The following is a 69799-nucleotide window of genomic DNA, read 5'->3' on the forward strand; positions in this document are numbered from 1 at the left end:
CAAGGACGCTCAGTTATTAATCCTGTTAAATAAAGTGGAAGTGAGATGGAGAAAGAGAGAGAGAGACTCGTCTTTCAGTGACTTAGCAATAGAAAAAAAGCAGGAGAGAAAAATGGAAGGAAAAACGTGTAGCTAATATTAAATGCCTTTGAATTCTTTCTGGAAGATTTATGAAGCGCAGCAGGGTTTCCTGTTGTGTAAAGTCAGGACAGCAGAGAATATGTGAAAAGGGTAGGAAGAGTGCTAATGGACATGTTCTTTAAATATAGCGGCGAAAACACACTCATGTACACATGCGACGAGGCCTAAAGTCAAACTCATGGAGCACGCGTGCCCAAAGCCCATAGAAATACGAAGTACATTTGTGCACACTGTTCAAAAGTGCAAAGGCGTTTCGCTAAAAATAGAGACTCAGCTGACAGACTGAGGGGACTGCACATCTACCAAAAGTACTCCTTTTATACTGCAGAAAGTGCTTTTTTAGGACTAGGTAAATACAGTAGACCGAAATCACATGGAAAATACACTGCAAAGATGTAAAGAAAAAATTGCCACTTTAATGTATTGAAATATAAATGATTCAGTATTAAAATATATGTATATATATTAGTGGACCACTGTGACACTACAGTAATGGCTGCTGATGAAAATTAAGCTTTACCACCAGAGGAATAAATACATTTTTAATATATTAAAATAGAAAACAGTTAAATTATATTTCACAATATTACGGTTTTACTGTATTTTTGATCAAATAAATGCAGCCTTGATGAGACTTCTTTCAAAAACTTTATAAAAACCTCAAACATTTGAACAGTATATATAAATTAAAAAAGAACCATATATTATTATAAGAATGTTAATACAGTTTACAATGTGACAGGCTACAAACACTTGGCATTTGAAACACGTTTTCAGATATCTGCAAATAAATTATCGTTAGAGGCCATTCCCACAGAGTGCAGTTTTGTGTCCATCACATTATTATCTATGTAAACATGCACTAGATGAACAAATTTGACTGCAGTGACACTGCTTTTAGAGTCTTCCAGCATTAGTGCAGAGTTTTAAAGTCTCTGTCAAGTAAAAAGAAGTTTAACTTTTAAAAGCGTGCTTTGGGATCTCTGTGTTCTGCTCTATTCCTCTGCACTGTGCCAAGCTGCTTTTAAATGCAAGAATGTGTCCTGTGTGAACGGCTCCTCACACAAGAGAGCCTCGGTCAGATGTGCTGAGCTGGTATCAGTCCAGTGTTTAATGTTAGTGGTACCTAAAGCATTTATATCAGTTAAACACATGCAGCGTGTTTTTGAATTAATGATGAGAGCAAGCTGAGCTGTAGCACACTTTTGCTGTTGTAAGGGTTTTTGAGTATTCATATTTGTGTACAGGCAATGATCCAGCAAACCAGAAAAAAATGGCACCCACCCCTTTTACTCTGAATTGTTTACATTACCTCCTGCTTTTACTCACCTGCATGTTGCTCCAAATATGTATGAATTTTGTTCCTTCCGTGGAACACAAAAGGAGATGTTAGGCAGAATGTTCAGGCTGCTCTTTTACATACAGTGAATGCATATAGTGACCAGGGTTGTCAAGCTGCAAAAAAATAAAAATAAAAATAAAAAAAGAAATAATAAAAGTAGTTAATATGTCTTGTGTATACTATATTTGAAATCTAAAGCTACAAATGCTTTGTGTGAGAAGCATACTTTTATAAGTACTATTGCTTAAAAGATTTAATAATTTTTTTGAAAGAAGTCAAACAACTGTTTTCAATTTTAATTAAATTTATTCAAAAATTCAAAAATTAAATGTAAATTAATTAAAAGCAAAGCTGAATTATCAGTAATCATTACTCCAGTGTTGTCACTTGATCAGAAATTATTGTCAGAAATTATTCTAAAATGCTGATTTGGTGCTCAAGAAATATTTATTTTTTATTATTCATGTTGAAAACAGTTGCTGCATAATATATTTGTGGTTACCATGATATTTTTCTGTGACATTTTTTTCTCGGATTTTTCAATTAATAGAAAGGGGCATTTATTTGAAGCATGCATGCATTTACCCCAAGGTTTTTTTTTTTTTTTGAAAGTTTCTGTTGTTGTTTTTTTTTGTTATGAAGCTCGCCGCTCTGGCTCGGAGGAGCCAGGATAACCAGGATTTCGCTAGGGCTTCAGCTGTTTCACCGTCACCACCCCCTTTGACGACGAGACGCTGAAGTCCCTGTTCAAGATCGGGGCAAACTGCCACCACCCCGTCAACCTCCCAGACACCACGGGACTGAACTGGAGGGAGGCGATCATCCAGTGTCTGGAGAGCGTCCGGCCCAGATCTAGAACGCTGCTCGACCCAGAGCCCAGCCCAACATCACTCCGCTGCGTGGAGCAAGAGCCTGAGCCCACCGATGACGGAGAGCCAGAGCCTGCCGCGACCGACGAGCCATTGCCAAATGGAATGACAGAGCTGAGGATCTCCCCGGAGCCAGAGCCTGAATCGTCAGACCAGGTGCGAGAGCCGGCTACTGAGTGTGAGCCAGTGGATGAAGAACGGGAGTGTGAGGGCTTGTAAGAAAGCCCCGCCCACTGCACCACCGCTGAGGGTGAGCAGAGACTGGACTCTGAAGACTTTATTTATTCCAATTCAGATTTACATGTGGACATGCCCATTCTCCTCCCACCATCATCTGAACTGTCAGTCTGCCCTGAACTATCTGCCTGCCCTGAATTATCTGTCTGCCCTGAACTGTCTATCTGTCCTGAAGTATCTGCCTGTGGGACAACGACCACGGAGGGTGTTTCCCTGTCACTGGTGCTCCCGGTGTTGGGAGTGGCCTTATGGTGTGTGTGGGCAGCACACACCGCTCCTAAGCCCCCTGAGCATCCTGAACTCCCGTCCAGCCTCCCTCTCCCACCACCTCTTCACCAGTCCTCACCATCACCACCGCTGTCTCCTGTCATCCGGCTTCGCCTCATCCCTCCATTCCTCCGGCTCTGTCAGGCTCCTCCTTCCCTCCAGCTCCACCTTGGTCCTCTGTCGCTCCGGCTCCACTGTGCCTTGGCCTTCCGGATCCTCAGCGTCACCCTGGCTCTTTGGCTCTCCATCTCAGGCTCCATCACAACCTGCTCCGCCGCCGTCGGTCGGCCCCCTGGAGCCGTCAGCCATTCATCCACCATGGCTCCTCCCTCCGTCAGCTCCACCGTGGGCCACCATCATGGCTGTGGCCTGGGTCCCGCCTGGCTCCTCCTGCTCCCTGTCTTCGTTCCAATGCAAAAGCCTCTAAAAGCCATCATGGTCAAAAATGAGATAACGATACTGAGTGAATGCTCTCCACACATAGTATATGTTCATCAAGTACTATCACTTCATATGCACTAAATCCCAGCCTCAACCCATTCAAAAGTACCAGTACTTACATAGAAACCTATACATAGTAGCCAGAAATAAATGCTAATTTTAAAGAAAAACGTCAGACGTAGTTAGAGGCTTTTGCATCTGAACTCTTCATATATATATAAAAGATTTCACACAATCTTACTGACTTTTGAACAGTAGTGTACTTTGAAATTCTTCAATTTAAATTTTTTTCACAGCCACCTTATCTTTTACTTGCACATATTCAAACATTGTGAGTAACATTTAGTTGCAAGACATGCAATATCCAGTGTTGTCTGAGTCATTTATCTTTTACTTTCTCAGACAGAGTTGAGCTTTCACTGTTACATTTCCCAATGCCTTCGGAAACAAAAACACACATATAAATATTTTATCAGTGCTCTTTGCTCAAGTGAATAGTCAGCACTATTCTCAGTTCTTCAAGCCTTATATTCTCACGAAACAACCACACTCAACCTAAATTTACAACAACTGTATGCTTTCAGAGTATGCTAATATTTTGTGAGTGGCATCAGTTATTGCCGTTTACTGAGCATCTTTAAAACAGATGTCCAACATCTCTCTTCATTAGAGTTCAAATGTGCACATCTTGAGCTGAATCATAGCATTTGTGGGTTAGAGGTGTGTGAACAGCACAGACAGCCCAGTCGTGCTGTTTTTATGTAATGTAACATGGTTGGCAGGCGTGTTTGATGACAAACAGAAGCCCTCAGATGCACTTGAATAGCTGTGTAGTTGGGGGATATGAATATTATATGTTGTGATGTTTTGTGATGTGCTGCTCACGCCGCTTTGTTGGAGACATGTGATAGCAGAGAGATACGAGTCCCCCATGTCCAAAAGTCGATGCTATTATCTTTTATTTAACAGCAAATGCTAATGATGTTTACAGGCCTGGCAGTCTACTTTTTCGTCAGTTAAAATATTTTAAAACTCACAATAGCACAGTATAGTTACAAATGGATAACACTGGCTCTATATCTTAAAGCGAGTGGCATTTTAAATAATTTTAATTAATTGTCATAAAAGAGTTCAGGGCACAAGGGATAAATCTCTGCAACTTCAGGGTTTAAAGTCAAAAGCTCAATTACACAAATGCTTTATTTTCTCAAGCACTGCTTGTTATGTTGTGTTTAATCACCTAGTTTATGGTTGGAAAAGCTCTTGGGCAAATAAGTAAAATCAATTCACTACACTGGGTAACAATATGGGTGTTTACACTTAGTTCAGTTCTCCTTTTCATGGGTCTTGGCAAGCTTGTTTGGTGTGCACCAATGCCCAGATTGCAGAGTTTGCACTTATTCAATTGATAATAAAAGAGCAATCACACCAGTTTGTTTTAAAGTAACCAACCTAACAGGCACGTTTCCATTAACCATTATAAATGTCGATAAAAAAAGTATTGCGAAATGACGGCGTTTCCATTAACCAACATACTGATTCATTGTGAATCAGTTCACTTGGTTAATTTAAATGAATTATTATCAGAAGTGTAGCTAATTACCTTTTCAAAAGAGTAGAGCTCAAAGTAGCTTCCCTAACAAAAATGTCTTGTATTTTTTTGCCATTTCATAATTGTTTTACCGTATTACTTACTAAAAATTTCAAAAAGCCATAAAACAGCCGATGATACACTTTAGATACAGATATGTTGGAAGGTGGCTTTTGTTGAATGGTACAGTGTGATTGGTTTTGCGTTCATTTGCAAAAGTTTTGCATTCCCCAAAAAGCTTTGCAAAACTTTTGCACACACAAAACTGGTGATGGAAATAATATGAGATGGATGGAAAACTATATTTCAATGCTTTTGCAAGCAAATGCAAAGTTTCTTGGGGGAATGCAAACGTTTTGGGAGTGAAGGCAAAAGCACTAAAATATAATTTTAAAGAAGGTTTTTTTCTTTTTAAATTTAGACAGCAGGCTCCGTTTTTTACATCTTACTTCATTCAGTGTGATAACATATTCCAGTGAAATGAACTGAATCTTTTTTTCTTATAAAGAATGTATTCAGAAATTGACTTCCAAAAATAAACTGAGTACTGCGTCAAAAACTAGCCCTGGTTTCCTATACAATTTAGAACAATAAAAGCTACAAAATTACTCTCTTTGAGGACACATGGTCCAAAGGAAACATGTTGCACATTTCAAAGGCAGCCTGTCCCTCTGCGGCATGGAGGAATATTTGATCCTTACGCTGCTCTATCACTATTACCCACACCTGCATGTGGGCAGCGAGGCCCGCTCATTAACCACACACATCCGCATGACGTCTAGCTGAAGCTGCTGGCGCGTGCACTTAATTGAGTGGAGAATTCCTCCTCACAAGGCGTTAATGAAAGGTTTTCACTTGAATGACCGTGACATCACAGCAGCTCAAGCACCAGCTAACGAGAGAGGCGAGAATATATTGTTACAAATACTGTAGATGATCATATGTTGTCTTTTTTACAGTCCAGATCTCAATAATAAGGATTTTATCTGCTGCCCAAGTTGGGTTAGTTGTTCAGATTTGTACTTACCCTTTTCACAGGCTAAAATTCTATATTAAAAAAATAACTTAATGACTATTTCAAATATGTAAAGAAGATGCAGTGTGGCTTTTACTGGCTTTAGTTGCACTACTAGACCAACAGACAGGGAGATCAGAAAGACAGTTTGCCTGGAGGCTGATGGCTCTCCCATAAGAGAGAGATGAGAAGCTTTTCAAAGGGAGAGATGGGACTCTTACTAGCTTAAAAGGGATTTAAAGATTTATCGCAAAGTGCCACAGGAGGATATTCCCCTCGAAAGCTCACCTGATATCAACCTTCCTGCTTCCCCTTACAACACAAACCATACTCAAACACTAAATGGTACAGTGAAAAATTCTGTCAACTAATTAGACCAGCTTTAAAACCATCTCTAGACTTTTACTCATACAGTCCATACATGGCAGAACACCAACAATTCACCTCTAAATGAACCGAATCACGAACCAGATGATTCACACTCACTTCAAGCAACACCTTCATATATGAATCATGATTATTTACGAAGCGTCTCTGTATTCCTTCATCTCAGCGCCATATGTTAAGTTCATCGGGCAGATCGCAGACCCAAGAGAAATACCATAGAGATAGAGAAAGGACATGTGAGAAGCTGTCAGAGCGTGACATGACTCCAGGCAACAGATGCCCAATTACCATATTTACATAATTATGGTGATGCGGTTGGATCCGAATGAAGTTGTAAGAGCACAGCTGTTGTTGTCCAGCTCAGACGTAGCTCAGCAGAAGAGCAGACTGAATATTTATGTGACATTTCATGATATTTCAATTGCATAGTGCTTATTACAGTCAAACGCAGTGGAGACCAATTTCCAGGTTTGATTATCATCTGCACCAAGGTTTGATGGCGATATAATATGTTAAACAGAATATCATGACAAAATCACAAAAGCATTTCACGGGTTTTGGAGAATGTTTGCAGACAATTAGATATCACAATTTAGCTCCATCAATTCTATTTTGTAATAAATAAATTCATTATATCTATATCTAGAGACTTGGGGTGGCCTCTTATGACTTTGGCCCATCTAGGAACACTCTAGGATCATTCTGGCAAGTTTCCACCGCTTAAAATTTCAAATATTTTTCGTTCTGAATTATGCATGGTGAAATCGGCCCAAGCACACAACACTGAATGATCGCCTTTAACAAAAATAACCAATATCATCTGAGAAATATGCATGTGGCAAACTTGAAGCACCAAAAACTCTTAAATATGCATTTACTGAAAGTAATCAGAGGATAAAATGAATGAGACACAAGCCTCTCTGGAATTTTCTCCACTGTAAAATACGTTGCTTTGTGCTTCCCCTTTGAAGACAGCTTCTGCTCTAATAACCTCGTCTACAGGCCTGCTGTTCACAGGCTTGGCACGGCCCTAGCTAGCTCTCGGCCTGAGCCTTTTCAACTTTCAGATAAATTATTCAGATAGATAGCCTATAAATACAGTTCCGTTTTAATGAAATATCCTGGCAAGGCACCCGCAGTATGATGTAGCAAATGCAGTCTTGCTGACTTCCATGTCCATCAATTTAAATGTCTCAGAACAAAAGACCTTACAGGAAACATTTGATTATTACATCTTTCACATCACATCTCATCAAGATCACAAATGCTCGCTTACTCATAAATTTCCCTTTAAAAGTTTGGGGTCAGTAAGTTTAATACATTTATTCAGCAAGGATGCATTCAGTTTATAATGCTACAAAATAATTATATTTCAAATAAATGCTATCTTTTTTTTTTTTTTACTTTCTATTCATCAAAGAATGCTGACAAAATATGTATCACAAAAATATTAAACGGCACAAAGTTTCAATGTTTTCACTAAATGATGATAATAAGAAATGTTTCTCCAGCACCAAATAATCATATTAGAATGATTTCTGAAGGATTGTGTGACACTGAAAACTGAAGTAATAGCTGCTGAAAATTCAGCTTTGCCATCACAAGAATAAATTATATTTTAAAATACATTTAAAATCATCTTAAAAAGTATTCAAAGTTGATAAATCAATTTAGAGAAAACTAAGGCCCTTAAAAAGTATTAAAAAGTCTTAAATGCCATTTTCCAAGGTATTCAATTTTGTATCATCTTTTCATTATGTATATTTGTCGAATAGTGGGGTTCTGTGTATTTTATTTATGTCATCTGTTACCGCGCTCACTGACTGACTGCGCAGCTGCTTGAATTTCTGACCATTACCGCACGCTCCCATCCGCTCCCTCGATTTTTGTGTCCGCTCCCGCAAACATTCTAATATTGTATATAATTTTCGTGCTTCAGGGCGCCACTATCAGTATGTGGGGTATTTAAATCCCTTTTGAATGAGCGCTCGCAGTCTAGTTCACTTTTGATTTTGAATTCGCGATCACGCGAGCACTGTGTAAAGGGCGCACATCCTGCTATAAAAGATATTTGTCAATGTGCTCGGGATCTGTTGAGGAGCAAATCCTCCAACATCTTGTCAGTCATTTCTCCTTACTTTTGACCAGTGATGAGTCAAATCTGACTTCTGCAGCTCGTGTTGGATGCAGGGTTGTTGTTGTTGTGTTCCACAAAATTGGGCTGCTTTTAAACTGTTGCCATGGGTTGATTTTCCCCAGTGGCTTAAAGGTTTGAAATATTGCATAAATTCCATTTGGTTGAAATGCTTGTACTCAAACATTTTGCACTCTACCTGTAATAAAACTGTGCTAAATGTTTTGGGCCACACTAGTAGGAAGCATTTGAACTGTGTTTATGATAAATGTGCATAACAGTGACTGTAAAATATGTATTTTAGGGATGGAAATTACATTTTTATAATTGGGACATGGTAATTGCGCTACTTTGGGCTGTTTTTTATTACTGGCATGGGCTTGGGATGCACAAATAAAATGATGTAATAGTTGTGATCATTATTTTACCTTCCATGATCATTCAGACACGATCAGGTGCAGTACTGACACTCTGTCAAGTCTGCATCAAATCAGGCACTCTGTAATCACAGGTAAACTGTCTGATCAGTCAGGTGTTTGTCATGAGAAGTGTTCCACAAAACAGCTATGGTTTGAGTTGATGTGACAAAATGGGCCTACATCTTTTGAATATGTGTGAGCTTGTTGTCTCGTTAGCTCGGAGAGCTTTATTTTCCCTCCTCAATAAGTTTTGTCAGTTGTTTTGTTTATTGGTCTAATTTTTGTTTCTTGTTGCATTGGTTAGTGACTCAATTAATTATCTTGTGCTTCGTTCCCCCCTTCTGAATGATGTTGTATTGATAAGGAGTTATCACAAAGTAAGTCTGTTTAGTTGTGCATATCTTACAATCAATATATAGGAAATGTAAGTTAAAAAGTCACCAATGTAACTGGTTAAAACTTGGAGTGGCGATGATGTCTTAAAATGTATGGAAAGAGTCTTAAAAAAGGTCTAAATTTAACTCCATGATTCCTGTATATATCCTGAAAATGTAAAACAGTTATTTTGAATTGTAATACTATTTAACAACATTATTGTTTTGCTGTATTTTTGAGCAAATAAATGCAGCCTTGGTGAGAATTAAAAAAATTTTTTTTTTTAATTCTTACCAACTACAAACTTTTGAATGGTAATGCATGTGGAAATTATTAAAATAAACTGTTAAAGGAACAGTTTGCCCTCCAAAACATGTAATTGCTCATCCTTATGTCAGTCCAACCCTGTATGATTTACTTTTTGTCATTTAACCCAACAGGAAATGAAAACTATCTGTGTTTAGAATTAATGATGACAAATTAAAAAAAAAGACTTCAACTATAGCTAATGGGCCTAATAAACTACTTCTAAGTTACCTTTATGGTGATTTCACAGGGTTATAGAGTTTGGTGGACACTGGTCATTGTCTGCTTTTAAATGAAGAAAGACATTTAACAATCTACAAAACATATCTATCTATCTATCTATCTATCTATCTATCTATCTATCTCCTAACCTGACCTCTACTCAGAATCCTGACCCTCATACCTTTTTTAATTTCTGCATTTTCTTTAATGTCTTCATATTAAGTTGATTTGCCTGTGGCCACCGTTAGCCACAAAAATGTTAATTCGGGTCTTACTATTTTTGTAGGGACGTTTAATCCCACCCTACATTGTAGGCAAAACCTAACCCCAAAACCACAAGGAATAAGACAAAAACAGACATCAAACTTACGAATTTTGACCACTAGATGGCAGAATGATACCATTGAAAAACCAGCTACATCGTCTGTAAAGGTCCTTTGAAATATTGTTTTCTCTCAGCCGCTTAATTGGGATGAAAGTTAAAAGAATAATACGGAAAACATTTTTTTTAAACGAAATATCAAATGATAAACAACAGTATTGAAACACAAAGATATCACACTAACACACTTATTTTTCTAGCCTTCACCAGACAAACATTTGGGGAGTTACAAGAGCTAGGCCCATATGCGTATATGTATAGCCTAAAATACAGTTAAAACGAGTAGGCTACTGATAAAAATACAAGCAGTTTTATCACCAAACCGCAATAACGAGTTTTACCTTGTACGTAGCATACATCTGAGATAAAACTGGACGTGAACTAGCGACGTAAAGGGAGTGTCCTAAACGGTTTAAAATCATTATCAGTCCTTTGACAGTACAATAAAATCGTAACTTTCGATATCATTAAATGTTACTACGGTTAGAAGAATTACGCGTCAGAGAAGGGGAATGACTTGGTTATTCGTTAATAAAGTCGGATAATACATGTTTTTGTCAGTCCTAAGCAGGCCACAAGACTTGTTGGTCTGCACCTACAACTGCTGTACACAATTTCTGTGCCCCTAAATTGTTTCCAAACAGGTTTCCTAAACACTCCTTCTATGACTGCTTACAGGTAGCCTAGCTCTTCCCAAAACTCATGTCATTGGCTTAATCGCTTTTGAGTTTTGGGATTGGCTAACACTCGCGGAGCCTTGGCCTGTCACATCACAACAAGTGTTGGCCTATGATTCACTACCAGTCGAAAGATTTTGAACAGTAAGATTTTTTATGCTTTTCTTAAAGAATTCTCTTCTGCTCACCACGCCTGAATTTATTTGATCCACAATACAGCAAAAGCAGTAATATTGTGAAATATTTTTATTATTTAAAATAACTGCTTTCTATTTTAATATATTTTTAAATGTAATTTATTCCTGTGATTTCAAAGCTGAATTTTTAGCATGAATTTTTGCATCCTTACTCCAGTCACATGGTCCTTCAGAAATAATTCTAATATTCTGATTTGCTGCTCAAATTTTTTTATTATTATTATTAATATTATTATTATTATTATTATTATGAAAACATCTGAGTTTCAGGTTTCTTGAAGAACAGCATTTATCGGAAAGAGCAGTCTTTTGTAGCATTATGTCTTTATCATCACTTTTGATCAATTTAATGCATCCTTGCTAAATAAAAGTATTAATTTTTCAGTGAAAATCATAAATAAGAATGTTTTACAGCTTTTTGAAATGTCCTGTATCCCTGTAACCAGCATTGTGCATGTGCTATTCTCTGGTGGAAATACTGTAATTAACCACAAATAAATAGAAATCAATTGCAGGAGTATATGTACTCCTGCCATTTATTTCAATTTATTTGTAATAATGCAGCAAAGTAATTTCATTAATTCACTAATTCTCCTTGATAATAGCACAACAAACTGCAAAATGTAGGTCAGGACTTTCATCTATTTGCATATTGATTTATGTTAATTTTAATGTTTATTAAAAAAATTTCTGTGAAAATGAGTTTGTTTAATAACTTGCCTTTTCTTGTGTCTCGTAAATACTTCCACTTGAAAATGTGCAGGTATAAATAAGTAATTAATACTGGAAGATATTTACATGACATACATTCTGATTAATATGCCACATGCCAGCTGTCTAAAAGATAACACTGGCTTAATCGGGTTATGTCAATAAGCATGTTTAAATATTACAAAATTTAGTTTATAATGGGAATATCTCACACTATTGCCCTTACTCTCTCACCTTTAAGGATGGGGACCCCACAAGGTCAAAATTTACTGGTATTACTATACTTGTGAGGACATTTGATCCCCATAGCATAGGGAATACTAGGACCACACACACACACATTTCCAGAACATTACACCACCCTGCTCAGCAGTAGCATCTACATACTCACAAAGTGTGCCCACGCATCTTCAGTTATTGTGGGATGTTACCAAGCTGTGCTGCTTTCACATTCATGAAAATCTCGACCATTAATTCCCTGGGATGGAGGCGAGGCTGGACCACTGATGAAATATATGCCAGAAGCCCAGCCAATTTCTATCTGAAAGCCAACAGACATCTCATTCACTTAATGCTGTTTTGGGGAGGGGAATGGGGATGATTTTTTTTCTACACCGTGGATTTATGCATCATGATCAGCAGAGGGAGAGAGTGAGAAAGAAAAGACTCTGCCTGAGGTGGGTCATTTCTCTGCCTGCCTTCCATCAGCTCTTTTATGGAATAATGGCATTCTCTTGGATATTGAAATAGATGGTGAGAGAAAAAAACAATATGTGAAGTGAAAAATTGGAAAAATTCAAGCAACTCCAGAGTGCAAACACAATTCGAACCTGAAGTCTCACCAGTCAAAGTAACACTAATTGACTTTCACAATCCAAGCCAGGAATTTTTTCTTAAAAAGGAATGTTCTTTTTTTTTTAACGTCCGGTATTAATTAAGGAAGAGCGATGTTGTACTGATTTGCACGTCTGTGATCAGCATAGGCCTGTAAATGAAAATCGAAGCTCGCTCTCACATCAAATGAAATGAAATATTGTTCCAAAACATTAGTATTCATATTTGATCCTTTTAAACCATCTGGTGTGAACCTATGCTAGTGAACCTTTTACTCTGTAGAGTTATTCTACAGTAGGCATGCCAGCTGGCAGCTTGGCATAACGCATCGCTCTCGTAGGTTCTGATATTTCAGACAGCCATCTTCCATGCCAACAGTTCCTGCAAATCCTCACGCAAACTATTGAGAGGCCCGGCGGACCTCAACAGAGCTCGAAATGAGTGTGCCATTCTGTATATCGTTTCACACCAACCCTGTACAGGCCCCTCTCAGCTCTGAGTGCAATAACGCTGTGGCTCAAAATGATAATTAATGTAACATTCACTCATTGCATGTGATCTCTTGCAATGCAAAGAATTCTAATATAAACTTTTTACACTCTGAGGTATGCGCTGAAATGACCATCTGTAGTAATCAACATTCAGTCAAGTAAAAGGCAAATACAGTCAACATCTTCAAATAAGTGTTTATTTGAAGAGGATAAACGTGGGTTCTATCAAGAGTGACTCTCCAACCCGTGAGAATAAAGAACCAAATATAAAACTGTGATATAAAAGAAATGTGACTCAGAGAGCCCAAATACAAATTAGAGCAATAACTCTCCACCAATATTGTAAGCATAACGGTCTCCTAAAGCTTCCCTCCCTTGGACAGCAGATGATTGGTATGCTTGTGAAATCCTAAAGGCTCCCAAGAGAGGTGGCGCCTGGAGATGATAAGATCCATTCCCATCAAAGGTCAGAGCTGGTCGAAGAATAATGTGATCAGCAGCATAGAGCGAAATCACATCACATTTCTTATTAGCATATTCCTGAGAGCTTGCAGATATTGTCAGTGAGAAAAAAAGAGTCAGTGATAAATCGATAAAAATTACAAAAGAGACCAGAGGAAATAGGTGAACGCCACCTGAAAATTTGCAACGGGTGCTTAAAAATTACAATGGTAGTTTTGTGGATTTTAGGCAGGTACATCTATAAATAACATTTTGTGAAATGGAAAGTTTTCATGGATGTTAAAGGTTTTATGGAACCTTCAATGCCAATTGAGTGTAGGTAACTCCTAGCATGACAATGTTTGTGAATTCAACCTACTGTATTGATTCAGAAACAACCTTCCTTAAGATTTGTATATATTTTTTTAATTAATTAGTACAAGCATAGCCACGTAACTGATAGTCTTCTGTGATGCTGCATGTAAATCTGTATTATAAATCAGCTTTTCTTATCTTCTTCTTCTTCATCATATAACGAGGCTTAAAAAAGATGACATTTTCTTCTTGGCTTGTTGAAAATGTTTGAAGATGGCAGAATCAGTCCTCAAAGCCCAGGCCACCGTCACAGGAGTCACTCCCCCCCCCCACCAGTACGAGACTCGAACCCGCAACCTTTGGGTTACAAGTCCGACTCTCTAACCATTAGGCCACGACTTCCCCATAATGTATAAATGTGATAGATTTAAAAGTTTAATATGTAATGCAAAAGAAGTCATACATTGCAGAACGCATAATATAATGCATTGACTATATTGATGATTGATGCAAGTCTATCAAGTTTCTTTCACATTATTAATGGGTTTTAAAAAGAAAAACAGAAGAAAACTTGGTTACAGTAACAAATATGAAAACTCCATATATACCTCCGGGTCATTTATTCATATGATGTGCAATGAAATGCACATCTTATATTGGCTAATTCAGCTTCATCCACTGATAAACTGTCATACATTTTCATTGGCTTTGTATTCTCTGATTGTTTAATTCATATTCGCACAATTAATGTAGAAAGAAACTGTAATATGTAGTGTGTGTGTTTGCTTTGGACTTATACACATACTCGCTGCCCAGCTATGACATTAGAGCCAGGCGGTTAAAATCTAACTTATTAGCATTCAGATAAATGGAGGTTGTATTTGGTGCAATTTATTCTCATTAATTATTTAGCGGCCAGGCCCTCACATTATGCAGTTCAGATACTTAATAGGAGCAGATCACCGAGTGGGTCAGGAATGATTACACATTGCACTGGAGAAAGCATTTACTGAGTGGTAATTACTTGAAATGATAAAGCGCTTGCATTAAACGTGATAAAGAGAGGGTTCCAATGCAAAGTCACTCATTGCAAAATTAAGAGAATTAGCAACAATTCTGCCTGCCAGTCATGCAAGGAGTTCACATTGCTGAGGTCAAATCAGACCTCGATACACTACAATCACATTCATACACTAATTGACCGGAGTGGATGTTTCTGGGGTTGTTTTAGAACAACATTTTTTCCTTTGATTTCCCTTTTTTTTAATCTCATACTAATATAAACTTCTCATTAATCTTTCAAACTCTGCATGCACTGGCAAATAAGGCACAGGGAGAGTTTGGAATATTACAATAGTGGCGTAATGAAGGAAACCGAGGTAAAAACGCATAGGACACATCTCTAAATCTTCATTTACACATCTCGTGACAGGCAGGAATCCTTTAATATGCACAACCGCATCCCTTCCTATGTAGATGATGTCAATCGAAATGCTATAAAGATAGCTGTTCAGTTTGCAAGCCTCCAGAGGTTCTTCTCTAGAGTTGTAATAGCCAGGCAGAACGTCTTCTTTTGAAGCAGACACAAAGACGAGCCCACAGGAACTGTAGCAAAGTGAGACAAATGAAGATATGACCAGCAGTCGAGTTATTACTACAGACCGGCAGATATGTCTGTCTCACACGACACAAAGGCACCCGGGTTATCAATAATTAATAATGGGGTTTTAGTTCAGTATTCAGGCTGGTTCTTGAACAACTCCTAACTATGCGTTTTAATTCATGCTGTTTCCTCTTTCTATCAGAGAATTCCCTTGTTTGTCATTATCTTGTTCAAACATAATGACTTTGGTCATGCAAATTTTGTCCAATCACATTCATACACTAATTGACCGGAGTGGATGTTTCTGGGGTTGTTTTAGAACAACATTTTTTCCTTTGATTTCCCTTTTTTTTAATCTCATACTAATATAAACTTCTCATTAATCTTTCAAACTCTGCATGCACTGGCAAATAAGGCACAGGGAGAGTTTGGAATATTACAATAGTGGCGTAATGAAGGAAACCGAGGTAAAAACGCATAGGACACATCTCTAAATCTTCATTTACACATCTCGTGACAGGCAGGAATCCTTTAATATGCACAACCGCATCCCTTCCTATGTAGATGATGTCAATCGAAATGCTATAAAGATAGCTGTTCAGTTTGCAAGCCTCCAGAGGTTCTTCTCTAGAGTTGTAATAGCCAGGCAGAACGTCTTCTTTTGAAGCAGACACAAAGACGAGCCCACAGGAACTGTAGCAAAGTGAGACAAATGAAGATATGACCAGCAGTCGAGTTATTACTACAGACCGGCAGATATGTCTGTCTCACACGACACAAAGGCACCCGGGTTATCAATAATTAATAATGGGGTTTTAGTTCAGTATTCAGGCTGGTTCTTGAACAACTCCTAACTATGCGTTTTAATTCATGCTATGTTTCCTCTTTCTGTCAGAGAATTCCCTTGTTTGTCATTATCTTGTTCAAACATAATGACTTTGGTCATGCAAATTTTGTCTCTCCACGGGCCCTTTTTTCACTCGCGCACATTTTCTAGTCATCATTTTCCATCACAGCTCATTGAAGCACCCAGTTAGAGGCAAACAAAGTTCATAGAGAGCACACTTGACAGCTCAGCATGATAACAGTGGCTCAGATTATCTAAGCGCACAGTGTTGACTTCTCTGCTGTACTTGTAAAGTAAACACATCCTATGTTTTAGGGGAAGACGATTTGATGTTAAATTTGTTGGTTTTGGTTGTGGCCTGGTATTATCTGTTGCTACGTCTCAAAGGCCCCAAGAGCATTTTTCAGCATCATGTTCTATTCACGTCGAAACCTAGTAGGTGGACATAGACAGCATTTTTGGGCACCACAGCTTTTGTGAACCTAGAGAGGCACCTACCTGGACAGCATTTTTGTCCATTATAGGCACGATCAAAACACAGCATTTCTGACCATCATTGAAACATTTCAACCTAATCAAAACCTAGTTATATCCAGCATTGTGGGGGCATCACAGGCACCTTTGAACCTAGAAAAAAAAAGAGCTGTCTATCTAGACAGTGGCATCAGACACATTCTAGTGAATTCTAGTGAGATGCCAATACCAGTGTATAATTTTGGGAATCATATTCAAACCTAGTCAATACTACGGAGTCACCTACCTACACTGCATTTTTGGACATCCTAGACATGCTCAAACTAGTCTAAACCTAGTAGACTCTTAAAAATAAAGGTTCCAAAAGAGTTTTTTTTACAGTGATACCATAGATGGGTTGCCCAAAGAACTGTTCTTAAAAGAACCAATTTTCCTTAGCCTGAAGAACATTTTAATAACCTAGAGAACATTTATTTCCAACATGAGGAAACTTTTGTGCAATGGAAAGTTTACAAGGATGTTGCAGTTTCTTCATGAAACCACTGAAAACAAAAATAACCTTTATTTTTAAAAGTGTCTGTAGATCTAGACAATGTTTTTGGGCAGCATGGGCAGGTATGCAAACCCATTAAAAGCCTAGTGAGACACCTACCAAGACAGCATTTTTGGCTGTAGGCACAATCAAAACTAGTTGCTTACAGTAGACAGCATTTTGACCACCTAACTAAGCAACATTTTTGGGCATCAAAAGCATTCATTCAAAAGCATTCAAACCTAGTTAAAAGCTAGAGACACTCCTATCTAGACAGCATTTTGGACAAGATATGCACATTCAAACCTAGTCAATAGTGAGTAACCTGTGTAGACGGCATCATAGGCATGTACAATCTAGTTAAAACCTATCGGTCTATCTGGTACATTTATTCCTAACTGGACATCACAAGTATATTAAATCCTAGTTACTTTAAAATGTAAGAAACACCCAGGCATACTGTAATATCTGTGTCAGATTCATAACAAACTTAAAGGGACGTTAGTAGAGGATGGGGGATGGATGACAAGAGATAGAGAAAAAGCTTCTTAGCGACAAAAACTGATGTAAACACTTAACCAAACAAACCACCGCAGCTGTCTGAATCTCCACGGCTTCTCTATCCCTTCAAACCTTCGAAAACACTATCGTCTTACATTCATCAAACCATGGAAGTCACGCCGGACTGAAAAAAGAGAGGCTCAAATTCTAAGCAGGCAACAATTCCTTCCCGCAAAATGGAGATCAATGCTATATTGACTCGCACTCATCAGAGTAAATGATTTTTCTTATTGATTCTGCTGGAAGACTGACATGTGGAAGCCAGAGGAGTTATGCTGTTTTATGGTAAGATCTGTGAGTGCATTTCTGTGGATGTAAACAATCGAATATTCTTGGTCATAGGTTACCTATCCAAATACATATCATAGATGTCACGGGTTACGGAAAGACACAACAGTCACGCTCTGTAACGGAATGAATCTATTTGTATGGTAATTTTGTAATAAGAGCCAGTTAGAGTAATCTAATAAACATTGAGTAATGTGAGATGCATGCATTTTGATTTCTTGCTTCATCATTAGAAATTTTAGGTTGATATTACTATATTCAAGCTGGGTTGCTGTGTGTGAATCTCATTTGTTGGGATGACTGCAAATTAAAATGCAAAAAAAGGTCCCAGATCAACCTAATTATTAGGAAGGACATTGCTAAAACCATCATGAGACAAAATTATGATATTCTATTAGTATTTTTTCTCCCAGAAATCAAATAGCATGCTCACAACATACAAACTAAAGAAAAAATATCAAGCTCTTTTAAAATAAAAAAACTATACAAAATATAATTATACACTATACATATTTGTTTTACTAAAAACAAACAAGTACATGGGTGTAATATAATAAAATGTATATTAATATATTCAATATATCCATTTATATTAATTAAAATAATTCATTAAAAATATTTTAATGAAATTATAAAAATGACAATAATACAATATTATATTATGTTAATACAATATGAAATGAAATATTGTTCATATTTAGACCAACTTGCATAGTTGGCATTTGCACATGCCTAAACACCCTTTTTATTAACTCAGTATCTTTTACCCATCCACAGGTTAAAAAAACAAATATTTTCCTATTAAGCACATTTTCCATTTCTCTCCACTGAGTCTCTGTTAAACACATACTCTAACCTTTTGGAACAGTGGGCTTGTTGGTTTCCTTCATATAAAACGCTCTTCCCTTATCTGCAGATGTTCTCCCCTTCCCAAACATATGGAATTCCTCACTCTGTGGTCTGGAGGGAGGGAATGCTGTGGAAGAGACCCATCTGGAGTGGGAATATTACTATATTCAAGCTGGGTTGCTGTGTGTGAATCTCATTTGTTGGGATGACTGCAAATTAAAATGCAAAAAAAGGTCCCAGATCAACCTAATTATTAGGAAGGACATTGCTAAAACCATCATGAGACAAAATTATGATATTCTATTAGTATTTTTTCTCCCAGAAATCAAATAGCATGCTCACAACATACAAACTAAAGAAAAAATATCAAGCTCTTTTAAAATAAAAAAACTATACAAAATATAATTATACACTATACATATTTGTTTTACTAAAAACAAACAAGTACATGGGTGTAATATAATAAAATGTATATTAATATATTCAATATATCCATTTATATTAATTAAAATAATTCATTAAAAATATTTTAATGAAATTATAAAAATGACAATAATACAATATTATATTATGTTAATACAATATGAAATGAAATATTGTTCATATTTAGACCAACTTGCATAGTTGGCATTTGCACATGCCTAAACACCCTTTTTATTAACTCAGTATCTTTTACCCATCCACAGGTTAAAAAAACAAATATTTTCCTATTAAGCACATTTTCCATTTCTCTCCACTGAGTCTCTGTTAAACACATACTCTAACCTTTTGGAACAGTGTTCTCCCCTTCCCAAACATATGGAATTCCTCACTCTGTGGTCTGGAGGGAGGGAATGCTGAGGAAGAGACCCATCTGGAGTGGGAACAAGGTGGGTAATGGTAGAGATGAGGCCCCCCTCTCCGCCTGGCTCTCTGGAGAAGCCTTGGGCTTGTCTGGAAACGCATCAATCGGGACAGACACAGTGGGCTGATCCAGAGCCTGTCACAGGATAGCCCAGGGAGAGGAGTTAAAACTACAATTGGTTCTGCCGTTTAATGAAAGAATCTACAGGACACTAGAGACTGGACTAGTGCTGCAACAGACATGCTTAGTGAATGCAGCTGAAGGATTATGGCAGATTTTGGGTAATGATGGAGACAAGTGGTTTTGAGACCATGAATAATCACACGCAAAGTCAGACTTGACCACTTTTATAAGCTTATTCAGGCTTATTATCGCATGGGAAGAGCCAAAGACCAGCACTGAACCCCTTTCACGTGTCAGGGCTTCAACGCAGCCCTCAACACCAGTGTCACGCGCCATTTTGACATCCATATTAAAGCGTCTGCAAATAGCATCACATAAAACAATATTATGTGATTGCTAGGTAAACAGAAAGTGGGTTGACAAGGTAAACAGTAAAAACAAACAAAAAGCAATGTATTTTTAACCTACTGTTCTTTTGCTGTTTTAGGCGTGATACGGACATGTAATGCGGTCAAGACCTGCCTGGAACTACGTTCGTCGTGCGCTTCACACCTTACGTTCGTCAGCCAATCAGATTCAAGCATTCAACGTCCCCCCATAGTGTAATGGACAATAAATGTTCGTAACATTATTTTGTGGCTTTCTCCAAGCACATTTTAGTTCAGTGGCCAGACAAACTTCACTTCACATCGCCAACGCTAAAGTGCCCTTTTGGTCTGGTCTGTGTGACCCCCAGACCGCGATTTCTATCAAGATCGCGACCTTTTAAAGATCAGTGCATGCATATGAGCCTATCGCCTATGTATTTTTGTAGCCTATGTCATATACCAGACCTCAAAAGTAACCACCCCGTTTCCGCGACCCATGCCAGTCATCAAAATACATCATGCAAATTGTCTGGTAATCACTGGCTCTTTTAGAAGTCAGCAAATAGGGTCAATGTTGAAATGACTGAAGTGTTGACCAGCACTCAATGCAACACCAATGGAATCCTCCATATAGTTCAATGCATCAGGGAACACTGACATAAGTCATTTAGCTAGAGGAAGAGAACAGAGTTGATTATCTCAGCTGGGCTAAAACACTTGGTCTCCTCCGAGTCTAGTGTCAGTGCTTTACATGAGGGGTGACAGCTGTACTCTGACATCTCCATCCCAGATGAGCCAGCTCCCAGCAGGCCTCAGGGCACCAGGACTCACTATGAGAGCAGCACACATCACTCAACAAGCTGAGGAAAAGCTTTTTATACTGCATGCCAAATGATTTCCAACAAGAGGTCATCAGAGGAGGACAATGCAGTAGTATAGAGATCTACAGTGCCCCCAAAAGTATCTGCACACTTAAGCTGCACTTAACATGTATGAATCTCAATGCATTAGTTAAAATATCAAACCAAACAGCATTTATTTTAAAGAGAAGTATGCAGTGAAAACATTTCACAAAACTTAAGTTTGTTAATAAAGACTAGCATATCAAATAGGTAGATATATGGTTTAAGATAAAGAAAATGGACAGCTGGTCTAAAGACCTTGAGATCAGTTGGTTAAAAGTCATTTCAAGTGTCTAAATGCATTTTAGGGTCACTGTATTTAACAGCTAATTTGTACAGCTCTGGGTGTGCTGAAGTTGAATTGTATGAAAAAGACCAAAATACGCACATTGATAAATTGAACATTTTATTTGTGGAAAAAACACAAGCAAAATGCATCAATAGCCATTTCTACTGGAAGCAAGGGAAATGATGAAGAAGCATCTAAAAGCAAAGTCGTGCACATGCCAGAAGTCGGTTGAATGTTAGCATTTTATTAGCTATAGACAAGGAGCAGTGATCAATTAAAAAATTAAGAAAGTCAAGTAAAATTTACATTTACAAGTGAAATGAATGAGCTCCACACAAAATTTACCAATACAGCAATTAGCAAGAAAACGAATCAGGAAAAAAAAGATTCCTTCTAACAAAATTAAAACTTATGCAAAAGGAAACCGTAAAAGCATTTTTTTACAAGACATTGGCAAAATTAAGGGAGCCAGGACTATACAGGTACACTGTAATTTCACAAGGTTAACGCTATAGCATATGTAAACAAGCATTCTATATTTGGGTTTCTGACAAACAAAGCTAAAAAAAAAAAAATGTAACCATCTTTACACAGTAAATTAAGGTTACTGGTCGTACACAAGAACAGAACTGCTTGCGCGTAAAAAGAAAGAAAGACTCCATTGCCATTCATAGCCTATTACGGTTGGCATATGTAAACAAGCATTCTATATTTGGGTTTCTGACAAACAAAGCTAAAAAAAAAAATGTAACCATCTTTACACAGTAAATTAAGGTTACTGGTCGTACACAAGAACAGAACTGCTTGCGCGTAAAAAGAAAGAAAGACTCCATTGCCATTCATAGCCTATTACGGTTGGCTGCATCATTTTGAGTTATACATAAGCACAGTTTAAATTCAGCAATTGTTTTTCTCCTCAAATTGAAATAAATTAAAGATACAATTCTTTGTTTGTTTTTTCTTTACAATTTTCTTTACAAAATTCAGGTAACTTTTTCTGACAGCGGATAAGGCAAGTGAAAAAATGGCTATATTCATACATTTTACGAAATGTTGTGTTAAGCTATACATTGCAAATTCGATGATTTTTGGGGTTTAAATGTAGTCAAATCTCAATAATCTGAATAATGCAGAATAATTAACACCCCACTGATAAGTGATTTGCAAACAACCCCTATTACTTTGCATACTTGCAAAAAAGAGAGAAGATTTTAAGAATAGTGTCTATCTTGAATTGCACTGGGTCAGAAAACAAAATCAATATCAATACAACTTAAATGCTTTGTATCCAACAATCAATACCGGGTTTGGTTGGTTAACATCACAAATATATATATAATCAAGACACACAGTTACCCTTGCAAAACAACCCAGTGAAGTCTTCATTTATACACGATGCTTTCATCGGTCTACTCCTCCTAATGGAAGGAGCTGGTAACAAAAGCAGTAACCTATTCAAAGCATCAAAGTTGCCAGTAGATCAAAATGTCCATTTATCTCTTCATTTCAAAACATTTAGCTAGAGGAAGAGAACAGAGTTGATTATCTCAGCTGGGCTAAAACACTTGGTCTCCTCCGAGTCTAGTGTCAGTGCTTTACATGAGGGGTGACAGCTGTACTCTGACATCTCCATCCCAGATGAGCCAGCTCCCAGCAGGCCTCAGGGCACCAGGACTCACTATGAGAGCAGCACACATCACTCAACAAGCTGAGGAAAAGCTTTTTATACTGCATGCCAAATGATTTCCAACAAGAGGTCATCAGAGGAGGACAATGCAGTAGTATAGAGATCTACAGTGCCCCCAAAAGTATCTGCACACTTAAGCTGCACTTAACATGTATGAATCTCAATGCATTAGTTAAAATATCAAACCAAACAGCATTTATTTTAAAGAGAAGTATGCAGTGAAAACATTTCACAAAACTTAAGTTTGTTAATAAAGACTAGCATATCAAATAGGTAGATATATGGTTTAAGATAAAGAAAATGGACAGCTGGTCTAAAGACCTTGAGATCAGTTGGTTAAAAGTCATTTCAAGTGTCTAAATGCATTTTAGGGTCACTGTATTTAACAGCTAATTTGTACAGCTCTGGGTGTGCTGAAGTTGAATTGTATGAAAAAGACCAAAATACGCACATTGATAAATTGAACATTTTATTTGTGGAAAAAACACAAGCAAAATGCATCAATAGCCATTTCTACTGGAAGCAAGGGAAATGATGAAGAAGCATCTAAAAGCAAAGTCGTGCACATGCCAGAAGTCGGTTGAATGTTAGCATTTTATTAGCTATAGACAAGGAGCAGTGATCAATTAAAAAATTAAGAAAGTCAAGTAAAATTTACATTTACAAGTGAAATGAATGAGCTCCACACAAAATTGACCAATACAGCAATTAGCAAGAAAACGAATCAGGAAAAAAAAGATTCCTTCTAACAAAATTAAAACTTATGCAAAAGGAAACTGTAAAAGCACTTTTTTACAAGACATTGGCAAAGTTAAGGGAGCCAGGACTATACCGGTACACTGTAATTTCACAAGGTTAACGCTATAGCATATGTAAACAAGCATTCTATATTTGGGTTTCTGACAAACAAAGCTAAAAAAAAAAAAATGTAACCATCTTTACACAGTAAATTAAGGTTACTGGTCGTACACAAGAACAGAACTGCTTGCGCGTAAAAAGAAAGAAAGACTCCATTGCCATTCATAGCCTATTACGGTTGGCTGCATCATTTTGAGTTATACATAAGCACAGTTTAAATTCAGCAATTGTTTTTCTCCTCAAATTGAAATAAATTAAAGATACAATTCATTGTTTGTTTTTTCTTTACAGTTTTACAAAATTCAGGTAACTTTTTCTGACAGCGGATAAGGCAAGTGAAAAAATGGCTATATTCATACATTTTACGAAATGTTGAGTTAAGCTATACATTGCAAATTCAATGATTTTTGGGGTTTAAATGTAGTAAAATCTCAATAATCTGAATAATGCAGAATAATTAACACCCCACTGATAAGTGATTTGCAAACAACCCCTATTACTTTGCATACTTGCAAAAAAGAGAGAAGATTTTAAGAATAGTGTCTATCTTGAATTGCACTGGGTCAGAAAACTAAATCAATATCAATACAACTTAAATGCTTTGTATCCAACAATCAATACCGGGTTTGGTTGGTTAACATCACAAATATATATATAATCAAGACACACAGTTACCCTTGCAAAACAACCCAGTGAAGTCTTCATTTATACACGATGCTTTCATCGGTCTACTCCTCCTAATGGAAGGAGCTGGTAACAAAAGCAGTAACCTATTCAAAGCATCAAAGTTGCCAGTAGATCAAAATGTCCATTTATCTCTTCATTTCAAAACATACAAAGTATTTGCAGAGGGAAAAAAACAGCTTGATGGGAGTTTACTGTAATAATTCTATGCCATTCCAGAATGAACACGCAGTACAGTGACAAAAGTCAGTGTTGTCTTTACAGATTGAATGTCTATGAATTTACAAGTACACAAATATTCTGCATATATCAAGAGGACAAGAATTACACATTTGAAATGGATTATATTAGACTTTATTAAAATGTTATATCACACGTATGGTAATTACATTTTGAATTATTCATTTGCCTAGCATGTCATCAATATCAAATTCCTTTGGTCCTTCAATAAATAAAACTCATATCATATACACATACTCTGTACAGGTTTAATACAGTTCAAAGGGAAGATATGCTGACTTTGAGAATTGTGGGAGCGCCAGCTAGACATCTCGAGTTAATGTGGAGCGGGAATATTGTGTGAAATCATGCGCGCGTCAATTTTTCATGACTCTTAAGTAAACAAATTGAAAAATGTTAGTGCTGAATGCTTGTGACAGTTCCCATGCATTCAGCGACAGTTCATGTTCAGCACAATGTCTCTTATTTCTAGCGCTGGGACTGTTTTAGTAAATACTGCACTGCTCACCATCATCTAGGTTTCTGAAAATAATGGGAAAATGTCACAAGTCTGTCTTCAGATTAAAACAAGGCCGAGTAAAGCCCTAAGATTACAATCCGTTTTTTTCGATCAAAAATAGCAAGAAAACGCAAAAGTAGTTCTTCAACTTTAAAGGCCTACGGACCCTTGAGACGTCAAACCCTTTTAGTGTTTTTACAATACATCATATGTAGACCATGAAGGACAACAAATGCTGTCAAACAAAATGTTCTGAATACAATTGCAAAACCAGACGTTAAGCCAAGAGAGTGTTAAGAAAGCTCAGTTCATCTGCGAATGATCAAATCCAAAGCTCACACATCATGCTCGCAATGTCTTCTTGCAGTTTGTGAATCCCAGCTGTCTTCTCCATAACGAAACGGGTGTAAAACATCATCCGTTTAGCATGTTGACGAAACCAGATCTCGGGGACCCCCAGTGCACAAATGTTCAGATCAGTCTCGCAAAATGGAAAAAAATCCCAAAACAAAGCAACAGAAGAACGCAGCCTGACACCAGGACACAAATATCTCCATTGTTTTCAGGAGCAGAGGGATCTGTTTCTAAGGTGTGAACGTCAGTCTGAGGACTGAAACCATTTCACAGTGTAGCTAGCACCATTGTGAGAAGTTTCTCAGGAATTTCCGGAAAAATTGTTTCAACACTAAAGGGGAGCCGTTGGCTTGAGCTACTTTAGCTGAAAAAAACCTTTAACCAAAAAACAAAAACAAAACAATCTCTAAAAGTAGAAAGATGCAACATAATAAATAAGAGCAGTAATGGTCCAGAATAGTTAAATTGTTGGTGGTTACTGTGCACAGCGGACATTTACATATAGATTTTTTTTTTAACAAAACAAAAATGTTGATTCAGCTGCACATCCACATACAAATATAAAACAATACATACAAGAGTGGGATGTCTCTAGGAAGGGAAAGGAGGGACAGTTTGCCCAACGGCCCAAATCCACGGTCCACTATGGTTGCACCATTCACACAAATGTATGTGTAGGTATGTTGAGTGTGTGTGGGTAAGAGGACCGTATGTTCCTCTTTCAGTGACAGAAATGAATATGAGTTGGCTCAGGGCAAGGTGAGGGGAAATGGAGGCAAAGTACATCCCTGCTGTCTCGACAGCGGCTGTGGTGCTCAGAATGACTCATCGTGCCCGACCGAGAGTTCTCCCTTTGGTGTCGATGCACGGGATGAGCCCTTGTCCATGCTCTCGGAACCGGAGCTCTGGTGCTGCTTTTCAGAGCCGGTGCTTGAGGTCACTGTGGAGGACGAGGTGGAGGAGGTGCGGGTCTTCTCCTTAAAGTCTGTTATGATCACTGTGACGTTCCCCACTGTGATGGCCAGCTGCTGGGCTGTGCTCCTGTCAATGTTCTTCAGCTTGGGCCTGCAGATTGGAGGCAGAGAGAAATATTCAGGAGGGTAGTGCGACAAAGAACGCAATTTAGATCACTTTTTGGATGTAAAGAGAGTGAAGCAACATATTTCTGTATATTCATGACTTTAATTTTTCAAATGAAGATACAATTCATGTTTCATGTTTATTCTTTGCAATTTTATTATCAAATGTATTAAAGCAGGTAAGGCAGGAGAATTATGACAAATGGATTTATTTATATATTCATTTATCACGGTTTCCATAAAAGTATTAAGCAGCACAACTGTTTACAATTAGGCCTGTCACGATAACAACTTTTTGTTGTGTGATATATTGCCCCAGAAATAATTGCGATAAGCGATATTATTGTCATTTTAAAGACCATTTTATGCCACTGAATATATAATCAAAATGTAACGGCATAATAATGCAAGAAGGCCAACACACTTCCAAATGACAACAAACTTTTAATTCTTAAGAATATTTAGATCATGGAAATTAAGTATCAAAATATTAGATACCTTAAAAAACTTGAATAAATAGTAAATAAACATTTTCTAACAAAAAGTGCAAAGTAACAAGTAGAAAAAAAGAAAAATGCACAAAGAATTTTCCCCTGACCTTCTTCTCTCTGTAAATTAAGGGTGCACACTATTGCTGAAAAAACAATCACTACTTAGCAGTCAGATGACCGTAAACAAGGCCATATCTGCAGATGAAACTTTTTTTTGTAGAAGCATTTTTAAAATTTGAACTAGCACCTCATGACTACACCACGTTATGTACGAGAAGCTGCAAAAGACACAGGCGCAAGTGGAATGCACAAAACATGGTGACATTAATTTTTAAGTAAATATAATGGGCGATAAATTGCGTCACCAAAAATGATTGAGGTCATGTACATATATTGCGCGACAAGTCGATATATTGATTATTGCAACAGGCCTATTTACAATGACAATCACAATAAGAAAATGTATATTTCTTGAGCACCAAATCAGCATATTAGAATGATTTCTAATGAATAAAAGACTTAAGTAACATACTGAAATTTCAGTACTGCAATCACAGGAATAAATTGCATTTTAAAATATTTTAAATACATTTTTAGCAGCATAAATATTTCAATATTTTATTAGCAAAAATTACACGTATTTGTGACCAAATAAATGCAGACTTTGTGAATGGTATGGTATATTTAAAAAAAAAATAAAAAAAATAAATAAAAAACAGTATTAAATATCAAATAAATAGTTTTATAAGATTACATAAACCAGTGAAAAAAATGGTGGGGAAAAAAACCCCCACTACAGATTCTCTCTGGGCCCACATTACAAACAATGAGGTTTCAATGGTTAGACAATGGGGGGCAAGTCCTGTTTCACCTTTCACAGTATTTGCATGATTTTGATTTAAATGCAGAAAAGGACAGGGATATGGTCGTTGCATGCAAACCATGTTTAGGGGACAAACACTTGTCCACAGTAAAAACAGTCCACCCACACAGCCTTTAACGCAAAAGACAAAAGTACCTAACCTACAGTAAGTAACAACAAAATCAAGTAACTTTATTAGTGCTAACACTTAGGAGTAACATTCCCTAAACACTGCTTGGTATTCAGAAATTTGAGATGAAAAGATGATTTTGAGAAAATAAGGTCAGGTTCACATTTCCCAAACATCAGAAACCAAGCAAGCATGCAAAGACTAACAGAGATCAGCCAGATTAACACTCAAAAGCATACATTTCAAAAGTTAAACATCACCAAAACTGACATTTACACAAAAAGACCACTACTAAATCTTTAAAAAAAACTGAGACATGTTTCCAGGGTTGTGTGCATGGCAAAAGCACAAAGCTAAATCTCATTGATTGGCATTAGCCTCAGTTGTTAGTATGCCTCCAAGACAATGTGACACAATGAGCTCTGCTGGCAGAAGCAGACAGAAACAGAATGGTGGGACGGCAGCCAACAGGGCGTGTGGGGGAGTAAAACTGTGCTGCTCAATTGAGATCAGCCCACGACATTCAGAGAGAAAGAGACAGACACAGACAGAGAGAGAGAGAGGCATTTGTGAATCAGAGCACTTTCTACAGTGACGTTCGTCACTGCTGTCTGCCAGCTTTGTTCACTGTCAGAGTGACTTACAACACATTCGCAAGCCAGACCTTCAGCTGCAGTTATTATCATCATCATCACACTACCATTATTTTGGCTTTTAAATGACAGCATTAAGCATCTTTATGAGACTGTATGAAAGTGACTAGTGCTAAAAGAAGTGTCTTCACCTTTCCAGAGTATGAGAGCAGTGCTGAGGAGCAGCGCTTTGGGTACCAGCATCTGATCAGAACCCTCAAAATGACAAACTAAACCAACATTCTCACTGATTTTCTCTAACACAATTCATACTGGCAAACTTGCGCAAAATGCGATCATTCAATTGCAGTCTGGAGCCCTGTGGAGCAGGGGAGCCGAAATGAACAACGAAAAGTCCAAAACTCTACAAGGATTACTTGTTAACAGGACAATATTAACACACCACCATTCAAAAGTTTGGGATTGGTAAATTTCGTCACATGATCCTTCAGAAATCATTCTATGTTGATTTGGTGCTCAAGAAACATTTATTATTATTATCAATAATGAAAACAGTTACGCTGCTTTCAATATATAAAAAAAAGAACAAGTGAGCAAAAGAAAAAGTGAATGAAGGAGTAAAAAAAGGAAAGAAAATTAATTGACCATACCAGCTTTTTTACAGCATTAGCCAAGAACAGCCTCAATTCAACTTGATGGGAATTTCACAAACATGATTTCATTTTATACATATTCGTGTTTAGCAGCACACATTAAAAGAACTTTACAGTGGAGAGGTAACTGATCACAAATATTGATCAGGGTTTCTCTCAACAGTGAGAAGGAAACAGTGGATTTGTCATTCCAGAATGCAGTGAGCTGCTGTTACCCCTCTCCACTCATGCTTCGTTGCTAAATGATCCTGTCATCACTTCAAAAAAAAATTAAAAAAAAAAAAAGATTAAATGCAAAGATGAAGGTGAGATACCTGGAGATGTGGGAGTTCTTGGTCTTGGTTGTGGATTTGCCAGATTGAATGCTGTTTCGTTCACTGGGTGGGCTTTGATGGCTGTCTGACTTGGGTCTGTGAAGAGACACTTTTTTGGTTACTCGTTCCATAAAGCAGAAAGTCAGAAGTTTCTCACATTCTTATTGGTGACTAACGTACTTGCTCTTTTTGCTGTTGGGTTTCTTTATGATGGCTGGGGTGATTTCCTTCTCTCTGTCCTTCTTCTCTTTGTCAGGCTGCTCCTTCTCGCTCTTGTCCTTGTCCGTGTGTTCGGTGTCATGGGGATTTCTGTCGGGACGCTCCCCCTCGGCTCGATCTTTCTCAGGCCTCTCAGACTTTTCCTTCTTCTCTTTCTTTGGGGGAGGAGGAATGGCGTACTGCTGGGCCACCTGCTGTGCCACCAGCTGGGAGTTTATCCTGGGTTTCCTGTGGGGCCGAACAGAGTTGATAGTGAGTATCAGAGTGGCATTAACTCTGCTGAAAACTCTTCACTTAACTGCTGAGCCTGGAGGTTATAGACAAGCACAAGTTCAATATCTAAAGCCTGAAGTAATGTAATGTATCCTTTTCAATGAATGTTTTGGGTTTAACAAACCATTGCATTTACAGTAAAATACAGCTTCAGCAGAAATCTATGGTGAAATGCACTCAACCAGGATATACAAGTTAAAATACACACTTTTCTGAAAGTATAGCTACTTCACTTCAAATTATGCATGACAACAGAAGACTAGAGTGAACAAAAGTATTTTATTTTTTAAAACCATTAAACAGACTGAAAAAGACCGTTTTATTTGGAGCAAACTTAAATTAGGTTAGCAACATTTAACCAGAAACTCATTCATCTAGAAGAGATGAATAATCACTAAACAACTGGAAAAGTTTAGACATCTACAGCTCAAACAACATGTATTTTTGTTTTTGAAAAACTACCATCCGTTTCACTTAAGGTACCATTCATGTAGCCCAACATGAATATATCAGACCAACTTATTTGGTAAAAGAATCATTCAAAAATCTAATTTCAAGTATGCATAACTGTGATATCAAGCACCACTCACTGGACAATAATGTACACTACCAAAACACATCTGCTTCCCATCACACGTCCGCACGTAATTCACCTCAGCCAGTGTTTACACAAAACCATAATCAAACACAGATTCTGTGGATTGTGGTGAAGACATTAAGACATACCTAGCCAGATAAAGCCCTCCGCAGGCATTTCAGTGACTAAAACCCTTTCACTGGTCTCCCGAATGTGATGACGGCCCATCGCCAGCTGTGTGGGTCTGCTGAATGTGTAATCTCATTACTCTCCTCCTTTAATAAATGACTGTGAGGATCATAGGGTGGGACATTTGCAGCATGTCATTGTCATACAGACTAATCAGATTAGCTAGAAGGTTCGCCCTCATTTGCCACAAACCGGATAGAAAGCGGTTTTCAATCTGGTAGTCCTCTGAAATAAACCGGCCCCTGCATCAAAACTTGCACAGAAAGGCAAACGTTTACTCAAAAAGATTAAAAACATTATTATTTTTTACATATATCGCAATTTCTTTGATCAATTTTGCGATTTTGTCGCAATTTTTATTTCGATTTTTTAATCACGATTTTGACACACACAGACATGCTTTACAGTCATTAATGCATTCAGTGTGAATTTGAAACATATTTCCAAAAGAAAACCAATTAGAGCTTTATCAAAAAGCTGTAACACGTCTCTAGAACAGACATAAGGCAAAATAATCACTAAGTAAAGCTGCAACAAAATGTCTCTAGAATAGACATATGGCAGAAAAAAAAAATCCCATGTCCAGGTTTTTTTTTTTGCCATGCATTGGTCATAGAGCTCTTTGTGGCGTTGCCTCAGTATGTGTATGCGGTGCAGAAGCAGCATGGACTCAGCAGCACGGACTCATTTTGCTTTCACACAGGATCAATCTGGCAGGAGCGTTGCAGTCTGCTCCTGATCCGCGGCTGTTTACCACAAACACAACATTTATCCATTATTTTGATTTCAAATCCAAACAATGTTTCTGAAAATGCTTTTTCAGCATTGTGATTCTCTTTTATCACAGTACAGTAATACAATCTTTCATAGACATTCATGTTTAAACTCAATAAATATAACTTTGTTTAACTACCACCACGAGTGCCATCTATTATTGCCTTGTTTATCTAAAAGTGCACTTTTCCTTGTTTTAAATCTAGCCAAAAAGCCATGTCTTGACTGTGAAACAGTAGACTTTAATTATATGCATTTATTGTGTAATTACTAAATTTCCATGTCAATCCATGTTCATTTTTACCGCGAATAATGCGCTGTCACTTTAATTCAGCGCGTGCAGAAAAACGATGTTTATAGCAGAGTTTTATAAGAAAATACTATTTCAGGTTTTCTACTTCAAAATATCATGTTTAATTGAATGTTTTACTTGCCCTTTCTTTATAATTATTTTACTAGCAATTTCTGAGTGTAAAGAACAGTGTGAGAACAGTGATCACAAAAAATGCACAATATTCACCTATTCTCACATGCATCATAAATACACCAGGATAAAATGTTACCAGGTACGATGAATAGAATTTCTTTACTAGGGGTTGAATGGATCACAGTTGATCTGTACGAACCAGAACCCACGGTTCGGCATGCATGTGATTCGCGGATTAATTGCAAAATATAACATCATAGTTATAGTTAACTATTTGTATGCCTTTCGTCTTGCCAATTTACACATTACACTTTTTTTTTTCTGTGCACACACAGAGGCGCATTTCAGACAGACATGTTTGTGTGTTTACACACACAAATTTATGCCAAAATACCCATCTCAGCAATCATTCTCATAAACGCAGACGGTTATGTATTAAGTGAACAATAGCAGCTCAGAAAGAATTTGGATGTGTATCATTATATTGGATTCGTGCATCAGGTCTTAAAGGGACAGCAGCCTATAAATACTTGCTGCTGTCTGTGTCTGAGACCTGTAAATTTGTGTTTATCTATACTTGTAATTTGTGTACGTTGTTTTTTTTTTTTACACTGACTGTTCACTTGCCTTTAATCTTGTTTGAACTTTCTTAGTTAGGCTACTAGTTTTCATGCATCGTGCATTGAAGTACTTAAAGTGTGCTTTAAGTAATAAATGGAAAGCAGTTACACTAGAAAGTTACATTGATAAAATTTTTTTACTTGCTGATCCAAAAAATTATCAAGACCTATAAAATGATCCGAACAGTGAGTTTTGTGATCCGTGGTAACCACTATTCTTTACTAATGCATAGTATCTATGTAGCTGAGGAAACCTTTTGTGCGCTTCTATGCTCACACACACACACATTCTGCAATGGTGGAAAGACAGGCAGCGGCTGTGCACTGGAGGCTCTCTCTCCTCTGCGTGGTGCTGAGTTAATTAAAAGCCGAGGGGCTGTGTCTGAGATCTGAGGCAGAGCGCCATGCAGCCTGAGCCAGCTCACGTTCCTCAAGCATAATGGCCAACATCTGGCAGCAGCTGGGGGTAACAGAGGATTTCAACTGATCATGGGGGAAGAGCCGAAGCCCACGAGTGTTTTTTGCTTTGTCTAAACATTTAGACTTGGGAGTCCTCTTCACCTCAATATTTTAGATCAGTCACAGTTGCGAATGTTTAGCTGTTTACATTGTGGTTAGATTTCCAAAACTTATGAATGAAAAATTAAGGCCAGATACATACTCTACGTAAGTGCACAAACATGCTCAGCCAATGCATTGTGCTGTGCCATTGTATGGACTTAACCACTGAAAATAAGTCTTAAGGCAAATTTCGTGAAAGCAATGACATAGGAAAATGAGTCTGCACAGCCTTTGTCACAACAGGTTATCGCTAGAATCATGCTGTGCCTGATTAGGAGTGTAAGCAGTCATAGAATAATAAATAAGTCAGAATACAATATTGAAGTACTGACAGAAGCAGCTCTAGCGATCTAGTGACCCGCTGGTCCTGTTGATGCCCTTCAACTCAAAACCAATAGATAAAACAAACAGCTGTCTATCGGAGATTTTAAGAAAACCTATGGCACTTAGAGATGGTTCTTTCACTCCCTATGACTGATAGGATACAGCCGCCTTTCTCACGGAGACCAGCCAATGAGAAGCCAATCAATCCCTCATAATGGGGAATCATGTTCAAGAGGCCAGCACAACTCCAATCAATACAACCTCTGCGAGGAATCTAGATGAGCTTCAGGGCCCGCTGGCAAAGGATACTGGAGAGCATCTTTTAGAGCATGTGGGAATAGTGTGCATTGGGTCTGCGCTGGTCAAGGCAAGAAAAACAAAGATCAGGAACTAACACACTGCAGAATAATGGAAGAAAAGTAAACAATTGAAGAAGTGAAAATATACAAAGTTAAATTAATGTTATACAGGCAACATTCCAAGTCCAGAAGATGAAAAAAACATCATGCCATGAGATGTAATAGAGGTTTAAGTCATGAGAGGTCATGCATTAAAGTGATTTTTCCATGGCTTTAGTGTCTAAAATACTCTTTACCATGATAAAAAATGACTGTAATGCATAGCTTCTTATGCCTTATTGCCTTCATCAATGGTAAAAACAGTGATATATAATAGTGTTGTCAAAAGTACCGACCGCGATACCATTCGGTACTGAAATTTTAAAACCGTCCATTTCCCGCTAACATTTGAACACTGTTCAGCAGATTTTTTTAAATGGACATTTTTTAAATTTCAGTACCGAATGGTCTCGCGGTCGGTACTTTTGGCAACACTAATCAATAAATATTTAGTTAATATAATAAAGTAATTATATAAGTTTTATTATATTTATAATAGTTGTTGTTATTTTGCACAACTCCCAAAGTAATCTTCTAGTCTTAATATTTAAATCTGATGGATGTCACGGACAACTGCCGGTATCTATGAATTATAATGACAACGTATTTTGGCAACATTGTTACAGGTTTTAAGCAGCCTATTTATTAGCTAGTTAACAACAAATGTATCTCCTTATCAGGTTAGATACCATAATTAAATTTAATGCGGATGAAAAGGAGTTTGTGACCTAAAATCTTTACAATAGCATTTACTGTATAAAAGGTCCTAAATCGGGTAATTTTCACAGCTCCCAACTTTTAAAACTGTTTTATGGAGTTTTTGTCTCTTTAAAGTTTTTTTAGAAATACGTTTCGTCAGCTGAACTGTCGGTATGTTGTTAAACAACAGTACAATCCACTGAATGTACTTGTACTTCTATCCTTCACGGTCTCATTTTCATTCCTGTCAAAAATAAATATGGTGTTACCCAGACTAAGGTTTATGAGAACAATCAGTTCATCACACACCAGTACTACCACAAGCCAAGGACAGTTGCATCGTTAAGTCCATCACCTGTAGTACCTTGAGCACTGGGGAATTCGCTCTAATCCAGACCAGGGATTTGTCAAAAGTGCACAATCCTCCACTTAACAGGTACATGGCTTAGTTCACCTCCTGAGGGGGGGGGATCTAGAAATCCCTTCCAACTTGAGGTTAGCCCAGGAGTCTAGTGCCGGACAGGCCTGTGACTGATTTGATTCACCTCCCCTCAGTGGATTTCCTGCCACGCGGGGAGATTTGTATCAGGGGCAGCTCAGTAAGACAGAAACAGGCCAAGCGTTTGAGCTATGAATCAGTGCCAGCTGTAACTCAGCCACGAGAGCTCACTGGCATGTCAGGACTGCTGTCAACACTCCCCGAGCACGACAAAAACCACACAATGCATTATTTACTGATCGACACATGACCGCCTCATCACAACCTTGCCCTGTTGACTGGGACTTGTGTATGAACACAGGTGGCATCACTCCAGTGGGAAAAGTGGAACGGCACACAGTTTGAGATGGACACTGACCAAACTCACATTAGCAAACAGACGTTGCCAAGTCGAGGGAAACCTGAATGAAGCTGGATGAGAGAGGTCATTGTGGTTGTTTTGGAAAACCATACTACTCTTACTATGGATAAGTCAGGGCATATGCCACATTTAATTTGGCTTAAATGAAAATGAGGCCGTAAGGGACAATGCACTCTTGTATGCTTCGGTGTCCATCATTTAGAAAACAGAAAACGCGTGCTGGAAAAATGACACATTAAGACAAATATTCCAAACTACTCAATGGACTGTATCTCTCTTCCTCACAGGCTTATTTTCATTTGCATCAAATTAAATGATGCTTCTGCAGTACGTAGTACGATTACTGTGCATAGTACATTTCCTTTATGCATCGAACATCCGGTTGACCTACATTTGAGAAAATCTGTACAATATAGAACACTGTATCCCACAATGCAGTGCAAAGTAAAGCACTTGACTTGTCCTTCCATTTAAAGTTTGACCAATGAACTGGAAGAAACATAAATTATGATTTACTGTACAACATCTCATTAAATCTGGCTCTAAACCCAAGAAGTTATGCAAAAATGGATTAAAAATGTGAAATATTCATATTTACTTCCAGAAACTAAATGAATGCCACTTGATGAATTAAATATGCAATGTGTTCCAGCATACTAACTTTTCCTTTGCTGCAAACAGCAAGTATGACGCTAGTATTCCATTCCAAACATAGTCCTAGTGCTCAACAAGCCCTTGTTGGACAGAAACCAACATGAGCAAAAGGAAAACCTCAGATTAAACCAATTGAAAAGGCATGGATCATTAAAAATAAGAAACCCTTCACAAACTTCAAGATCCAACAGTCACATTGTAAAGATCTGGGCCCAGCTGCAACCAACACCTTAGGCTAGGAAAATTAGTTTTATTTAAAACTAAAGGTTATCACGACGGTTATGCACTTTTTCCATTACATTATACAAATTAAACAAATTCAAATATACAACTGGTCATTTTCTAAATGTAAGTTTGTGTGAAAACAAGCCTTGGTCTGAAAAGACCCCCACAGTGGCATGTGTCACTTTAAACTGATGCGCTGTAATTACTAACACCGCACATGGAGGCTCTTTGATTCCTGGAGCGGTTGGCATTTCCGCGAGACTCCGGTCTAGGCATCAGTTACACAAATGTTAGTGGTGCAGTAAATTATGGCAGCGTTAAATGAAACAGATTGCTTGTAGAGGCAAGACAGAATGAGAGAACGCTCCAGTGAAGAGAGGCTACAAAAAAGCGCTCAATTAACAGCTCACCATTTCAAGTGCAGGATAACCAGGCAATCATGGTCATTGACTCTTGCATGCTGTGGGGGCACAAAGTGGCCTGGAGAGAGGACAAATAGGTCAATGGGATACATATCTGCTACTTATGCATGGTACTGGACTACAAGGCTGCACCTTTATAGGCAGACTGCAATCTAAAAAGCAATCTGTTGTCATTTAAAGGACAAGGCTAGTTAACCTGATTCCAGACTCTCTACAGAGCCTACGGATTTAATTAAGCTCAGATGGAGGACTCTGAACGTAAAAAAAACCAATGCAAAGCACTCATATTTGTCCTAAAAATACGCTAGATTTTTTTAGACATTTCCTGACAGCATTCGTGAGATTCTCCACTAGATTTAACATCACGGCAAACGCGACAGTTATGTGCAGTGACAGTTTGCGGAGCGCCTTGATCCTCTGGCGTAGCAGCATTAAGCGTTTGGCTGGTGGGGGATGATGAAGCTGCCATGTGTGCGTGTGTTGAACAAGCTCTGGGACCGGGCTCCCATAAGCCATTCTACTAAGCGATTAGTGGCTCTGTGCCTGCTGTACAGAACGGAGATAGTGAAGAGAGCACCTAGAGAACTGGATGGAGGACATTAAACATTCATCTCCACCTTCTGGAGGGACTCTGCCCTCTCTTCCCTGAGGAAATTGCTCTCTGGGGAGAAGATCTCAGCTGTGGTGAAAAATCTAACTGTGATATCTAACTGCTCTCTAGACATGGATGTGAATGTGAAAACGCATTTAGCTGATAGTGTAGAAAAATAAATAAAATAAAAACACCAACTAGTGGCCTAAATGCAATCTGCTGGCTTTTTTTCTTTCTTTCCTTTCTTTTTGTTCTGCATTTTGCACTTTTTTAAGTAGCAGAAAACAGAAAATGATTGAGTATCACCCTCAGGAGGTCAAACCAATTATTTAGTTTTCTATTCATTTTATACATGAACAACATTTCTTAATGTTTAAAAACACAAATGTCACAGACTGTTTAATAGACATTAAATGAACATCAAAATAAATTAAATTGGACAAAAAGATTCAAATTCATTAAAAAAATACAAGAAAAATATGTTTGCAAGTAACAACAAACAACAGATTTGTTCCTCGAGTGTCATTAAAAAAAATAAATATGATTGGCATTTTGTATTTGGAAATCAAGCACAGACTCTGAGTGGGCCTGTTTATAACTAGCAAAAAGGAAGCGATAAAAATAATGTTTCTTTTTCTCTAAACATCTCTTTCTGATCCATCCAAGAGAAGGCTTCCTGTGTTGTCTGACCTTTCACCAAAGGAAACCGCTCTATTCCCCTCATCACTCAGACAGCAAACCAGGTGTAGTGTTTGTGTTTAGCACACAAGGATCCATCTATCAGCAGAGGCTTGCCATGTTTCTTTTCATATGACGACCTGAAAGAGTGATCCCTTTTCTATCTGATTCACACAACCTTGAGTGCTGCCTTTGCCTCTGACCTGTATAATTACAGGTCACTTTTCAAAACAGTATGAATAAGCTAAAGACTGTGCAATATGCACCCTATTCAACAACAATTTATTGAATATTTATGTCTAGACTGGCCTGCTCTACTAAACTAATAAGGAGAAATGCAACAATGAAGCACTTTTTGTTAAGCGCTCAAAACCACATCTTGTCGCTGAACTGCTCCTTTGTGATTCACTTTTTCACTGAGTTTTTTGACAGCCAATGCCGATATCTTGGAAAGCAGGGTGGCTGATGGCCGATATAATTTTATTTATTTTCATTAATATTTAAGAAATTTGAAATAATTAGAAAATCGATAAAAAAAAATAAATGGTGTTACATAAACATACTTATACTTTAGATAAAGTATTTTTCACAAATAAATAAATATTTAATAAAACTATAATTAAAAAGGAAATAAACACTGTAACCAACAGGGTACTCAGTATTCTGGGAAGTTTGTGTGCATTAATCATATTTTTTTCAAATAAAGCCAAGGTAACACTCATTTTACATACAGCACACAGTGAAAATGACAGTGGGCAAATGCATAAAGTGCAGCATAATTTAAAATCACGAGTTTAAAGTTTGTCAATCGCACATCTCCAGTGAAGCTGAAATCTCCTCCTGTCCACATTAAATTCTCACGGATCGTCACCGTCACGCAGAGAACACGCGATCATGCAGGATACACATGCACACTTCACAAGATCTCACAACTGGATCCGACTAAGTTTGCAAGGTTTTTGAAATTAGATGTTTATTAGACATTCAAAGATTTGTTCAAATGATATAAATGCATATTTGCTGAATGCTGATGGCAAACAAGAAAGTATTATAATGTTTGCCTTTCTATTACTAATAATATAAAAGCAATCGTTATAATACTTTGTGTATACATTTTAATTCCTTTGTTTAACCGTTCTATCTGATTATTAGACATACGTATTAGATAATCCATATTAGACAGAACTGAACGACAACAGCAAACAAGAGGGAGAATGTAAACACTGTGTGCTCAGGTGCTGCCGTTTTCAGCGCCGTCAAAATTGAAGTCTGTCGCACCGTTAAAGTAAAAGCCTCGAACGCATCGGCCAAACAGGAAAACTTATCGGCCGATGCCGATATTTAAAAAATGCCAAATATCGGCCGATATATCGGTCAACCACTAGAGAAAAGTTTCAATACCGATGTACTCCCACACTTAACTATCTGAAGGCTGTGGGCCACCAAAGTATTTGAACACTAAAGTCACACTTAAAAAAAGTGACTGCATTAGAGAGAATATAATAGTGTAATTTAAAGGCATTTCTGAATGAATTTTAATAAAATATTAAAACAACAGGAACAACTATTTGGAGGCTGGTTGTCAAAAAGTGTTTACAATTAATAAAAAAAAATGGTTCTAGCAGCATTTGTTGATGTTGCTTGATTTGGTATATTGCATGCGTTTTCCAATAGGCCTGCTGTTGTAAAATAAAACCTTCACATGAAGAGTTCACTGAAAAGATGTTACCCTCGCCCATCACCTTCATATGTTATCTGCGAATCCATGCCCTCTCTGCTCTGAAGAATTTCAATATGTCATAGAAAAACACATCAGCAAGCAATAAAGTAAGCTGACTAATCCTCTTAGCGCTAACATCTATATACAAGCAGAGCTGCAGATAGTAATGGCTTTATATTTCCTCCGGCAAAAACAGATTCCAGCTCATATCGAGACTAGCTGTCAGTCACATCGGCTTCCATTGTCTGCCTTACCATCTTCATCAGCGCCACAGACTACAGTGAGGCAGAGTCCCTCAATCGAAACGGCTTCAGTTTCTACTCAGTTAGCTGATTAAGTGTGGTCACCGAACGTCACTGACTGGTTACGTGATATATGCATGAGTCAGGCGAACGGCAGCCTCCTCTGCTCCACTGACTGAATGACATGTGACGGGCGAGGAGGAGGAGGACAGCGAGAGTTTAAGGAGGGTGAGCCCAGTGTTTCCCTGCGCTGGGTAATGATGTGCTCCATTCTGCCTTCCCTCTGAGAGGCTCTTGGCTGAGAGAGCACATCCCAACAGAGCCGTCCATCAAACTCAGCATGCAGTGGCCCACAACCCCCTCCTCACAGCGCACACACGTACAACACGCACACTTGCTCACTCGCTCTCTTGCATTCATTCACTCTCTCTATTCTTTTGGTCCCTTTTTTATCTCCTCCCTGGTGCCTTGTCATCTGCCTCCCTTCAGAATCACACGGCCAGCAATTTCTGTTGCTAAATCACTTTCAGGCCAATTTCAGCCCACCCAAACACACACACACACATTTGGTTCAAACTCAATACTAAGTGTCAACCTATCACCAGGGCAGGGAGGATGGTGTTCAGTGGGGTTGAAAAAAAGACTAAAAATACACTGAAAAGCTGGGATTCTTCAAACCCATTTAAAAAGTATAAATCAAATATTATGTAAAACAAATGAGAATTTGATTATCAGGTTCTGTACAAGTTTGTGAAGTGCTGCGGTCACTAAAAAATTTATTTCTAAAAATGAATGCACTTGTTTCAAATCAACTTTCCATTCAAATTATTATGCAGAAAACAAATTATTAAAAAATATATATATATTAGATACAACAAAACATTTTCACTAGCGTCTCAGACTTTTGGATCCCACTGTAAACAATATAATTAAATTTTTACTAGAAGCAGAAGATTATGCTGATAATAAAAATTAAAAAGTACAATAAATGTAAAATTACATTAAAAATTAGGGCTGGGTTTTGACAAATTTCATGTTTCGATTCGATTCTCATTCACAAGCTTGCGATTCGATTCGATTCTATATCGATTATTTTGGATATATATCAGGTAGGGCTACACATGCCAAATTTTCTCAAGGAAAATTATCTTAACTAATGCTGTAAAATATAGGCTACATGAGAGTCAGTTACATTACTATAATAATCAAGGTTAAAACTGACTTAATGAAGTTTTTATAATAAAAAGTTACAATTACATAATATTTCTACTTCAATTAGTTTTTTTAATACAAATATTTAAATGGTGGCTGTCATAAAAAAAACAAAACATTGAAGAACAGTAAAAGTTATAATGAATATATTATATGGTGCATATATTTAGCAAAATGCCCATCTCTACAGTTTGTTTTCTAGCTGACTAATGAGTTTATGGTCACCGAATGTGTTTTTACTGAGGTAAATGTGACGTTACGTGACATTGTTTACAAGCCGTTATATTGACGTCTTTGCGCGGCTGAAACACTGATTGAGTGATTACATGAGACAGGATACGGATTGTAAAGTTGTACTCTTTCTTTTAACTTACCTTCTGATGTTTAGTCATGTTTATGAAACTGGTATTAATGTGGAGGAGATGATCTGAGACGCTACAGCGATCTGTCACTCCACATTAAACAGCGCCAAAACAGCATTTATTGTTTGAATACTGTTTAGATACAATGGACAGAATTTGAAATCTGAGACTTTGTTTTATATTAAAAGTACCAAAGCACAATGCTTATCGCGATATATTGAAAACAGGCTACACTAATTGATTCTTGGGATTTAAGAATCGATTTTGTTTCGGAAAAATGAGAATCGATTAAAATCGAGATATCGATATTTTTTTACCCAGCCCTATTAAAAATAGATGCATTTTAACTGGTAGTCTCAAACCTTTGGATCTCATTTCATACAACACAATTTAATGACAACAAAAGAAATGTACATATAACTGCATACATTTTGTATCCAAGTTAATTGCTGACTACAACATTTTAAAACAACATGTTCATCTGTTGGTAGATTCTGCCAATCCCAAATGACAAAATTGCCCGATATTTTGTGATAAATCAGCCTGGCTGATATATTAACCTATCACTACTCAACATCTCTATTTGAACTCTACAAGACTAAAATCCCATCTGTGTATTCCGATCTTTCTCATTTTCAGTGAAAGATGACTATTGTGCTGATTCGCTTAAATGTCTACAATCTCATTAAGAAGTTTTAAACCCTAAATTAACACACTGGTATAGATTAAAAGCTTATGCATGTGGTTTAAAGCAGGTCTAAATGCTCATAACTGTGAATAAGCAAAAGTGTGTCACAGTGTGTTTGTAGATGCATGGGAGAATTTGACAGTGTTAGCACCGCCTGATTATGTAATTTCATTATCCTCAACAATCTGCACTCAAGCAATGGCGAAGAAAATTACTGGATTGTAAATCTCTGCTTCATCAATTACACACACCGAATCTAAGCCATCCTTGTTGATTTCACGAATCAATAGTGTCAAGACAATTTCATGTTATCCCAAGTGGAAAAAGACACTTAAAACCTCAATTTCCCATCAAATCAGGAAAGAACCACATCAGCTGAACAGATCTATGAATTTGTGCACCATGACATACTTAATATTCCATCTGCTTGCTCTATGTGCCTATCTTCACATCAGAGAGAGACTGTCAACACTGAAACTCGTTGAACATGGAATGTTGAAAACAACTCCGTTTTGATTCAGTGACTCTAAAACGTTTCAGCAAAGTATCTCTCTGCAAATTCAATGAAAGGATTCTGTAAAATGTCATAGTAAAAGATCTGGTCTGGCCAATCAACAGAAATACAATAAGTGGCAGCTCTGCAGTTCTCATTCAGTGCAAATGAAATAACACATCAGAACAACCTATGCCAATCAGTAGATCTTGTTTTCTGTAAATATGCATGCGACTGATCAACTATGAGCATGTGATGCACAAAAGTAAACACACATTCCCTTTAAATAAAAAAACTATGTATGCTGCTGTAGAAGCACTGGGAGAGCAAATTCTGCACAAAAGTTGCACACTGCATACCATCTAAATCTGTAATGTTTTGTCCTGTGTATGCTTTATCAATAATAGGGCTGTGTTTTGGCAAGAATCTGGTGATACGATACATATCACGATACATGGGGTTGCGATACGATATGTTGCGATACTGTAAGCAAGGCAATATATTGGGATAGTTCTTATTTTAGGAATAGGATATATTTTTTAGGAAAGCTGTCAATAAGAACACACCACCATATGCAAACCAAAAATAATCAGTCCCTGTAACATTCAACGTTACTGAACCACTTTTTGTGCAGTACGAGTAAAGGGTGAAAAATGAAAGGATCCTTTAGTTAAATGTATAATATGTATAAAATGCATTTTATAAAAAGACCATATATATTTTTAGATCCTGCTTTAAAGGTTCACAATAGTGTTGTCAAAAGACCCGGTACTTCGGTACTAGTGCTGTGTTCAAAATATCGATATGACGATACGAGTATCGATACAGCTGGCCCTGTATCGATATTGTGGAACGTGTGCAGCAGTGGACCGTGCTTAATTTGTTACAAATTTTACAACGTTTAAAATTGAGTAGAAAAGTGCGAGGTTTCTAAAAAATAATGAATAGAACATATATAGGCTACAACAAGGTTTAATCTGGCCACAGAGGAACACAACTGGGTTGCCTGATATAAAGAGACGTAATCCCCAAAACACAGCTTCACACGTGCACAATACGGAAATATCTGCTAAATGTACTACTTATCTTTGTGAACCTGGCAACCCTGTGCACACGCTCTCTCTCCACTGGATAAACGCGCTTGCTTTCTGAAAAAACCGCTTGCTGTTTAGCGATCTCCACTTCAATATTCTATTATCAGAAAAGTGTAATTCATCGACTGTTCATTTACGACACATGATGTCGTACGCCAGAGCGCGTACACATCTCACGCACCGGATGCCGTGCGCACGCCCAAAGACAATTGAACAATGGTGTATTAGAGGAAAAAATTATATAAATACTGTTCGGTTTCTGGCACAAACCGATCGTTTCGTGTCTTAGGACATCAATGTGTCGTCACGAGCCACAGGGTTTAATTTGGATTTGTCTCTGCATGTTTTTTTTTACTCTCATAGATTTTGTTACCATTGCCATGCATTATACGACTGATAGACTGCAACGGTTTGTGTTAAAAATCATCATACGTGTTCTACTGAAGAAACAAAGTCACAAACATCTTGGATGCCCTGTGGGTAAGCAGATAAACATCAAATTTTCATTTTTGGGTGAACTATCCCTTTAAGTTAATGCATTAGGTTTCATGAACTAACAGTGAACAAAACTTTCACAGCATTTAATAGTCTCGGTTAAATGTTAATTTCTACATATGCTAATACATTAACACAGTGTTTCCCAACCTTTTTTTAGTCGCGGCACCCTTTGGAAATTTTAACAAATTTGTGGCACCCTACAAAATTAATTGTCACAATATTTGAATTTCTAACTTTGATATAATTTGAAAAGTATAGATATTCGGTACAACAGGGAAGAACCGCAGAATATAATGTCATACAGATATTTTTAATATTATTTTTTTTTTAAATTGTCCATCAATGGTGCAATCAGTAGGCTAATTTCTAATGAAGAGACCAATTTATATGACAGATTTTAATGTAGGCTTTTATACATATGTAAACATTATTTAATTTCCATTATAACCAGCTATCTCACAAATTTTTGCTCACTCAGTGTTTTTTTAATTTTACAGTGGGGTAATTTTGGTGCAGTAGCACGAGATTTCAAACTTTAAATTGAATTAAAAAATGACAAGTAAGCAGTCAGTAATAAAATAAGAACAAATAAAGAAATTAATAATGATAGCACAAATAAAAAATAACGACAGGCCTTCGTATTTAATAAATTGCTTTTTAGTTTTTCAGGTAGGTCTAGCAGTAGGGGTAAGATATTTAACTTTTTTTTTTTTTTATCAATTATCCAAATAATGTTTAGTCCTAGAAAGCTATTATTATCAGAACACGCGAGCACAACATATCGGTTAGCAGATCAATGAATGAGAGGGCAGCGTTACCAGAGTTGCCCATATATACCACACCATGTTACAACACAGTAGGGCTATTGCAGACAGAAACGATACTGTACTACATCCATGTTTCCTGTCAGCTCAATTTTTGAATGGACTTTGCGGTTCCGATGAGCATGAACGGTATACGAGTGGAGCGACTGAGCGGAGCGCACATGCATAGAGCGGATAATACGCAGAGCGTCACACCACATGAAAGTGAAACCTGAGCGGTGAACTCATTCTCGGCAGCCGGAATTTCGGTGCATCTCTAATTATTGGCGATATCAGAAATGGATATTATATAATAGATGCTTTTTTTGAACCGTTTAGCAATTTAAAAATATTAAAAAATGATTTTTTTTACACGGCACTCCTGCTCTCGACAGACGGCACCCCGGTTGGGAAACACTGCATTAACATTTCAAGTTGTATAAATTAACATTAATGTGTTATAAACTAACATGAATTAATGATGACCAAAAGTATAAATTACCATTACCCTACATTAATAAATGTTGTAAAAAATAAATTATTCAAATTTGCTAATGTTAACAGACTAAACATTCTTGTCATGTGTGAGCTTTAAAAGGACTCAAATTGACATTCGAAATCAGATTCACTTCATATAATGTGGTAAAATGTTTCTTGTGGTTTTGCATTTGATTAGCCTATCTATTTTGAATAAAGAAGGGAAAAAAATACTTGGACACTTGTGTAAAGGAGGAAAAACTTTGGCTGGGACCTGGCAAGGAGCTTCAGGGGGAAGTAAAAGTACACCAGCGTTGAAGATCAAGGTAACGCAAAGGCCAAATGGCACTCCCCCCTGATCCGGCACGTCAATCAACTTAAGAATCCCCTAATGGATTCTTCCCTCTAACCTGTGGGTGACTGATATGCATCTTAGAACACAGAAACCACAGAATCTGATGCTGAAACAAGGTGTCACATTCTTCACTTCTGTTCTCAGGATTCCAATGTAATATTAAAACATGATCTGCAAGGAATGCTGCGTGAGGACATTTGATTTTGATGGGCTCAGAGGAAAGAAGATTGTTTTAGGCTTTCCTTTAGGCTTGAGAGTGTTTTTTTAGTTCAAATTAGCTCAAATCCAAAAAGTGCAACATCACAAATAATATACAGACCAAACAACTACTTACATATCATGCAACAAGCCCACAGTGATGCAGTACAAATTTCTGCCGGGTTGACAGTAGCATGACCATAGATAACCTCTACTGCCATGGAAACACAAAGTGAATGAGTCTATGAAGTGTGCAGCTGCTGTGTGGGAAAAACTGTGAGAGACATGCCCTCCAGCAAAGATGTCTTCCAACTCATACAATCCTGCAAGTTGCGAATACACAAGCATGAAAGTAGGGTTGAACGATTAATTGCATTTGCGATAATATCGCGATATGAAATAACGCGATTTTTCAATCACAGAGGCTGCGATTACGCTCGGTCACGTGACACGCGAGAGTAAAGGAGGTGTGTTCGACTTGAAGAGCGATCGGTGTATGACATCAAAGTACGGCGAGAGAAAGCATAAGGAGACGTCCGCGCACTCTTATAGCTCTCGCAGTACTTTGATCACGCACACGATCGGTCTAAGCAGCACTGATTCAAGTCGAGCGCGGGCCATCAGCAGAAAAAGAAAAGAAATAAAACAGTAAACAGCCAAAGGACGTAACTTAGAATGGGAGATGGATCAGTTTGTGAAAGGGAAGAGAAAAGCCATAGATGAAGTCGCACAGACCCAGGCAGGTGCTGGTCATTTAAAAGCTAAATGCAGAAAATATGACGAGGCATATCTTGCTCTCGGCTTCACTCACGGTGTCTATACCGGACGCTACAGTTGACACGTCGCGCCGCAGCAGCTCGACACTGTACGCGACAAAGTGACCATTGCAAATCATTTTAAATTTGTGTCAGTACATCATAAATAGAACGAGGCATCAGTTTAATGTCGGGTTTTGTCGTGTCGCATCGCATCCAGTGTACACCGTGCCACTGATTATAATGGTTCTACTGTATTTTGCCACTCGCGTCCGGTGTAGACACGGTGTTTAGTGTCGTCGGTGAGGAGGAAAGCCTGTGTGTGTCCTATGCCTTAGCGGACAGCATGAAACCCACAAAAAATAAATAAATAACAGCGAGAGAATAATAATAATAATAATAATAATAATAAGTTATTCTCTCTATGCTATTTTTCAATGTTTCAAAGTGATGCAGGTGTTTTTTAAATTAAAAAAGTATACATTTTTCATAATGTTTAGTGAAATTATTTGGGAGTCTGAAAAGAACATTTATGTTTAATCTATCTAATAGTGTGTTGGGTATACTATACAATGATTTATAGCTTGTCTTTGTTGAATAATACAGAACATAAAGAGCTTTAAAAAATAATTGCATATTAAATCGCAATCGCAATATTGGTAAAAAAAATTATATTATTTTCCAAAATCGTTCAGCCCTACATGAAAGCCATACATATAATTCATTCAACACTTCATTAGCACACTGTCGAGTGTCAAATTGCCCAGTACACAAGTGGACGTCCAAACCTTTATGAGGTCCGTTAGTGAGTCAGTTGGGCAAAAGAGACTCAGTTATGCTCAATTAACATTTTTCCCTAAAATTTGCCTTTAATTATCATTTCAAAAGTCCACGGCAGCCAAGTTCACGCTGCACGAAAAAAAAAAAATCGATCAGCCCGAATCCAAAGTGCTCAGGAATAAGATTAAGCTCCGCAACAATCCTGGCGCTTTAAACAGACCTTCTTTACATGACAAAAAAACATGCACCGCTAATTTACAAGCATCTTGCACAGGGGGTCTCTGCATTCTTTGAACTCCAAAGACCAACAAAGATAAAATAATTGGTGAGTGGAATGCGTTATCACACCACAAAGACCCATTCATTGAGGGAAAACAGAGATAAAAGGTGCTGAGATGGGAGCATAAACTGCTACACACTTGTAAGAGAGCGCATCGTTTCTCTGCGAGCGCCCCGCGCTCCCTCCCGTGCACCACTGGAATACATCAAACGTGGACAAGATGGCTAATTAGTCCTCATTACAAAGGGAGCCAGGCTTCTTACATCAGCAAACAATCGCATCCATCAAAGCTTGACAGCACAGATCAAACAGAGACAGAGCGGCTCTCATAAGCAATACCATGCGATTTCTATTTAGCAGACTGATAGGAGCTGGGCTTCTGCCAGCTAGAGTGAGACGAGGGGTTTCCGAAATGCATGGCATCATTTCCTGTCATTACTACGAAAGTAACGCGCCTGCTTTCGGCAAACAGATCCATGAGCTGTGCTCGGTTTCGAAAGGGAATTAACGAACTAATTGTTATTGACAAATACGCCGTTTTGGAGTGTCTGAGTTCTCCCAACACCTCTTCTTTCCCCCAAATGTCAGGAAAGCACTGGGTGTAAAAGAGCAGATGAAAAGGTTAGAGCACGGGGATTACTGCGTGCGGCCGCATATTACTCATAGCTGTAGACACCACATCAGTCAGCTGATGAGAAGTGTTGGCGGGTTCACACATCATAAACAGCGCAGCACAGACAGACGTAGAACATACGTAACTGAGGGTAGACAGCTACATTCGCTTACAGGAATATGACCGTGATGGCATTTCAGGCAATCCGAACACATTCATTTGTTGATTTAATCAACAGTTCTCAATCCTGGTTTGGAGTACCCCAGCACTGCACATTTTGGATGTCTCCCCTATTTACCGTACTTAAAATATTATCTTAAAATATATCCCCTGCGATACAGCACGCAAAACGCAGTCACTCATAAAAAAGGGGGGTTTCACAGCAATGCCATTAAAGAATCGATTTAGGGTTCCCAAAAACCTTTCAGTGAACAGTGATGTGAAGAATGTGAAGAACATAGAGCAAAAAAAAAAAAAAATAAATGGCAGAGAACTGTAAGCCAGGGAGCGTTAAAGTGCTGTAGATATCAATAAAGTTGTTCCACATGGTTAAATTGTTTAACAGTAGTAATTTTTTGTGGGATATCATAGGTAGCACAAGGATGCATCTATGCAGCTTTCAAAAACCAACCAGACATCCTGAACTAGGGGTCAAATAAGGGTGACCTCCAAAACACAGTCTTCCAGGACAAAGAATGAGAACCACTTGATTAAATGACCTTCGTGAGCACACTTAGACCTGTTAGTGACAGCTTCCAACAGAACTACACAGACACAGCAATCATCTAATTAGACAAAATTAAGGTCTGATTCTTTGCTCTTAGCTATACTGCTATTACAAATGGGCAGCATGTTACTCCAATTCTTAAATCAAGCAGAAACTGTTTCACTTACAGACCTGTTACAACATAACATCCTGAAGACAGAACAATAATTTCTGACACCTGATTGACCTTTAAACCGTTTCAACCACATTAAAAAGACAAGAAAAACCCAATAAATTTTGTTTACTGTTCTGGATCTGAACAGCAAACGTCTCTATAATAGCTTGACAGCATATAAACACACCCAGACATTAAACACCTTTGATCAAACCCAACAGATGCCAGCCACAACGTTCAATGGCAAATCTGACTGGAGCCACACATGCAAACACTGCAGCAAGCTTGCATGATCACGGAGCTGCATTCAAAGCATTTGCACGCAAATGCAAAGCAATAAATTGTGTTCGAGCTAATGCAAGACAAAGAAAGTTTGCCTGCCACTGCAATGACAGCACAGGCTGGCTGCCAAACTCAATCTAGTGCCAGTCATCAGACTGAATAAATTACATTTAACTTGCATGAGAGGACTGGCGTTTCTATGAATCTTAAAGAGCAAATCAACAAGTAAAGCATCGAATTCAGCTGCATTAGTGATGAGATCAGGATCGCAATGCTGCAGAATCCAGCGTAAATGCCCATACCTGGTAGACGTGCCCTTCCGTACATCACAGATGCTGCATTTGAAGGCTTCGGCACTGTTTCTGAAAGTGCACACGCTACAGTCCCAAAATCCGTCTTCCGCTGTCGGTTTGGCTTGTCTTTTTGGCCTTAAATAACAAAAAGAAGCCCAAATCATTAAGGTCAACTTCCACGTTTGCCCCCTAACATCCTACACCTTGACTTACACCGTCTCGAATGCGTTTAACGTAACTGAAGTGGCACAGAAAAGTGACAGAAAATCCGAGTCATGACGTGCGAGGACGGTTTATTAGAACCTGAAATACACGCTAACCAGCTAACTAGCCACGGTTATTCTCCGTAGCTCCTAGTCACCGGGCTTAACAGATAGTATACACTTAAAGGGTCTAGATTGGTGTCCGCTGGCACGGCTGCTAGCGTTAGCTGGCGAGCTAAAGATATCGCGTCGGTGAACGACGTGAAATTGAATGTCAAAAACCGTCCATTTAACGGCAAACTTCGATTAAAAACCGCGTCCGAAGAGGCCAGGCGTAACCCGTAGGAAAAAAATCTCTTTGTCTGAGAGGTACCGAGTCATGTTTAGAGTCCTCTGTGAAGAAGAGAAAGCCGCCATAGCTGCGCTTATTTCCGAGAGAAAGGAGAAACACTCCTCGAGAAAAGCATCGGGATATCCACCGAGCGAAAAACACACAGCCGCGCGGACACCAAAATCGCTTCGGAAACTACCGACTGTTGACGCTTTCTTACCTGGTCGGGCTCTTTTTGTCGCCCATTGTGGAAAAACAGACTCTCAAAAGAGCGAAAAGGGTTCAGTAATGAACAATAATTGTGTTCGAAGGTCCGTGTGAGCGTGTAAGTGTACGTCTGGTGGATCTACACAGAGAGAAGCGCTTGCAGGCAGACTCGCCTTCCCCTGACTGACTGACTGACTGACTCTAGGCAGGGCGAAGAGACTGCGGACCCCGTGACTGCGCCGCCCAATCACCGCTGTCGTCGGTTTAAAAGTCTCGCCAGAAATAATCGGCACGGATAGAGTAATAGTAGGCTGCTACTACACTACTCTCCGATTGCCAAAAGTAATTAGACTGTGTGCCTGTCAAGGTGAGAGAACGCAGTAGTGAAAGACTGACTCGATGACTGAATGATTCTGCTATATATCAACAGCAGCACCGGGGAGTATGCGTTGGATTGGGCTGTGTGTGGAGAAAAGTCAAGTTCAACATGGGACACCTCAGTACTGAAATGACCGAAGGCATTTACTTTGTCTTATGGTCTACCATCTCAACCCATATAATCATTTAACCCCAAAAATGGAAATGCAGGGATCAAATGATCACCTAACTACAGTTTTAAGTCCGTCTTGAAGCATCTCAGTGCAACAAGTTTGGTAGCACAGATTTGAGTTTTATTTTTGAGGTTTTAAGTGTCTTACAACTGGTATGAGGAAACTTTTTAATTATTTTATTTCTGCTTTTTCTTTATAAAATAACAAAATTATTAGAATGAAATTAATATTTAATATATTATTATGAAAAGTTGTTTTTGGTAGGCTATCTAAATGATCACAAAATAATATTTTCATATTTGGCTCATTGGTAAAGTCAGGAGTTAATGGAAATGACAACAGTCCCCTCCCCCTGTAATCGAGACTAATTATCGAAAAAATTGGTCGTCACCAATTTGACATTTTGATTAAAAATGATGACCTCAAAAAAATTAAACGGATCAGTCATTCATTTAGAACATTTAGATTTAGAAATGTTTTTCGTTTAGTGCGACTTTGAGCTTAAAATGCTGCACTTGTTAATGAATGAGAGCCAATGGAGTTTTGTTGTCACTGACATCAGCATATTGACATTTTGTAAGTTATGGCTTTTTATCTGCTTTGACAAGCATGACAAGAAACTAAATTGTGCTAAAATAAACGGTGGCCTTATGGAGGATACAAGACGTCCTGAGTATAAACACAATTTACCTCACCTGTTTCTCTTGGTGTGAAACACACACCACCATCGCCACACAGCCAAAGAGATCATGAAGGGAACACACACACATAACGAGCAACAGACGATGATATGAGTGTTTTTAGTGTTTTTCTTATGGACTTCATGATTTCAATTTCTCAAGTGTCCAGTCCTCATCTGCGGCTTCCATTTATTTTGGATTGCACAGTGAAAACAAACCCTCGAAGAGGCCCCTCATGGCAGACACAAGGGCCCCTGTGTGGGGGGATATGAAATGTGAATCATTAGCTGCTCTCTGGGGTTCCAGCCCCTCTGTGCCCCCTTTTCTCTCCATGCGCTGCTGGGTCTCTGTTGCAACTTCATGACAGACTCGTAAGTTTATTACTGGCTGATGTTGATTGGATGTTTGATCTGGAACTCTCTGCAGATGGTTCCTTACAAAATCCAGGACTGCTAAGAATACAAACATCTAAGGTTCGGAAAAGCCAAGAACTTCAAAGGCCAATGAAGTATGAACATGAAAATGATACAAGAATCACACAATTGTAAATACAAAATACAACACAGATGCTGTCAAAGTGTTTTTAGTCACATCAGACGAATATGAAATATTACACAGCACTGATTACCTGAGCTTACAAACCAAGTTAAGGCTCTGTCTTCAAACACTGATTCATAACTGAATGCAAAGAACTTGGAGAAAAGTTGTAAGAACCTGTCAGATTCTTAATTTAGATGAGCAAGCCTATGATGTCTTAAAATTAGAACAGTACATTTGGCTATAACCTTTGTGGTACCAGACTGGTGTCACAGATTTGAGCTCTTATACGTGCTGTCTCACGAATGATGAGATGTGATGTGGGAGTAAAGATGACTCAGATGAACACACCAATCAGAACCGAGAATCTAGCAAACAGATGAAATCCACAGAAACTGAGAACATGGTTTCTTTCTGTTCTCAGTGTGGCTGGTCGACCTTTATTTGATGATGCATTTTAAAAGCCCACAGTGTTTGGATACACGAGTTTGAACAAAGAGGAAGTTTTAACAAAGAAAGAAAAGTGAGAACTAAAGATTATTAAACTTTCTAATCTTATTTGTTTCACATAAATAGCTTTAGACCCAGCATTTGCATATAATAAATAAATGCTTATTAGTGAATTTTCAAGTATTCATGATTCTTTCAAGGAAAAAAAAAAATATTGAAGCCATAATCACAAAAAACAAAGTTTACTATAAAAACAGGGCTTTGAAAAGTGCTGCAACGGCATAAAATCCACTTTTATTTGACCTGCTTGCTTTTACTAGGACATTTTAATTCATTTAAAATGTTTGTTTCCAGGGTAAATAAAACATTATGAATCAATTTAATCAGAGGGGGCCAATGTATCCTAAAAATAAAAAAGAGCAGTATATGCCTGGCTCAAGGACAAAATCGGGGTGACCTCTAGATTTCTATCATTTTGTTTGTGTTTGTGTTTGGTTCATGTTTCCTGATTGGTTTCGAACCAGTAATTCGACAATTACCTCTTATGCACAACTCTGACCTTTGCTGCCATTTTCAGGCTCGTCTCACTTAACACTCTGCAGTACTTTTCCTTTCTATTGGTATAAGCTAAGGAGACATGATAAAGAAGAAAAGAGAGGCCTGTTAATTCAGTATTTTATGTTGTTGAAGCCAGAAGAAAGAATCGGATGCATATCTGCAGCCCTTTGGATAGTTTTCTTGCTACTGGGAATGAGTTTATGCAATTTGTTCTACTTGACCTTTAACCTTACAGATAAAACACATCTGGCTGTCACCCCTAGGGCTGCTTCTTGTTGGCTAAACTCATTGTGTGTGCATACGCTTGTGTTGGACTTCAAACGCGTTTTCACTGACCAGTAAACCAAGTTTAAATGACACATTTGAGCTACTTACAATTTCTGTTTTCTCTTGAGACAGATGTGGTTGACCATATATGCATATCTGGCACTGACACTGGGAATTTTATGTTTTTTTTTCCAGAGCACTGATTGATTCAAAACAAAATCTGGCCAGAGCTCTCAGCTGGCACGCTACCAAATGAAGGACTCCATCAATAGGCGTACTTGAAATGCACATTCTTTTAGGGATCCCACACTATCACCCATGACTTAAATTTGTGGCAAGAGTTTAGAGAAGCAAAACCTTTTTTTCAGTTTTTATATATTGTAGGAATTTTTACTCCGAAATTGCTAGTAAATTTCACTAATAGTAGGTAGTAAGTAACAAGTAAAGTAACAATTTGAATTAAACGTGATGAAACAGTATTTTCTTGTATGACATACTACAATATTTTTTTTGTTAACAACTTTGAAAAAAAAAAAGTTTTTACTTACAAATTGTTGTCCATTACTTAGTTCAAATTACATGCCAAACTTTAATGTAATCCATTGCATTACATATTTTAGATATTATAATCAGACTACTTTTTGATTACTTTTGACCTAACCTGTTTAGTGCTGCCTGTAATACATACTGTATGGAAAAAACAGTTCATGGACATTTTCTTTAATCCTAAAACACAACACAATGCAATGCATAAGTCAAAATGCAGATAAAACATTTTTATGGACTGTTCTTACAGTGCACACATGTTTTTATATACACACTCAATGTAATTCTTAGTGATGTCAACTTAAATAGCGAGGCATTTTTCATATGTGTGTGCATATGTGCTCTGGGAGAATGGGGGGTGGGGTGGGGGGTGGAGGACATGATTTCCTTTTCCACACAAGGAATGTCTCCATAAGAGTTCCTGTTTGGAAAGTGGTTCTCTCACTCTGGTAGAGAGCCAAGAGCTGCTTATGCTCTGATGAGCCCATAGTGATAAGGAGAAGCACAGACAAATCTTGAGGAAGGTAGATTATTCCACCAAATGCTGGCAAACGCTCAGAGCGTGAGTGTTTTATTTGTTAGAGAAAGAAGGAAAGAGGCAGACTGCTAAAGTCAGGTAAAGAGACTGAAAAAATGACAACAAAGAGAGCCAGACTGTGCGTTGGGGGGCAAAGGGGGAGAGAACGAGAGTGAGAGAGAGACTCCTTTAGTCTCACTCTACAGCATAGAGCTTTGCTGAATCCAGGGCAAGCTTCACAAAAGGTTGCAGAACAAAGGCCTGTAAGCTAAGTGTGTGTGCAGGGGAGTATGCATATGCACGCAGGCAGCATGGTGGGAAGGCTCAATCCCATGGTTTGTTAACTCAGAGGCGCCCTGTAACTTTAAACAAGAAAACGAGACGCTTTGCGTCAGCTGCCAGCTCTGCCGCTCTCACTTTCAGATGTCGTTTCGCTTTTCGAAAAGTAGAGCGCTTGCTTATCTTTCAAATTGTCACTCTTCACAGTTAAAGGCCTTCCTAAAGGTTTATCAAAACCAAAGTCACTTGGAAACAATCAGGCATGACAGACCAAGAATTGTGGCACATTTTCGATCAGGAAAAAACTAAAATCAAGCTCTTTGAGCATAGGTCACCTTTAGATAGGAATGAGAGGTTTAGAGACTTTGTAATGCTTTTATGTGGTACTTCTGACAAGAGCGGTTTACCCAGAAGACTATAAATCACCCGATGTGGTCAAGGAGACCTGAGTCTCGCAGAGCTAGACATTAAACTGTCTGACTGACATTTTGGTCAACCCCAGTTTGTTTTACATACCATTTAAGGGTGGGTACATTTGAAATTGATGATACCACAATAATACACTACTGTGAAAAGAATTTCAGTCCATACACAAGTAATAAGAGAAATATATAGTTAATTCATGAAACTCTAGATGGTGCAAGCTGACGGGTTGTTAACGTAACTGATGATATTCAAAGAGTTAAACGACTTGGCATAACCAGATTGGTCAGGATCAGCAATGAGCTTACTGCCTTGCATTTATATGGCTGGCTAGCATTCACTTGAGACTCCTGCAGCGTGCTTTCAGAGTTTCTCTGAAATCCTCCACCTTCCCCAGCTCCACCTGTATAGATCTGCTGCGGGTTATTTTATATGTTATTTGTGCAGCAGCAGCAGTATGTCTTAAATACTCACGGCACCGTATCGCCATATGCATTGGCAGTAGCAAGTTCCTGTACTTGCTTGCAGCAGCAGCAATAATCTACAACTACAGCAATAACCAACAGCAGCAGCAATTCAGCAGCAGCGGAGCAGATCTGTTCCGCCAAGACCAAATACATTAACATTGTCATATCCATCACCATGCTAAAATCTTCAGAGAGTTGTCATGATTTCATTTTACTTCACAGGTAAACTTGGAAAGCAAACATTGAATATTAAGTTATCAATGTAAATAGGTAGTTAACCTCAGACTAAAAATTGCCTTAAACAAAATACTTTAGTTGCTGTGAATCCTGCAAATTATTCTTCTAGCAGACACCGATAAAAATCCCATCCTAACTCCTGGAAGTTGTGTAAAAGCCATCAGACTGGAACAAAATTTAGAATTAGCTCTCTTTCATTTCAAGATGTGGAATTTTAATTGAATTAGCAATAAGCCACAGGAAGCTGAAATTAAATTAAATTTGGACTGGAAAAGGAAAAGGACAGATATTACATTCTGGAAAACTGAGTGTTTTAAATATTCATATATCCACATATTATATTTTTTCTAGTCAAAAATGAGAGTTTTATGAACTCCATTTTAATTATATATTCTTACATTCAAACTCAAATTTACTGTCTCACTTTGGTTTCAGGAACTGTACTGGAATAAAGTGCTGTAGCTGTGATGTCAAAACCTGGAAGACTAATTTGCCATAGGTTCCCTTAAGAATTTCCTATGGGTTTTTATAATGGAGTTTTTCAATTTATGAGTAAAACAAGGTCTGTGGTTGGTTGTTGTGCTCAACAGCGTAAATTACACACACCCATTCTGAAAATGCAAATTCTGTTAGATTTATTTTTTTAAATATATGTAATAAGTAACTGCATCAAGTGATTACGGTGTGGGTGTGTGCAGTTTATGCATACAACAACAAAATATCCAAGTATTGTCAAGTTATGTTTACCACAGACCTTATTTTACTCATGAATTGAAACCCCATTATAAAAACCCATATGAAAGTCTCAAGGGAGCCCATGGAGAATTAGTCTTCAGGGTTTTGACAGCTGCAGCACTCTATTTGAAAGACATTAATTCATTTCTAAATGGTTCACAAAACCATGTTTTTGTGTGCAGTTTGCATTAGATGGTCAGTGAACGGACTGCAGGTGCTCCGTTTGCTTGCCATCTATGGCAAAGAAGGCTACAGTTTAGTATGGATGATGTTTAGACTGAACCAAGCGGTAGAATCTCACCAGGTAACAGTGGGTTCCAGTTCAATTTGACTGATTAGCACATTGACGAGCGCAATGCAATCAACTGGCCAATCAATCCCCCGTGTGCTTGATTCATTTAACCGAGGACCTTCAGAAGACACTTTATCTATTTGCTCCCCTTTTCTTTCTGGTGACTCAGCTGGTTGTGAAGCACACAACCCTACCTGAACTGCACAAAAATGGACAATGCTGAAGTTCTGGAGATTTTTTTCTACATGCCTATTACCTGTTCTCTTCCCAGATGATCAAAGTAATCAGAAAATATCCATCTGGCACTCATGGGATATAAAGGAACAAGATGCTTTATGTGTTTATCACTTTCCTCCACACCCCTAAGCTCCATTATGATGTGTCTGCAACAGTTTGAGAGGGCAAGAAACCTTCACATTAGACTCATATTATTACATGTGATAAGTGTGAGACTCAGAAAAGCAGAGGAGGGAGAGAGAGGGGAGCAGAGAGGTGTGGGTGGGAAAATGCATTAAAGCCAGAGACAGAGGCTGAGAAAGGCAGAGAATGGGGGACAATAGGTTAAGTGGGATTGGATAATGGAGAGTGTTTCATCAGAACATGAGGCGAGAGAGAGAATCGGGAAAGATGGCAGGGGGTTGTTGCTGAGGTGAGAGAAGACCAAGGCTTTTTTTGGCTTCAATAACAAGCAGGGTGACATTTTATCACAAGCAGAAACCTTTCGTGATGGTATTAAAGTTATTGTGTTTGAAAGACTGATCAAGCAGGCAACCTCAGGCAAGTCGCTAATGTCACATGGAACATATATAGGCTTCCCAAGAAAAGCACTTTCAAAGAAACCTAATGACCTGAAGTGGTCCTGTTTTAATGAACCTAATACATGCATACTAAATATTGTGGATGAACACATAAAATGTACACAGAAGACACACTGTCTATACTGTTTTCTGATTATAGCAGAAACAAGTTCTCCACACCTTATGACGAAATCATTGCCTAAGTGTCAGGAAGAATGATGCAATCAAAGGAATCCTTCAAAGAAGAATACTTAAAAGAGTCATATCATGAGGAATCAAAATCTTCTTTCTTTTTGAGATTAAAGAGCTCGAGGTAATAAAAAAAAAACATACTGCAACTTCCAGAACTGGAAATTTAAAATTAAGAGTTTATTGAAACAGCTGAGGACAGTATACAGACTAGAAGAACAATATAAGGGTTATGCAACAATATATCAAATAATAGAATACAATGAGGAAATATTGTCAAACTGTTACCAGCCTGTTTCTGGCTGTGTGTCGCACCTGCAACTCTGCACATACATCCTACCTGATCATTTTAGTCTCATGTCTGAAAATTCTGACTTACTTTCTCACAATTTAGAGTTTTATCTTGCAATTTAATTTTGTGACTTTTTTTTTTACTACACAATTCTAACCTTTTTCTTGCAATTGAGCTTATATCTCAACATTTTGACTTTTCTTCTAAGAATTGTGAGATATATCTAGCAATTCTGAAAAAAAGTCCAAATTGTGAGATAAAAAATTTGCAATGACCAATTTATTTATTCATTTTGTCCTCTGCCAGAAACAAGCTTACATAGTCATCAGTTAAGTTTTTAGCTTTAAAAGAGCAAACAAAACATGAATGATTATTTTATTAATGATAATTATTTGTTCTCAAGCTGGCTTAAAAATGTACTTTTAATATGCATCAAATGAGAAAATAATTTGTTCCCTGTAACTTTTATAGGAATTGCAACTAGAATTGCATTCTGAGAACGATATAGTGTGAACCTTTCCCAAGTTCTCTCAAGCCCTTTGCACTATAGTTACTTTCCAAATTCTGTGATCAATGATCATCATCACTCTCACAAATTACTCTAATTTGGATCCATCATGGTGTGGTCTTACATGAACAAGGGCATAACATAAATTCCTTGCATAAACATACATCATAAGACACATGTTAGAGTTATTCCCACTGAGGAAGGAAATAGATCAATTTGTCTATATAAATTGACAAAAAGAGCCAGAGCTCAATTACACAGCCCAGAGCAGTACATGATCCCAGTGAAGGGTGGTATTATTTGTATTGCAAATTAGTGCAGTACTTCTATTAGAGTACACATTTGCGAGTGACTACTTTGCCAGGCACTCACCCCTCAGGAGAGTTCATTTGGCTGTAATTGAAACACCACCTGCAGCTTTGAGTGAAATCATTAACAAAGGTCACATGTGTCTGCAGTAAGATTACCCACACATGATGTTAGCATTGACTTGCTAATCCACCTGGCCGAGCTTCGCCGGGGGTTGGAGTTTGCCCTTTCCCGTCAATAAGGGGATTCTTGGCACAGTGTGTGTGCATGCTTCATGCATTAAACAGTTCTGCTCTGGGTCTGCTATTGGACTCCAGCTTTAAACCTGTTATAGCTGTTCAGCATTTCCATCAAATGAATGATGCGCTCACTCATGCTGCAATGGAATGCAACAGCTTACTAGAAAGTGCAACAACAACATCCACCTCTGGAATTACAGCCAACACTGTCATTAAGACTGATGTTTGGCTACTCTGATTTATTGCATGATATTATGCAATGAGAGAAATCAAATCAGAATGAATTGGAAAAATAAGTAAATAGCAAGGTAATGCAACAGTTAGGGCTGTTGCATTTTAAGTGAATTTAGAGATACAAGTAAAAACAAATGTTATTACTATGAAACATAACTGCTGCTTTGTCATGTACTAAAACAGAAAATAGTTTTAAATTGCAATAATATTTCACAATATTACTGTTTTCACTGTATTTATTAAATAAATGTAACCTGGGTAATGATAAGAGACTTCTTTCGAAAACATCTCAATTATTCCAAACTTTTGACCAGTAGTGTATATATAGGCCTACATATATTGTACAAACAATTGCCTTCAAATTCATTTTTATGCTCCAATTCAGATCTGGGTAAAAAGTGATTATACAGTTGAGGAAAATTGTTAAAATGACAGTGCCTGCAGCTTCCCCTGCTGGCTCTGAGATGGAGATGGAGATGAAAGAGAGCAAGCTGCGTTGTGGCAGGATCGCTGGAGCGAGTCACTTAAACTATAAAATATGCGCCCAGGGCAGGTCATGCGTTATGCATTGATCCATGTAACTGTGGCAGGAAAACACCACATGGCAATTCCCCGCTGCTGCCAAATCCGTTCTTTTCAGAGTGGAAAAGTGGCCAGCATGGCACGGTCCAGAAGCGGTAAAATCTGACTCTCTTACGTTAATAGGATATATTCTTAAAAATGGCAAAGAAATTTGTTGACGAAATGCACATTTTCAATGGATTTAGAGAAATGAGAATTCAAACAGCTGATAAAAACATCACATGACTCAAGTCCATCAATTAATGTCTTGCCATGCAAAAAGCTGCTCGTTTGTAATTAAACAAATCCATCATTAAAATGTTTTTAAAAACCATTCAAACCAGTCCTCTATCCATAATTTTGCTTTCTACAGTGCAAGTCATCTCACCTGAATCAGGAGACCAAAATGATCAAATTAAGCAAAAAGTTGAAAACCGTTCTAAACAAATATATCAGTGGATTTTTATGTGAGAGGACAACAGGGAATTGGCTTTTTCACTTTAGGAAGCAGTATTATTTATATATAAGTAAAGTTAAAATACCTTAGCAAATTTATTTCTTACAACACAGCTTTTCACTTCACAGAACGTTGATTGATGGACTGGAGCCGTGTGGATTAGAGATTATTGTGATGTTTTTATCAGCTGTTTGGACTCTCATTCTGACGGCACCCATTCACTGCAGTGGATCCATTGGTGGATGTAAAGCTAAATTAATTCCAAATCTGTTCTGATGAAGAAACAAACTCAACTACATCTCGGATGGCCCGAGGTTAATACAATTTTCAGAATAATGAACTATTCCTTTAACATGAGCAAACACTCTCTAATCTGTAAACAATCTTTACCATGCATTATCATTAATTCATGCCAATGCCATTACTCTGCATCTTGTCAGAGGCACTGACTGGCAGCAATAGACAGAAGTTGCTATAAAGTAAATTTGGACAGCTACAGCTTTTTAACAGACCGTTTAAAAAAAATAAAAACTACACATTGAGAGTGACCAGTGATGAAATCCAATAAAGGCATTCAGAAAACCATACTGACATACAGTATGAGAGTAATACTTCAATATAACAGCACAATCTTGATAAAAAAACAGCATCTGGTCTGCAAAAACATAATTCACATCTGACTGATCTTTAAGACTGAAGATAAATATGTGGTCAACAGAAAAATAGGCTGGGGTACTTGAACTTTTTTATTATATTTTAGTCAAAGCTTAAGACATCTCTACAGTTTCATGGATTTAAAGGCTTGCTGCTAGCTGAGGAAGAATCCATCTAGGATCAATGCCATGTGAAGCACACTTAAATCCAATATGATAGAATCCCAAATGCGTTTTTTCATATTTATAGGTATACTCAGCTTTGCTGCGTTTCTTGCTCAGATGGGGTAAGTGGAGGACGCCTATGCATTCGCAGGATTCACAAAGCGCTTGTAAATCTCTCAGCGTTGCTAATGCCATACAGATGTGCGGTGGGTGAGGCTTGTGCTGAAGCTAAGAACAAGTCCATGGCCAACCACAGCAGATGAATTGCACTTGGGTGGGCGGTTTATTGATCTGGTGTCAGAAGCAGATTAGATTATGTTAAGGTTACACTCACTCATGGATGCTATAGATTAGAAAGAAATAGACACCCTTTTGCCTCAGCTGTAGGTCCTGTCAAGCCAGAGTACAATAAAGCATTATGTTGCCATACAACATTGTTCATATCAAGTAACAATGTATGAAAGACATACAGGTAACCAAAAAAAAAAAGTCATCATTTACAACAAAACAAAAGAAGATATTTTGAAGAATGTGGGTATCCATTGATTCCATAGTATTCCCCCCCATATTATGGATGTCAATGGCTACAGTCAACTGTTTGGTTACCCACATTCTTCAAAATATAAAAAAATTTTGTGCACCCCAGAAGAAATAAACTCATATAGGTTTTGAACAACTTGAGGGCGAGTAAATGATGACTGAATCTTTATATTTAGGTGAACTAACCTTTTAACCAGTGTTAAACAATTCCAAATTCTTCAGCACATTTTCTTATCTGGAAATGGGAGGGTGCAGCTAGTTTATTTTACATAACACAGTTTCATTCCTCCTGTGCTGTCCTGAGAAGAAAACCCACTGAATAAAGAACAAACAGGGTTCCAGCCCTATATCAAGGTCAGCAGGGTGAAGCAATCGCCAAAGGTTCAAAAGTCAGAAATCACCTTGAGAGTGTAATGGACTCTGTAATAGTCTATTCAGAGATTACATAAGAAGGAACAGGGCAGCCAATAGCAACAAATTCCACTGAAGTATATTAGCATCTTATCTCACTTGACACACTTTCCAGGACTTGACTTCTAAGTACTGAGTTACTCATTCCACAAGAATGTTACACTGCCAACATATTTTACACCTCAAGGGCTGACAGTAAAAACTTAAATATTATTACAATTTTAATTAATTTTTAATTTATTGTTATTATTTTAATACATAAAATGTAATGTATTCCTGTGATTACATGAGCAACCATTACTGCAGTCTTTAGTGTCCCATGAAAGTGTCATGCTGATTTAGTGTTCAAGAAACATTTCTTATTATTATCAGCGTAGAAAACCATTGTGCTGCTTAATATTTTTGTGGAAACCATAACACTTTTAAAAATATTATTTACATATTATTATTTATTTATAAATAATATAAAATATAATATATTATATATTATATTATTTATATATTTTTAATAGAACAGCATTTATATAAAATAGAATCCTTTTGTGAAATTAAAAATGTCTTTAGTGTCACTTTCGATCAATTTAATGTATCCTTGCTGAATAAAAGTATTGATTTCTTTAAAAAAATACCATCTTAATGACCACATACTTTTGAACGGTAGTGTACCTCAATACCATTGGGTCTCAGAGTCTGGTTTTTATGGAGACTGGTATGGACCAGGTCTGGATCTTGATTCTAACTCTGGTTTCTATCAAGTCCACAGTGTCTAGTATCAAACAACAGAATTCTGGTGGCACTGACAAGGCGAGGGAAGTCCTTGACAATCCCAAGAATCCTTGAGAGAGGAAGGAGAGACCCAGACAGCAGCAGGGTGACCCATTCTAACGACATGCCGGGTCGATGAGACCGCCCTTCACACATTCCCCTAATTGTGTGCATGAGAGTGTGACATTGACAGAATATGTTTGAACCTAGAAATTTACAATCTGTTTGTTAGCACGTTAGCCGCACATGAAAGTGAGATATGATTGATGGATTTGACTCTCACAATGTACTGTAAATTGGACTGAATGAGTGTCATCTACATTTGCAGGGCACCGTGCAGGCTCCAAAACAGCATTTTAAGGTCTAGTAAGCAAGCTTCTGATGTGAAGTCTGTCTCAAAAGGTAGGTAGCAACGTTTTGCTTCCTTCTGAGATGAATAAATTCATGCAGCAATGCATATATCCTTCACTAAAAAAGCAATCCCAGAATGCAATGCAACAAGTTCAGTAGGGAACAAAAGAAATTCATTCAAATTCATGATACTTCTATATTTTAACAAATATTATTCAGAATATAAAGACCATCAATCTAATTTAAAATGTACTGGATTAAAATGTATACTACCATTCGAAATTTGGCATTGGCAAGATTTATTAATGTTTTTGTAAGAAAGAAGTCTCTTATACTCACAAATGCTGCATTTATTTGATCAAAAATACAGTAAAAACTTAATATTGTGAAATATTATTACTATTTGAAAATAGCTGTTTTCAACTTTATTATATTTTAAAATGTACTTTAAAATGATGAATTTGAGCAAAATGGAATATTTTGCAGTCATTACTCCAGTTTTCAGTGTCACATGATCCTTCAGAAATCATTCAGAATATGCTGATTTGGTGCTCAAGAAAATTGTCATTATTATTAATATTGAAAACAGTTCTATTGTGAATAGAATGTTTATTTGAAAGTATATAACCTGAATTTATTTGAAATAGAAATCTGTTGTAACTATGTCTTTACAGTCACAACTGATCAATTTATTGCATCCTTGCTAAATAAATTTATTTAATTAAATAATAATAAATCTTACTGACCCCAAACCTTTGAATGGTAATGTAGATTAGCAATATATGCTAAAAACTAATTCTACACTCTGTTTATTTAAATTGGGACAGTATAAAAAAAAACTAGTGCTGTCAAACGATTAATCGCATCCAAAATAAAAGTTTTTGTGTGCATAATATATGTGTGTGTACTGTGTATATTTATTATTAAATACATTTAAATAGTATAAATTATATGAATATAAATATATACATGTACATACTTTCAAGATATATAGGCTACTGTATGCGTGTATATTTATACATACATAATAAATATACAAAGTACACATATATATATATATATATTATGTGAACAAAAACTTTTATTTTGGATGCGATTAATCATTTCACAGCACTAAAAAAACATATATAGCAGAGAGAATAACAAAAGGACAGCCTTCCATATTAGTCACTTATTAGTTAAGTTGTTAGTAAAACATTATTAGTTGCATTAAAGAGGTCATATGATGCAATTGAAATTTTTCCTTTATCTTCGTCGTATCCGCCGGCCTCGCCGTTCTCAAGCCCGCCGGCTTCTGCTCACTCTAGGCCGCGGCTCACTCTAGGCCTCCAGCCTCCGCTCACTCAAGGCCGCGGTGTGTGCCGCTGTTTCGTTGTGAAAGCGAAACTACTTTGTTTGGCCTTCCAAAAGAGGACACGACTAGAAATCAGTGGTAAAGTTGTGTAACACTGTTCCAGAACAGTTTAACCCATATATCCAGATGAATGAAATGGTGAAATTCACTTCTCACGACTCTCAGAGCAGCTCTGGAGATGAAGTTCACGTGTTCATGTCCTCAGATAGTGAGACGGCAGACTTTTTCTTTTTCTCAGGAGAAACTCTGAGAAGTAGGTCCTGCTCAAAAGTTTCCATTTGCTCATTAAGCCCCATTTTGCTCTAGAAGAGACTTTAAAAGAGATGTAATTTGTAATATTTCTTTCATATGTGTGATATTTTATCCTACAATTAGGGTCTGATGAAAGTTTTACATATTAGTTCTAGTGATGGGCAACGCAACTAATCGCATCCAAAATAAAAGTTTTTGTGTGCATAATATATGTGTGTGTACTGTGTATATTTATTATGTATATATAAATACACACACATGCATGTATACATTTCAGAAAAATATGTTTATATATTAAATACATTTAAATAATATAAATTATATGAATATAAATATATACATGTACATACTTTCAAAATATATAGGCTACTGTATGCGTGTATATTTATACATACATAATAAATATACGAAGTACACACATATATATATATATTATGTGAACAAAAACTTTTATTTTGGATGCGATTAATCATTTCACAGCACTAAAAAAACATATATAGCAGAGAGAATAACAAAAGGACAGCCTTACATATTAGTCACTTATTAGTTAAGTTGTTAGTAAAACATTATTAGTTGCATTAAAGAGGTCATATGATGCAATTGAAATTTTTCCTTTATCTTTGTCGTATCCGCCGGCCTCGCCGTTCTCCGGCTTCCGCGCTTCCGCTCACTCTAGGCCGCGGCTCACTCTAGGCCTCCAGCCTCCGCTCACTCAAGGCCGCGGTGTGTTTCGTTGTGACGTTGTGAAAGCGAAACTACTTTGTTTGGCCTTCCAAAAGAGGACACGACTAGAAATCAGTGGTAAAGTTGTGTAACACTGTTCCAGAACAGTTGTGCAGCACATTTTATGGAGGACTGTTTCCTGATCCTGGGAGAGTAGACTAAAATGCCGGTTGTTCTGACTCACAGACTGTAAGTACATCTTTTATATTTAAAGAGTTTTTATATTTTATATATTTAAAGTGATTTTTTTGGGCAGTGTAGAGTAGCACTTGTTGTTTGTCATTTCTCCAATCACAAATGCAGACATGGTTTTATGTTTAAGCGGCACGATGCAACGCAATGCGTAAAAAGACAGTATAAGTCATTTTAATCCGTAATCCACTGGATGCAACAAATGCCTCGTTTATAATGGGTTTTAATGTTTTTATCTCGTCGCTCCAGCCGGAGAGGGCATCACAAAATGGTAAGAGGCGTAACATTTCCGTCATACGCTTGAGGTATTCGGCCAATCACAACGCACTGGATAGCTGGCCAATCAGAGCACACCTCGCTTTTCAGACCGATGAGCTTTGTAAAAGTTTCAGAAAGGCGGAGCATAGAGGAGAAACAATAATGTACAGTATGTGGAAAATAATGTGTTTTTTGAACCTTAAACCGCATAAACACATTTCATTACACCAAATACACCATATAATGTTCTTTTTAGCAGCATCATATGACCCCTTTAACGTTAGGATGCTATATAGCCAACAAGGCAGTTCACTAAGTTTTGTAACAGTGCTAGCATGTTTTGTGTGTGTTGGCTGGGCCATCACTTCCTGTTTCTGTCTATGCATATTACTACCCTCATTCTGGTGTGCGTGGGTGTGTGTGCAGTGTGCAGTTGTAACACACACCACTCAGGCAGTGAGAGCTGTGCTACAGGAGTCACAGAGGGCAGTCTAGGGGGTGACAAGCTAACACATTCAGCCATGCACATGTAAGGAGATCTGTCTCTCTACACCATATCCCTAGGGGCACTGGGCCACTCTATGTGTGTGTGTGTGTGTGTGGAATGAGAGAAAAGACACTAAGCCAAGCATGTGACAGACTCACAACCTTGCAAACTATGAACACAATGACAGTGGTTAGAGTGAAAGGATGCCAGGCTCTATCATTGCCAAGCGCTGTGCAAGGTAACAAGAGCTTATAAAATGAACAGCTAGAGTACAAATAAACAAAACAAGGTGAACAACATTCACTGAAAAGCTAAGAGCTCAGAGTATGAAGTGTGAAGGTGGTTGAGGTAGCCTTTAGCTGTTTTTCCACTGTATGATTTGTTTAGGACAAAAGGGGAGAGCAAGTGTTGCTTTTACTTTTTTTCTTAGCTGGACCTGTCTCACCATGAGGCATTGTTAGTGCAAAACTCTGCTGTGTGGAAAAGTTTAGACAAATGTTCAGAAGTATGGAACTGTGAAGTGGTCAGACAAAAGTTCATGTGCCGAACACTGAACAAGAGTGTTTAGTTTAACAAATTGATTTATTGTGATTAGTTATATTTAAAAAATAACATGATCAAACAAACTCTTAAATTAATTTCACTAGGGATGCACCGATATGAAAATGTTGGCCGATACCGATAACCGATTATTCTTTATATTTGAAAGCCGATAACCGATATGTTGGCCGATAAATCTATATCCAAATTGTTATATACTTTTTGAGAGCCTGATTACAAAAAAGGTCTCATCATTAAAAGCCACATCCCAAACACTTCAACATAAGCAGCCTAGTTTGAACGGTGTACGTTTTAAAAATATTTTTACTCTCCCATTACCAAATTTAGACATAAAAAAGTCTTACAAATAAATAAAATAATGCATAAATAATGCAAACAAGTCACTGGACATCATTACACGTGTAAAGAATCAAAATGAATGCGCCACAGATCAATAAAACAGAATAGCCTCTGCACGGACAATAATTAAATGATTTTAATTACTAAACCATACTGTTGATGAAAATAATAAGAGAACAATACAAGTGGTTGTTGTTATTAATAATATATCAATGATTTTGAAAAAGTAACAAATTAATACCACTGTTTTAAATAGCAGCCGTTGAGCTGCGCGTGCTGAAGCTGAAGAGCTGAATGAACACGGTAAACTGAAGCGTTTTGCTGGCAGCTTATTTAACTCAAGGAAATGCATCCTGAGATTAATATTAATACAACATAAACATAATATTACAACTTATATATGAAATGACAAATGACGCAGTTATTGCATGCTATAGTCAGAATGTGTGATCCTGTTGTGGATGCGCTCTTCCCATAACAACGCGCTGAAACACAGCAACTAAACCCAAAGAATGCACAACGTTTTATTATAATAATGTTCTCATTAGAATGTTATATACACAACATTCCCAATCATAGTTATTAATGTTGTGCACTGCTGTTTGAGCTGCGTGCGCTGAGCTAAAGACGATCACCGGTAAACTGAAGCGCTCTTTTAACTTAACCAAACGCATTCTATATGAGATAAATCAGATATACATCAAATAAACACAATATTACAACGTACAATTGCACAAAAGGCTGCAAACGAACAGCGCGCATCTGAAGTGTCTCTGAAGGAAATAATGCATTATTTATCGGCTTTAAGATATCGGCCAAATTTTCTTATCAGGCCGATACCGATAACAGAAAAAATGAGCATTTATCGGCCGATACCGATATGGTGGCCGATATATCGTGCATCCCTAAAAAATACAACTGTTAGTTCATGTTAGCTCAGGTCCTTTAAACAATATGAACAAATACGACGTTTGAGTTTAATAATGTATTAGTAAATGTTGAAATTAACTAAGATTAATGAAGGTTTTAGAAGTATTTTCATTCTTAGTTCATGTTTACTATGCAGTTAATTAATATTAACAAACAGAATATTATTGTAAACTGCTACCACAATACTAAAATAACACAGGTTTGTAATAACTAGCTAGTATTGCTGATAAAAGCATTCTCCGCAATCTTTCTTTCCAGTTTGTAAATCCTGCACTGCAAAAAAAAAAATGTTTTTTTTGTCTTGTTTCCAGCCAGAATATCTAAAAATTCTTAAATCAAGAAGGACAAATTATTGTCTGGTTTTCAGAAAAAACATGTCAAAATTAAGTGAGTTTTTGCCTGAAACAAGCAAAATAATCTGCCAATGGGGTAAACAAAATAATCTTGTTTTCTGTTTGAAATAAGATTATTGTGTTTGTTCTAAGCAAAAACTCACTTAATTTTGACATGTTTTTT

The 69799-nt window shown here is 37.6% G+C and overlaps 1 protein-coding gene across 1 annotated transcript; it reads right to left on the reverse strand.

Annotated features, from left to right (window-relative positions):
• Positions 1 to 24619: 24619 nt before the first annotated feature.
• Positions 24620 to 51398, reverse strand: LOC107584476 (RING1 and YY1-binding protein B-like). The gene is made up of 5 exons (XM_016271112.1): positions 51191 to 51398; positions 50446 to 50571; positions 30099 to 30365; positions 29919 to 30014; positions 24620 to 26861 (listed from the first exon to the last, which is right to left on the reverse strand). Exons 1-5 carry the CDS (start codon positions 51214 to 51216, stop codon positions 26612 to 26614), a joined length of 765 nt encoding a protein of 254 aa, XP_016126598.1. The 5' UTR covers positions 51217 to 51398; the 3' UTR covers positions 24620 to 26611.
• Positions 51399 to 69799: the final 18401 nt, after the last annotated feature.

The sequence above is a fragment of the Sinocyclocheilus grahami genome, unplaced genomic scaffold (assembly GCF_001515645.1).
Source record: "Sinocyclocheilus grahami isolate Dianchi unplaced genomic scaffold, SAMN03320097.WGS_v1.1 scaffold60.1, whole genome shotgun sequence".
Taxonomy (NCBI): domain Eukaryota; kingdom Metazoa; phylum Chordata; class Actinopteri; order Cypriniformes; family Cyprinidae; genus Sinocyclocheilus; species Sinocyclocheilus grahami.

Excerpts from the sequence above, each read along its gene's own strand:
- LOC107584476 (XM_016271112.1), bottom strand. The coding sequence starts at position 51,216 with ATGGGCGACAAAAAGAGCCCGACCAG. Across the intron at positions 30,366-50,445 it reads CGGAAGGGCACGTCTACCAG|GAAACCCAGGATAAACTCCC; the intron begins GTATGGGCATTT and ends TCGGCCCCACAG. Across the intron at positions 26,862-29,918 it reads AAGAACTCCCACATCTCCAG|GCCCAAGCTGAAGAACATTG; the intron begins GTATCTCACCTT and ends TCCAATCTGCAG.